The sequence below is a fragment of the Elephas maximus genome, chromosome 1 (assembly GCF_024166365.1).
Source record: "Elephas maximus indicus isolate mEleMax1 chromosome 1, mEleMax1 primary haplotype, whole genome shotgun sequence".
NCBI lineage: Eukaryota > Metazoa > Chordata > Mammalia > Proboscidea > Elephantidae > Elephas > Elephas maximus.
The window spans coordinates 220,780,479-220,840,468 of NC_064819.1; the positions used below are offsets into that span (position 1 = coordinate 220,780,479).

General features: G+C 38.4%; 1 protein-coding gene across 1 annotated transcript; it reads right to left on the reverse strand.

The window, feature by feature from the left end:
* Positions 1–2,287: 2,287 nt before the first annotated feature.
* PPIL4 (peptidylprolyl isomerase like 4) lies at positions 2,288–47,472 on the reverse strand. The gene is made up of 13 exons (XM_049905525.1): positions 47,331–47,472; positions 43,706–43,773; positions 43,554–43,618; positions 43,174–43,291; positions 42,014–42,156; positions 41,392–41,488; positions 40,535–40,651; positions 33,078–33,202; positions 24,212–24,278; positions 19,173–19,284; positions 17,395–17,491; positions 13,171–13,318; positions 2,288–5,089 (listed from the first exon to the last, which is right to left on the reverse strand). Exons 1-13 carry the CDS (start codon positions 47,398–47,400, stop codon positions 4,838–4,840), a joined length of 1,479 nt encoding a protein of 492 aa, XP_049761482.1. The 5' UTR covers positions 47,401–47,472; the 3' UTR covers positions 2,288–4,837.
* Positions 47,473–59,990: the final 12,518 nt, after the last annotated feature.

A 59,990-nucleotide genomic window follows, 5' to 3' on the forward strand; every position in this document is an offset into this window, starting at 1 on the left:
GAGCAGCTGGTAAATTCAAACCACTGACCTTTTGGTTCACAGTCAACCGCTTAACCACTGCACCACCAGGGCTCCCTGGCTAGGCTATAGTGCCCAGCTATTTAATCAAACACTAATATAAGCATTGCTGTGAAGGCATTCTTGTAGATTTCATTACTATCTATTGTCAATTAACTTTTGAAAAGGCAGAGATTGGAGTGACGCAGCCACAAATCTAGGAACACCAGCAGCCACCAGAAGCTCGAAGAGGCCAGGAATGGATTCTCCCCCAGAGGATATAGAGGGAGCACAACCCTACAGATACTTTGATTTCAGCTCAGTGATACTGATTTTGGACTTGTGGCTTTTAGAACCGTGGAGAATAAATTTGTTGTTTTAAGCCCAAACCAAACCCAACCCATTGCCATTGAGTTGATTCTGACTCATAGCGGCCCTATAGGACAGAGGAAACTGCCCCATAGAGTTTCCAAGGAGCGCCTGGTGGATTTGAACTGCTGACTTTTTGGTTAGCAGCTGTAGCACTTAACCACTATGCCACCACGGTTTTCTGTTTTAAGCCAGTTTGTGGCAATTTGTTACAACAGCCACAGGAAACTAATACACTGATTAAGTATCACCTGGCAATTATTTAAGTCACTTTAGAACAATTTCTAGTTGTTTAATTTTTTGCTAGATTATCCAATCTCGCTGCAAGCTCAAGGAAGTGTCCATGTTCCTGTGCAAGGCTATTTCCTTATAAGATGGTTTCTCAACTATCTTTCCAAATAGCATAGCATTTTTCACCTAGCAGGAGACCTGTAATTTTATTAAATGGGATTTTACTCTTTGATGTACCCAGTCTAGCACAGTGGTCTGCATACAGATGGTGGCTGAGGGCAGAGATTCCAGTGTTATCAGTGTTTAACTCTTTCTTGAGTTCACAGTGGAGGGTGAGGGGAACGCCCTACTCTGCAGGAACCCCACATTCCACAGTATGAGACACCACAGAAACTCTAAGTAACAACAACCTCCCAACAGGTGGAAGAAGCATTACTCCCATTCTATAAACAGAGAAAGCAACACTTGGGGAGGTCTGACTTCCTAGGATAATAATGCAGACAGTAAGAGGTTGAACCAGATCTTAAATTCAAGTTTTCTGACTCAGAATTCTAAGCTCCCTCCACCAGACTAAGCTGTCTTTAGAGGAAACTAGTAAGACAAAACTTTTCTGTTTCAGCAACTAGAGGTCATTGTGGTCTTGTTTTAGAATCACGGTAACAAAGCAGAGAAATAGCACTCTTCTAACTTCTTTTTATACAATATGCTACCATATTTGCAATCCTTTGTGTGTGGAACTTCCCAATGCCCTAGGCAAAATAAACTAACAATACAACTTTACAACTACATGGAAAGCATTTCTCAAAAACCCTGTACATCTACCCAATAAAAAAGGAATAGGAGGGGAGGCAAAGCATAAAATTGTTAATTCTTGTCATTGCCCGTAGAAAAATTAATTATTTTTTAATTAAGAGTCTTGTGTAGGTAAGATAGGGTAGCAGTAAAGATCGTGCCATTAGTAAAAAGAATAGTTGAGATTACTTGCTTTTTTTTAAAAAAAAGTTTTGAAAATGAAGGGGATCTCCAAATTCTATCATTTAACAACAGGAAGAACAAGGTTCTCTAAAATTTCCCATCAAAACATGGTTTCATAGCAACAGTCACCAGAAGGTAAGGCTTCTGTGATTTCGATTTTACTACATATTTATGCATTCTTTATGACTCAATCTAGATGGATAAGAAATGTCAAATTTGAGATTAAAATTTTTTGATGAGTGGAAAATATAGATCTGAAATATATACTTCAGTAGCTAAAAAGCAACCCTATTTATTTAAAGACATTAATGAAAGTATAATTGCTGAACCTATCTAAAGTTTCTCCAATCTTAGCCTTTAATAGTTCTGATAAAAATCCAACTGGTAAGAGAGATTAACCTGAAACTTTATGGCAAAGTTATAATTAACGATAAATTTCAGTCCTAAAATAACAATTTTTTTCTTTTGAATTACATACATATATTTATATATCTTGCTACCTGCAGCCTGCTCAATTTTTTGCAGTTTTGGCAAAAGTCAGTGGAACAGATCACTGGAGCTTAGTTTTAAGAGTTCACCTAAAACCTAGAGAAGTAAAACAAAATGTTAATGAACTGCTAAATCTAGACAGATGTATACAGGTGTTCATCACACTATTTTTTCAGTATTTCTATGCATGTATGAAAATTTTCATATTAAAAAGATGAAAGGAAATTTAAAACTGTACTCTTCCAAAGCCTACAATAGAAAAGTGAGAAAAAAAAAAAACCACAAAATGAGATGCTTGTATTATCTCATAGTAAAAACAGATCAGTATCCACAACCTATGGGGGGAAACTCCTTAAAGAAATCAGTAAGAAAAAGACAAACTAATACAAAATGACAAAAAATAGACATGAAACAAGCTTTTCACAGAAACCAATCAAGAATGCACATAATATACATGAAAATATGCTCAACCTTGTTAGTATTTAAGAAATGCAAATTCAAACAAAGAGACATCCACTCTGGCCAAAATGGAGTAACAGAGCCAGGATTTACCTTCCCCATCTTAAACAAATAAAAAGCTGGACAAAATATATATACCAAAGATTTTCAGACTTTGGACAACAGCCAGTATAGGGCAGTTTGAGTGAAGGAACAGACAAGTAGAGTACTACAATTGCCCCAGCTGACTACATGAATTTTCCAGGCTTAACTGTGTTCTAGAGCAAAGCTCAAATATATTTAAAAGGAATACAAAAAAATCCTGCACATAAACAATGTAATATAAAATTGTAAATGCAAAATTCATCACTGGCATCCAACCAAAAGAAGCCCCAGTGGTACAGTGCTTAAGCAATCGGCTGCTAACCAAAAGGTCAGTAGGTTTGAACCCACTAGCCACTCTGTGGGAAAAAGATATGGCAGTCTGTTTCGGTAAAGATTACAGCCTTGGGAACCCTATGGGTCAGTTCTACACCGTCCTATAGGGTCACTATGAGTCAGAACCAACTCAACAGCAATGGGTTTGGCTTGGTTTTGGTTTATCCAACCAAAAAGGAGTCCCTGGTTGGCACAAATGATTAAGCACTTGCCTACTAGCCAAGAGGTTGGCAGTTCAAACCCACCCAAGAGGCACCTTGGAAGACAGGTCTGGTGATTTGCTTCCAAAAGGTTGCAACCTTGAAAATCTTATGAAGCACAGTTCTACTCTGACACATGAGATCACCATAGTTGGAACTGACTCAACAGCAATTAACAATAACAATGTCCAACCAAAAATTACGAGGCATGCAAAGAAGGAAAATAATCTTCTTAATGAGGAGAAAAATCCTTCAAGAGAAACAGACCAGAAATGATAGATGATAGAATGGATAAAGACATTAAAATAACTATTATAGACGCACTCGGTATGTTCATGAAGGTACGCAAAAGCATGAACATGTTAAGAAGAGACATGGAACATATAAAAAAGATCCAAATGGAACTTCTAAAGATTGAAACCACAAAGGTGAGATTACCAGGAGTTAATCTCCTCAGAAGAAAAGATTGGCAAACTTGGGAAACAGCTATGGAAACTATCCAACATGAAACAGGATAGAGACTTAAAAAAAAAAAAATACAAAAAACATAGCATCAGTGCACTGTGGAACAATTCAAGTGGCCTAACACACGTATAACTGGAGTCTGGGAAGAAGAGAAGTTGGAGGAGGGGAGGGACAGGAAAAAAGATGATTGAAGCCATAATGGCCCCAAATTACCCAATTTGATAAAAACCATAAACCCACAGATCCAACAATCTCAAGCAGAAGAAAAATGAAAAAACTATACCAAGCATATCATAATCAAATTGCTTAAAATCAGTGACAAAGAGAAAACCTGAAAAGCAGCCAAAGAAAACACATTACATACAGTAGAACAAAGAATAACAGCATCCTCTTGTTGGAAAACACAGTAAGATATCATTTAACATCCACTACATTGGGAAAACTTTAATGTCTAACATTAACAAGTGTTGGAGACGATGTGAAACTAAAGTAACTGACATAATGCTAGTAGGAGTATAAACTGGTACGGCCACTTTAGAATATAATTTGGCATCATCTTCTAAGATGAAGACATACATAACGCAACAATTTCACTCCTAGATACAGAATGTTCATAGCAGCACCGTCTGCAATAGCAAAAACAAATGATTCAAAAAAGCACTAGGTTGAATAAAGCAGGTTACGGAAGTAACATACATTTATATACAATTCAAAAACATACAAAATTTAACAATGTTTCATTTATGGATACATACATGTGTTGTAAAACTATAAAAACAAGCTAGAGAATGACAAACACAAAATTCAGAATTATTACTTGAGGGGGGAGGGCATATAGGAGACTTCTGAAACACAGGTAATATCCTATTTCTTAAACTGGCTGAGGGGTATACAGGTATTTATTATTCTTTATACCTTATATATACATGTTTATGTATTTCTTGTAGGTGTGAATACTTCATTAAAAAAAAGATGAGTGGAAAACGTGACTTTAATAACAATAAAATTAGTATAAAAAAGTATACAAAGAAAATGTTAAATTCTTTTTTGTCTTTCAGTGCCCTATACAATCAATATTCATCCAAAAGGGCCATAATCCTAATATGAAAAAAATAATAATAACAACAAACAGAGTCTTTAGCTGCTTTGACACAAAATCTGAACATCTGCTTCCTTCGTACTCTAAGTTAGAGAAGAGTAAATATGTTAACCACTCATTTCTGATTCTTCATCTTTCATCTGTACTTAGATTTTTCTTTATCTTTGGATTTCTTTGGACTCCTGCTTCGGTCTCTCTTTTTACTCCTTTCTCTTTCATAGGGATCTGTTTGGTATTTGGATTTGTGACTGTTACTATAATGGCCATCCCTATCTCGAGATCGGCTACGACTTCGGTTTTGAGGTCGATCTCTCTTTTCACTCTTCTGTTTCTCCCAACAGCTTTCTTCTTCCTCATAGTGACCAAACCCCATTTCCCTATAGATATCCTGTCAAAGGAACAGAGACAGAGTTACAAGTGATCCAGTAAAAAATAATAAATTTTCTGGCACTGTCAATTAACAAAACTTAGATGAGATGTCCATCATTAACAAGAAGTCGGAACAGCTCAAATTTGAATACTCACTAATCCCAAGAACCTTACAAATTAAAAAGGAAAAATAATTCAGAAAAAGCTTTAACCCTTTTTCTTATTAATCTCACCTACTATTTCAGCTGAAACCAAGGATCACATCCAAAAACAACTGAAACAGCCCAATTAATATTAGAAAAGTCCTTAGAGCAAAACTGCAATACTAAGAATTCTGGTTATGTGTGGTCACTTCTCCCTCCTCTGTGACTGCCCCCAAAAGAGCGAGCATGGGCTGGGGTTGATGCCAGCTTAGAGGCCTCAAAGTCCAGTTAGGAAAATCCAGACACCAGACAGAAAGAGAACCCCCCAATTAGGAAAAAAATAAGAAGACATGGCAGTGCACGCCCCTCTCGCTCAATCAGGTACAACCACCTGACATCTGTTTACTCTTCCTCCCCCTTCCCCTTTTACAAAGGGAGGCAATGAAATGACTAAAATTCCTGTAAGAGTCCTATAAAGAAGACATTAGATAAATAACATAATAGGAAACAGGTCTTAAGAGATAAGTCAAGCCCTGACAGGGAACACAACAGAGAATCCCTGATGGAACAGGAGAAAAGTGGGATGCAGATCTCAAATTCTAGTAAAAAGACTAGATTTAATGGTCTGACTGACACTTGAGGAATCCCAGAGGTCATGGTCCCCAGACTCTCCGTTAGCCCAAAACTAAAACCATTTCCGAAGTCAACCCTTCAGACAAAGATTAGGCTGAACTATAAGAAATAAAATGAATCTGGTGAGGAGTGTGCTTCTTGGCTCAAGTAGACACATGAGACTATGTGTACAGCTCCTGTCTGGAAGAGAGATGAGAAGGCAGAGGGGGACAGGAGCTGGTTGAATGGACGTGGGAAATACAGGGTGGAAAGGAGTGCACTGTCACATTGTAGGGAGAGCAACTAGGGTCACATAACAATGTGTGTAAGTTTTTGTATGAGAAACTGGCTTGAATTGCAAATGTTCACTTAAAGCACAATAAAAAAAAAAGAGCACTTAGAACAGAAAAAAAAAAAGAGATAAGTCAATTAGTCTAAAAAGAAAATAGATACTGCAAACTTTGGCCTGAGTGATTAATTTTTTAAACGTTTTCTTTTACAACAGATCCTCTCTACACCTTCAAAGAAATTTTCTGTATTTAGGCTAGGCTTATATAAGTTTTTGTTTAAATCATTATTTACATATTTATTAAAAATAAATTAAGAAACACTGGAATAATTCATTGCCCAAACACAAAGGTACATTTAATTCTATTTTTAGTAATTAAACGTTGTTGTTGTTGTTATGTACCGTCGAGTCGATTCCAACTCATAGCAACCCTACAGGACAGAGTAGAACTGCCCCATAGAGTTTCCAAGGAGCGGCTGGTGGATCTGAACTACTGGCCTTTTGGTTAGCAGCTGAGCTCTTAAGCACTGAGTGACCAGGGCTCAAAAGGTACACAGCATAATTAAAAATATAATGTTGAAGAAATACAGTATCACTAAGCTAATAATACAACATAAGAATTTTCATAACCCACACAGAAAAGAACGTTGTAAAATTACCCACTGCTGTCAAGTTGATTCCAACTCATAGTGACGCTACAGGGCAGAGTAGAACCGGCCCACAGGGTTTCCAAGGAGTGGCTGGTGGATTTGAATTGCCAACCTTTGGTTAGCAGCCAAACTCTTAACCACTGTGCCACCAGGGCACCAATAATTAAACAGTAGCGGTAATTTTCCAATATAGAAGAGCCCTAGTCTGTTTCTGCTTGTGTCCTATCTCTAATTAAAACCAGTATCTCAGCAACTGGCAAAAATCTAGAGACCACAACCAATGCTCTTTCATGAGATAGCTCGTAAAATTCAACTTTCGTAAGAGATTAAGCATGTCCTCTAAAGCTCTAAGAATTGAACTCCCAGGGGTTCCAGCTCTATCACCACAGATACTATTATAGTAGATGGAAATGTCAAAGTTTAAAATTCAGAGTGATGGAGACACATTGCTAAGGACTAGTTTTTAAACAAATGATTAATTCTTCCATATACCATCTAGGTACTATACATTACACCTGGCATATGGTTTGCAGTATGTGAAAAAAATCAAAAACGTTCATTACAATCATAATCACATTGTGGAAAACAACATTACAAACTGATTCACGATGTTCTACATGGCCCCAATAGTTTTTGGTGTTCTATAAAAGTCCTAAAGGTTGAAAAATGAGCAGGTATTTTGGTTTAGCCCTTTATCAACTGTTCCCTAGCAAAATATGACATTCTTAGATAAAAGAGTTTTTGTGCTTCTTGTAACATATACAAAATATAAATATTTACTATTCTGTCTGTATAGGCCCATTGCTTTTGAGTCAATTTCAACTCCTAGTGACCCTATAGGACAGAGCAGGACTGTCCCATAGAGGTTCTAAGGCTGTAATCTTTACTGAAGCAGACTGCCACATCTTTCTCCCGCACAGCGGTTGCTAGTTTCGAATGGCTGATCTTTTGGTTAGCAGTTGAGCGCTTAACCACTGTGCCACCACGGCTCCTGTCTATACAAACAGTACTTATTTCTTTACCAGTTGAGACAATAAATTTTTTAAATGCAGGACTCTCACTCAACACGTTACTATTATACAAATAGATATTGAAATGGTTTGAGTATTTAAAATAAAAGAAATAAAGGTTATACAGTACCTAATGCTTTGAAAAAGTTGAGAAAGCTAAAAATCCGGAATGAACTGAAATCTCAAAACCACTCCTGCTTGACAGGGTAGAGAAGAGGAGGGAGAGCAGCTTACTGTGAAAACAATACAAGGTTTGAAGTTAGGGAGATTGGGTTAATGGTCTTTGACATTTGGAAGTGTCAGACAGGAAACATTCTCCAGGCTAGAATTATGAGGAAAGAAATTAGAACTCAAGATGACCTTCGAAGGATAAGAGGGGTTGGATTGGCTGTGCAAAAGCTAGTATAATTGGTGTAAGTGAAAAGTGAAAGGCAGGAATTAGTGCTGTATGTATGCAGGTGAAAAGGGTAGGTGGCTGGATGAAGCCATGTTAGAATGATGCTCTAAGTAAGTATGTGGTAGCGAGATGGTAAGTACAAGATGGTTAGAGTACAAAGTTATCCTCACTCAAGAAATAAGGAAATGGAGCCTCAAGAGATCTACATAGGTTAGAGACATTTAACTGATCAGTAACCTGACATATAAAATTAAAAAGTAGGGTGGACAGAAATATGACAAAACAAAACACCTGCCTGAATGAAAATCAATGGGTTAAAGCCCAAGGGCTTCTGGTGTCAATATCTTCACATCTGAAGTGAGAGAACTGAACTAGATGAATTCTAAGTCCTTTCCTGTGTGGATTTTCAGGAATTCTATGACTCTACATATTTAAGACTTACGAAAAGATGATTAGGATATGCCCCAAAAAAGGAAAAGTAAAAACACAAAATGGCCAATTTAAAGCAATCAATTTAACCTAACAAATGACTTGATGTAAAGCAGCCAAAAAAATCTAATCTAACTGAAACTACCCTTGCTCAAGTCTCTGAGACTAAATCAAAGATTTAGTTAAATCAAAATGGGGCCCTGGTAGCACGGTGGTTAAGAGATCAAGTAACCAAAAGGTCAGTGGCTGAAATCCACCAGGTGCTCCCTGAAAACCCTATGGGGCAGTTCTACTCCGTCCTATAGGATCACTATGAGTCGGACTGACTCAACGGCAACGGGTTTGTTTTTGTTTTGTAAATCACTAAAATGACACTAAATCATTAAAATAACAGCAAAAACAGAATCCCCAGTTACAAGAATACTAAACACCTATGAAGACCACAGCAGAGGAAACACAACTAGCCTGAATGGCCTTTATCATCCCTCTAAGCCAGGCCACCTCCAACTGAATACTCACTTCCTGTAACTGCCCCCCCTCACCCGGTAAAACCCAAACCTCAACAACACAATAACCATCTTTGGAATTAAGAAATGAGGTGGAAAAATTAAACGGAGAAGTTTTCAAATTGAACAGTAAGGCCGTCATTCACCAAAAAAAAATCAGAGTTTAAAGAAATGAGTTAAACATTCTTAGGAAACCAGACATACCAACAAATAGGAAAATTTGAGTTACAACCTCTACTGAAAATTTCCCTTAATGATTACATTTTTGAGACTGAATCAAAAGGAACATAATCAGAATAATACAAAAAATTGGGGCCATCTAAAATCTTAAATCCTGATGCAGTTTTATTAGAAGGAAAAAAATAAGAGAAAATTAGTATAGCTATATTATTAAATCAAAGTACAAAATAAAAAGCACATACTTAATATACTAGAGGGGAGAAGATAAAGCTAGGAGATCATTATTATTCAGAGTTTAACAATTTTATAGTTGTCAGTGGCCCTAAAATTCTTCTAAAATACTAATAGCATTCCTCCCCAAACCACTGCTCTTCACTCCATGCAGAGGAGAAAGGTACTGACCACATTAAGGTTTTCAAGTGATATATACAGCAGGGTCAAAGAGTCACAAGAGCAGGCGGGGGGCGGCGGGGGGGAGTCGATCACAGACTTAAAATGCAACCCCTCTTGAATTTGTTTCCAAAAAAAAACCAAACCCATTGCTGTCAGTAGATTCCAACTCATAGTAACCCTAGAGGACAGAGTAGAACCGCCTCATAGGATTTCCAAGGCTGTAATCTTCACGGAAGCAGACTGCTACACCTCTCTCCCAAGGAGCAGCTGGTGGGTTTGATCTGCCAACCTCTGGGTCTGGGTCAGCGGCCCAGCACTGTACCACCAGGGCTCCTTTGAATTTGTTTAGACCTCTGATTATCTCAAAAACACCAATGTTTATCTTACGCCTAAATTCACTGAAGATTCCATTCCATGTACAAGTACAGGATAAGGAGCAATCACGAAAAGCAGCACAAGGGGGATAAAAAGGAATTAAGGGTTATTAGTGGAAACCATGCTACATACTCATAGAAATGTGAAATGTGATATAGTCACCATAAAAAAGATCGGGGTGATTCAGACTAAATGAATAGAATGAGAGAATCTAAGAGGGAGGAGATGTTCCCATGAGTTATATCGTACTGGAATACGATATTCTGGGACACGATGCATTAGAATGTTAGAATAACAAAAGGATTTAGGAAAGCAAACTGACAGGAGCATATTGGAGGTGAGAAGGGCAGAAGTATAGTAGCTAGGAGACAAGCCTGAGTTTAAATTACACTTCTACAACAACTTATTTGCTGTGTAAAACTATGGGCAAGTCACAACCTCTTTAGTTGCTCATTTTCTTTATTTCTAAGAACTCAAGAGATGTTAGCTGTTACTATCATCACTACCACTGATTCACACGAAAACACCTGAAGGAATTGAGAACATGTAGCTTAAAAACTGCAGAGTGGAGCGTGAACGACGGCAACCTTCAAATAGCTAAAGGGTCACGAAGGGAAGAGAGCAGTCATCTGCTGAATGACAAGGGGTAGGAATCTATCTTATCAAAAAAACAGCAGCTTAAGTATATAAAATACTATTTGCTTAAAAGCTTTAAAAATGAACAATAAACCATGAAACACATAAAATGGTTACCTGTGGGGGGGAAAAGGGTGAGGAAACAGGAACAGAAGCTAGGTTCTCTGTATGTACCATTTTCTAGATTTTAGTTTAGAACCATATAAACAGTTTACAAAACTACAAAAAAAAAAGTGTTTAATGTAATCCTTAAACATGAAAAGGAAAATTATACCAATTAAATATGAACCCACTTGGAAGCATAAAAACTATCCCAAATGACTTTCAAAAACCCACTGCTGTCGAGTCGATTCAAATGACTTTAAAACCTAGTAATTTGATTCTTTATCCTAGTGGGATATACCTCAAGTACAAAAAGAACTTAAAGAATCATAAATGATCTTCAGTAATCATATTGTTGGTACCAGTGTTGATATTGCTATTCTAAGACTATATTCTCATTTTTGTAAAAATAAAAAAATTATGTGTGTGTGTGTAGAAAGATTATACATAAAGATCTGAAAGAATACACAATAATCTCAGGACTTTTTTATTTTTGCTAATTTTTATCTTCTATTCTACAGTATACATATGCTGCTTTGTACCAATAGTAATTTTTTAAAAAGAGATATTTTTCACTTATAATCAGGTAGCACTTTGGTCCATAAAAGTAATAACAATAATAGCCAGGGTATAAAATCCACGTACATCTTCCCACTTAATCTTAACAACATGCCTGTGAGGTAAGTATTGTCTCAGTTTCACAGAAGAGGAAACTATGGCTCAGAAAGTTAAGTAATTTGTCAGGTCACATTAACGAAATGATAGTGTAGAAAAATTAAATCTGCTTCTTCTGATAGGAAAACCTTTACTTTGTCTACCATAGTACATTTCTCCATCTCTGTGTTTTTGCTTGACATTCTCACCGTCTTGCGTTCCCTCCTCCGCCTTCAGGGCCCAGCTCAAATATTTTCTATGAGGTAAAGCAAAAAGCAAGTGGGCTGGCTTGCAGGTGAGAAATGATTTCTTCCCTTTATAATCAATTTTCTTTGGGGATTTTTATTATTGTTGCTTTAAGAAAGTCTGTTATAAAATGCATTAAGAAAACATTCTGCACCCCACTTTGGTGGGTGGCATCTGGGGTCTTAAATGCCAGCAAGTTGCCATCTAAGATGCATCGATTGGTCTCAGCCCACCTGGAGCAGGGGAGAATGAAGAACACCAAAGACACAAGGTAATTATGAGCCCAAGAAACAGAAAGAGCCACATAAATCAGAGACTACAGCCTGACACTAGAAGAACTAGATGGTGCCCGGCTACAACGGATGGCTGCCCTAACGGGCACAGCAGAGAATCCCTGATGAGTTAGGAGAACAGTGGGATGCAGTCCTCAAATTCTCGTAAAAAGACCGGACTCAATGGTCTGACTGAGACTGGAAGGACCCTGGAGGTCATGGTCCCCAGACCTTCTGTTAGCCCAAGACTGGAGCCATTCCCGAAACCAACTCTTCAGACAGGGATTGGACTGGACTATAAGACAGAAAATGATACTGGTGAGGTGTGAGCTTCTTGGCTCAAGTAGACACAAGAGACTATGTGGGCAGCTCCTGTCTAGAGGGGAGATGAGAAGGCAGACTGGGACAGGAGCTGGCTGAATGGACACGGGGAATACAGGGTGGAAAGGAGGAGTGTGCTGTCTCATTAGGAGGAGGGCAATTAGGAGTACATAGCAAGGTGTATACAAATTTTTGTATGAAAGACTGACTTGCTGACTTGATTTGTAAACTTTCACTTAAAGCACAATAAAAAAGTTACAAACAAGAAAGTCTGTTATTCAGGAAAGTTTTGGGAATGATGAAGTTAATTATTGGTGTTGTTTTTATTTCATAGATACAATACAGAAGAGCATAACTGTTTTACAGGCCCTAAAACCTCAAGAGCTATAAGTACTGTACATAAATTAAATAAGTAAGAACTTCTTGAGCACAATCACACTTGCTTTTGATGGAAATAAATGAATGCCCACAAATATAGAAATCACCCTGGCCTCACAATGGGGAACCGTATGATCCATGAAGTTACTTAAAAACAATCTTTTATAATTTCTGATATACATTCTTGAAGGTTAAAGTTCATTACCCCTTGAAACTATTTTATGTTTTAGAGTTAGGAATATACCCATACCCATGTTTAGGACTACTACATTTACCATCTAAAATACCAAGGGATAAAACAGTTCTTCACAGCTAAGAATGAAAAGGAGCCCTGGTGGTGCAGTGGTTAAGAGCTCGGCTGCTAACCAAAAGGTCAGTAGTTCGAACCCACCAGCCACTCCTTGAAAATGCCACGGGGCAGTTCAACTCTGTCCTATAGGGTTGCTCTGAGTTAGAATCGACTCAACAGCAACCGTTTTTTTTTTTAAGGGTAGAAATTAGAAGTACCTGATTAGGATTTTTGATCAGCATATAGTCCTCATCTTCTTTTTCTTCAGAGCAGTGACGGGTTTTCTTTTTGTGTTTTTTACTCGTGTGCGAGTGACTTGATTTTGAGTCTTCTGCCTCTTCATCTAATACAAGCTCATATTTTGCACTGCAGCAGTTAGTTAAGGACAAATGTGAGAAGTGACGCTGATAAAACATCAAAACACAAGAATCTGGTAAACAAAGGAGGCCATTAAGCTAAAGGTATGTTTTTAACCCCCCAAATTTAAGTTTATTTCTAAAAGAAAACTCATATTTTCTCTCATTACATACTCAGGAGAAATGGAGAGAACCCTGCTCTATAAACAGTTAAACCAACTGCTAAATGGGCAAAAAATATGGGGAAAAAAAAAAAACAACAACACTATACCCACAAGGGAAAATGCAAGTACCGTAAGAACAAAGAAAACACTTCTCAGTAATGAAAAAAATTTGAACCTAGAAAATGAGGCACTGTCTTGAGAATAAAAAAAAGTAATGCCCCCAATGCAAGAGACACTAGGTAAGAAAACAAGTACAACCACAGGATTCTTTTTTTAAGAAGTGGAGATTAGTTCAGTCCTTTAGGAGAAAATTTAGCAACACATATCAACAGTTATCAATAAGATTCTACAAAATTCTCTACAAAGAATATATAAAAAATTAGAGTAAGGGTAAAAAAACAAAGGTATACATAATAGGATTACTTTTAATAACAGAAACTGGAAATAACAAAATGCCTCATAATAAAGATACACTTAAATACATTATAGTACTTCAACTATAACATATTATTATAAAGAAAGCTATTAACAATGACCAATGATGTTATGAAAAAACCTGAAAAAGTATATGAAAAATTTTAAGTGAAAACAGCTTGAAGCAAAACTGCATATATAATGTAATGATTACAATGTTATAAAAACTTATAAAAGGAACAAGAGAAATAAAAAAGTATTATCTGTCTAGGTGGTAAATCTTTTTTTGTTTTTTTCATTATTTCATTTAAATGTGTTGTAAAAATTTTATTAACATGTTTTAATTCAAAAACAAGCATTTTCTTTTATACACCACAATGCCTTAGATTGAAAAAAAAAAAATTATGACCCTTGCTGAAAATGATCTCAATTACTAAAACGGACTTCGTGGGAGGCTGACAGGGGCTAGACCAAGGGTTTTAGAAAGGCTTATGCAGAAGCCCAGTACACAGAGCTATTCTAGTTCCTGGTGGGCCCAAAGTTCAAGCGCTGACACACTTCCTTCATGACTGTTTTCGCAATGCCACCGCCCTAGGCTTTCCTCAGGGGTGTCTCACTTCTATGTAAAATCAAAGAGGAAAACACTGTCCCCTCTAGCTTCTCGCAAGATGATTAAAGATGGCTAGTCAGCCCACGCCATCCTCTTATTCCTCCATTATCTCCAAATTCTTTTCTTCTTTATTCCATATCATGCTGTTTCCAGGGTATCCTTCTCCTTATTCAGACAAGAATCTAGCAGCCCTGCCTATACTTTGATCTTACTTTGTGCTCTGCATACGCCGCTCCCTCTGTCCAAAATGCTTCCTAACGGTGTTCTCCAACTGAAGTTTGTAATCTGTTTTGTGGATCACAACCAACATTTTTAAAAATAATATTAAATAGAAAATAAAACGCATGGCACCTAAAGATTTTTTTTATTTTATGAAATTTTTGTTCCTGTGTGCGCTTTTGTGTGTGTGTGTTAATAATTGTACTGGGTCATGATATAAACTGTACTTCTTATACAATGGTTCATAGTTTTAAAAAAAGGCATCCCACCTCAGCCTTCCCTCCTCTGTACTCAGGTCTGGGCTTTAATGTGACCTCTTTCGGAGTTACTTGAGGGTCTTCCTGGGTCCCCCACCCCTATTATAACCTACCACATCACCATGTATTTCTTTGTAATACTTGACATACTTAATTAACGTAATTATTTAATATCTTTTCCTCTTAGCTCCCCCCACCCCAAGAATATAATGTAAGCTCTACGAGGGCCGGGGCTGACTATCTGTCACTGCTAACTGGGTAAATAACAGATGCTAAGTATTTGTTGATTACTTCTTGTATCACCCAGACACTACATCTTTTCCTTGTTTACTGATCCACTATCTTCTCACCACTGCAATCAACACTTTTTTAAAAAAGATGCCAAATCCCTTAAACATCCTTGGAATAAAACAAAAATTTCTAATCTTACTGACTTCTTTTCCTCGATTTCTTCTCTGAAGTCTAGCCTGGCCATGTTAATCTTCCCTCTTCTTCTACTTCTATTTTTAAATGTTCTTACTGACAATCTACATTTACAGCAATTCCTCCAGACCCACAAAGTACAGCTCCACAAAGCCTTTTTAACTGACTTCAGACAACTTATCTGTATACTAGATTATCCTCTGAATCCTCTTCCCTTGCCATAACAAAAAAATTATATATATATACCTGTATGTATACTGATAGATAGATCTGACACATTTATAAACACTTGTTCTATCCCTTTATTATTCTACTTGAGATTATAAATTCCTCATAAAAAGAAACTTACCAATTATCAAGAACATAAAGGCTATCTACTATATCAGCCTCATGAATTTCCTTTCTTGTTCAATATTTTATCTAAGAGTGATTAACAGTGGTTTGTACTCAGACATGTTTGTTCTCTACATTAAGTTCAAAAGGCTAAAGCTGTGCTGTTCAATGTAACAGCTACTAGCCACATGTGGCTGTGTAACTGCAAACTAAGTAAAATTTAAAATTCAGTTCCTCAGTCCATTTCACGTGCTCATTAGTCACATGTGGTTAGTAGTTATAATGGACGGTAGAGACACAGTCCATTTCCATCACTGCAGAAAGTCCTACTGGAAAGTCTTGAGCTAGAGATTTATTCTCCAACAAGCCTAGTTTCCTTTCTTAGCTCTTAGTAACCTATCATCTCGAACTGAAAACATTTTAACACTACTTTTTCTTTCCAGCATGAACCACCTCTGAGGGGAGGCCTCCTGCTACTTTATGCAATCCAACTGTACTTCCTTGCATTTGTCCTACACACTCCCCTTCTTCCAGCTGCAGCTTCCAGTGGTTAGCCTAAATTTAGTATCAAAGATTTGATAAACAAATCTCAAATGTATTCCAGCCATACCCCTTATAATTTTGAGATTTCAATCCTACCGCCTCTAATGTTCATCTTTTCAGACCAAACCTTAGCTTGTCTGCACGTGAAAGCCTCTCCCTCATGTTGACTACATCAGTATACTCCAGACTTTATCCAGCTCTAGCGCCTCACAATGCTTTATGCATTGTAGACAGTCAACACATTTTCAAAAATGAATATATAACAGGTCAACCTGATATTCATCTTTCCTTGATGAATACATGGAAAAGAAATGTTTATACAGCAAGGGAAAAGAGAATCCCTGAAACACCAACAGAAACTAGGAAACAATGAAACCATTTACCAGAAAGAATCAACAAAAGAAATAACCTTTGCAATGTGTGGAGTGATAGATTTATAATGAGAGTATCAACGAATAAACTTAAAATGACATAATATGAACAGTATGTTTTATTGCTTCTTACTTGCCTCAACCTAAAACTTGTGAGAACCTGAATTAAATGGGCAAGGCAATGGATTTCATTTTAATCCTATGAAATTCAGTCCTTGCACACAACAGGAGCCCAATAAATATTTGTTGATAGACTACGGACAACGTACTATGCAGAAAGCAGCAGCCTAGTCTTGTAAAAAACTACAGGATTTTGTTATTTAGATATTCACCACCTCCAAGGAAGTAAAACATACGAGCAGAGTTAGCATAAGGCAATTAGCTTGGCAATAAAGATATTTTCTGGCTTTGAGGATGCTGAAACGTTATAATTATATACAGAAAATATAAATCTTACCTGAAGATTTTTTGAGAGTAAGGTAAGTGCTCATCTACTTTAACCTAAGAGTAGGAAGATAAAAGAATTAGGCTAAATTTTTCTTTCAGCTCTAACTTTTTCCACACAATAGAGAATATAATGAAAAATCAAAGTATATGTAAGATGATGAAAAGTGGTAACAATATATTATTTCTTCACAAACTATCTGGAGTCAGGAACCTTGTCTTTTTCAATGTATCACACATTACTCTATACAATAAAAAAATAGTGGACGGTTAATACACGTTGACTAACTGGTTTTTGTTAAGGATACTCCTGTTTAGGCTTTACTTTATCTTTCAGAACCAAATTAGATGGTTTATTCTGTTCCTTTTCATACTCCTTGAAATCACTCTTGGTGTACTTCCCACCTATTATTAAGAAAAGAAAAAAGAATTTGGTAAGAAAAATCACTTAATTAATCAAGAACAATAATTATTTCATAAGAAGTACAATATAAGAGCTATTTTATAAATGGCATATATATAAACTTCGTATATGTCAGGGGACAGAAAAGGCTGACAACAAAAATAATCATAGCAATTCAGTCTCATTTATTAATTTAAATGAAATCAGATATCCATTTTGCTAGATAGCTATATGCTGCCACCTAATGATACACGTGAATATTACAACACCACACTTTCAAATTCTAAATTACACATTGAACACATTCACAAAAAATAATGCAGTGTTTAAGTAAAGCCATTAAGTCAACAAGAACATTAAGTTATAGAAAACTGAGGGACTGGAACTTGAGTTAGAGACCTGAGAGACTGGAAGTAGTGAGGCTTTAAAGTCCTCTGGTCTGTCAAAAAAATACTCTGCCTCAAAATCTCAACAGAGCACTAAGCAGGCAGGGGATAGCACAGCACATCAAGAAGTTCACTAAACAGATATGAGAGGAAAGGGCTGGCCAGAGCACCAAAGACAACTGTCTCTGCTTTGAAATTCTGGCTTAGGAGCACCTTTATTCCTCCCAAAAGCCAAAAATGAAATGGACAATCCCTTGAGAAAAATAGGGCTCACTGTTACCGCCTGGCTAGCCTACAGTGGGAGGGCCAGGAAGGGGAAAGCCTCCACGCAGCTTCTCTGATCTCAGGTCTAGTCTGCTACCAGAGGACGGTTCCGTTCTCACCCATATCCCAGACCTGCTGACTGATCTGCCTTTCCTGTCTGTCACCGACCACTAAGAAATGCCTTCTGTGGGAAGCCTTCCTCCAGAAGGGTTCAAAAACTGGAGGTATACAAAGAGATATTTTGTTTGCAAATCTTATATACACCTTTATTGCCAGGGTCTTGTAAGGAAGAAAAAAGAGAAAACAAAGGCGGGGGGACAAGAATTAAAGATGAGATGAATATGCTTGGCAATTCAGAGGTTCTGAAAACAAAAAGCAGTCAATACCTAATGTTTCATACAAATGTGAAACAGACCACTGTGAACGTTAAAATACTAAAAACAGTAACAAACGAGCATCATTTTATCATTGAAAAAATGCCATGTGTTTGTCATGAGGCATCTCACTGTGGATGAGATAGTTACGGTATGATAGAAAAGGCAACGGATTAAAGTGAGAGGTCCTGGTTTCAGATCCTGGCTCTACCTCATGTCTCTGAAACTCATTCTCTTCATTTATAAACTGAAAAGAGTACCAACATTTCACTGAGCTGTTGGAATCACTAAACGAGCCTATAAGGGAGAGTACTTATTTTTAGCACTGTGAATAACACATAGCATACATTCAATTTTTTTTAATGTGAATTCATAATATAAAAAATTATCTCAGAATTAACTGAGATGAACAATAAACCATGTGATGGCATATGTGGAACTGAGGCATCTATTTCCTATTCGGCATCTTACTCTAGACAAAAACATGAAGAAATTCACTTAAAAGTCATCTTCTAAATAAACTACATTGAAACTACTTAGGCAGGCAATATCATCTCTTCTGTGGATGGACTGGCTGGGAAGACAGGATTGAGAGAGAGAAAACACATAACACAAGCATGCAACGCAGAACAGAAACAAAGGAAGAAAAACCAACTTACCTTTTCCTTTCCATTTAACCTTCGCAACAGACTGGCTAAAATCCACATGTATTCTTCTGTCATCTATAAGTACATTGTCCATTTTGAAAAAGGCTTTCTCACAATCTTCTTCCTGATTATAAAAACAAAACCAAACCCATTGCCATTGAGTCAATTCCGACTCATAGTGACCCTACACAGGACAGAGCAGAACTGCCCCATAGGGTTTGCAAGGCTGTAATCTTACGGAAGCAGACTGCCACATCTTTCTCCCACAGAGCGGCTGGTGAGTTTGAACCATCAGCCTCTCAGTTAACAGCCAACTGCTTAGCCACTGAACCACCAGGGCTCCATCTTGATAGTAATTGTAACAACTCGAATATAAATCTTTATGGAAAAGATCTCTATACCTAGAACAAATACTGAAAACACAAAAAAGTCTGTTGTTACTAAAACTAATATTTGAATGTTTACTGTGTGCCAGTTGGTGTTATATGCTTTGCATCTGTTATCTCAATTAACTCTGATAGTAACTCTATGAGGTACTATCTATTACCTCCATTTTCCCAATGATGAAACAGGTTTAAAAGGTCTAAGTTCCCAAAGGTCACACATGGCAAGGGTCAGAGCCACGACTGGAATGGAGGCAGTCTGATCTCAGTAGACATATATATAGATTGTTATGCAAGTTCACAATCCCTTTTATGCACTTCTGAAATCCAAAAATATCCTCCAAACTGAAAGCTCTTTTCATAAATTTGATGTCAAAATTCATTTGACACCAAATGGCAGCAAAACCTGACCTACTGGGAGCTATGGTCTTTGTTTACCCCACTTAGCATGAATATTCACAGAGTCTACTACAGAAATATTTTTGCAATTGATTATAGAATGCTGACCTAGGCCCCAGTGGAGGCATTACATAATACAGTGTGTGTGTGTGTGTGTGTGTGTGTGTGTGTGTGTACACACACAGTATTACCTTACTAAATTCTGAAAAATTCTGAATTCAGAAGCACAGCTATGCTCAAGGGTTTTGGGTAACAACTGTGGACCTGTGATACCAACGTCTGTGCAACACAAGTTATCTCCATTTCTGACCTCTAAAGACTAGTAGTATCAGATTTCAAACTGGCACTGAATGGTTTTCTTCTATAGTCCTAGAAACTTACTGTTCAATTCTACTCACAACTCACTAGAGCCAACTCAAAGAGCTGATAAAAGAATTAGTTATAATCACATTATAACTAATTATAGCATGTGTGTAAAGAATTATACATTATACCATGTGTGTAAATAATTAAGTGGATTATAAACTCTATGAAGATGCAGACAAAGCATTATTGATCTTTGTACCTACACCATTTATAGTGAAACCTGTGAGAGCCAGAATTCATCGGGACTGCCTTGTTTTCCAGGTCTCACAAGTTTTCTGCCTTTGACAGGGTGTACTCTTACCACTTTTTTTTTTTATCATTCTCTATTAGTGGGAAATATTTCAATTTTCCTTCTCTGACAAGTTTCCATCTTACACAGATTCTGGATTCACAGGGTATACCGTAGAACATCATCTGGCAGATGGTAGGCAATCAATGTGTATTTGATGGATCTGATTGATTGTACTCTGGCAGGCATAATTCCATCACTGAGCCATTTCCCCAAAGAGAAAGTTCTCGGATAATATTTGCAAGTACTCCATTTACTTATATCTAAGCAACAGTTAAGAAATCTCTTCAAAACTGACAAGCCGATTAAAAAATTTATATAGAAATAAAAAAAAAAACAAGGACAGGCAAGACAATCTTTAAGAAGAACAATAAAGTTAGAGAACTCATACTATGAGATATCATGACGTTACAAAGCTATAGTAATTAACACAATGCAGTTCAAGGATAAACAAACAGACCAGTGAAATACTACAACATCCAGAAAGAGACTTTACACATTTATGGACACCTGATTTCTGACAAAAGTGGCACTGCAGAGCAGTGGGGATAGGATAACCTTTTAAATAAATGGTGCTGGGTCACTAGACTATCCAATATAAGAAAAACGAAACTTAATATGCATTATACTCAAAACTCAAACTGTAGATTGAAACGTGAAAGGTAAAAACCATAAAGCCTTCTAGAAAACAGCACAGGAGAATATATTCATGACTGTGGAATAGGCAAAGACTTTGTAAAAGGCCATATAAAGGAAGAAAAATATTGACAAACAACTAAAATAGAAAATCTTCTTTATCAAAAGATACCATTAACAAAAGGCAACCCACAGAGCAGATTTTTGCAACACATATAATTAAAAAAGAGCTTGCATCCAGAAAACATAAAGAATTCCTACAAATCAATTTTTTAAAAAAGCAACAGAAAATCAAATTAAAAAAGGGCAAGCCTTGAATAGGTACTTCATAAAAAAGGATACTCAAGTGGCAATAAACATATGAAAAGGGACTCAACCAGGGAAATGCAAAATTAAACTCCAATAAGATACCACTACACACCCACCAGAATGGAAAAAATTACAAAGACTGGCCATATCAAGGGTTGGTAAGGGTATGGAACAAGGACTTATACACACTGCTGTTGTTGATTCCATCCAGGCGATTCCAACTCATAGTGACCCTATAGGACAAAGCAGAACTGCCCCTTAGGGTTTCCTAAGCTGAAATCTTTATTGGAATAGATTGTCAGGTCTTTTCTCCCACGGAGGAACTGGTGGGTTTGAACCACTGACCTTTCTGTTAGAAGCCGAGCACTTAACCACTGCAACACCAGAGCTCCTTCACATGCTGATAATGAAGTGAAAATTAGTATTTTGAGAAACTGACTGGAATTATCTTCTAAATCTACATCTATCCTATGACCCAGAAATTCACTCCTAGCTGAGAGCTGACTACTTACTGGTTTACATACCCAACAGAAATGCATATATACGTACGCATACAAATGTATACTAAAGACATGCACAAAAACAGTTTATAGCATATAGTAGCACCATCCATACTAGCCAAAAATTGGAAAGAACCCAAGTGTCCATTTATAGCAAATGAAAATCTAAATTGTCTTACATACACACAATGACATATTATATGGCACTGAAAATTAACCAAAAAATTTAACAAAAGCTACATGCAATAATGTGGATAAATCTTACAAACGTAGCCCTGAGCAAAAGAAGAGATGCAAAAGAACACACTCTGCACTTGAATTTATATCGAATTTAAAATTAGGCAAAATTACTCTGTGATGTTAAAAGTAGCAGTGATGTGAAAATGGTTGGGAGGGTACACAGGACAGCCTCTGGGATGCTGGTAATTTCTTTTTTTTCCCCTAAAGTTTTAATTGTTGACCTATGTAGTAATTTACACAGGCATATTATCTTTGTAATAAGTCATCAAGTTATTCAGTTATGACCTGAACATTTTCTGTATGTATTTTATTCAGTTTTTTAAAAATTTTGGATCAGATTGTCCAAAATATAGAGAAGTTGCCTAATGTGCGAAAGATATAGACTCAGTGATGGAAATTTACAAAAAGGCTACCACCCATCAGAATTATGAAGCAGAATAATGTAGCTTAATCTGATTTTCAAGAGAAGAGAAAGACCTCAAAAGATCTACCTCAACATTTTTAAAATGTTGAAACATGATCAAGAATTCATAAATTCCATAATCACCCTCTGCTCTAAAGCTGCACTTAACTACGTATTCACAGCAAGACTGTATGGCTGCAGAAGACTGAGAAACACAGGCAGTCGTTAATCTAGATGCTATAAATGAAATGAAACTATACTCTTGAGCAAATAAATAGCATATCCTAGAGTTTCAAAGATGGAATGACAGTGTGAAGTCTACCAAAAGTTTTCATAGCAAACCAGAGGTAGAGATCTCTTTTCTGCCAGCACCAATGTACCACATAATATCATTACTGATGCATCAGGCATAGCATCCAGGTATAATTTGTTATATGTCTGTCTTCCTCAACCCTGCATTATTAATCTTGTACTCCTAGGACTTATCCCACTGTCTGAAATACAAAAGGTATTCAATGAATCCTGTAAAGTAACTATAACTTAAAATGAGCTACTGTTGCACACACATCAGTCCACAGCCACATAAGGAAATATTATAGCATAGCAGCTAAAAAGACATGGCAACAGAGTCATATCCTAGGTATGACATTTACTAGCTGCATGATTTTGAACAAGTCACATCACCACTATGTCTCAGTTTACTTTTTGGAAAATGAGGATAGTACCTATCTCACAGAGCTGTGAAGATTAACTGCAGGTAAAGCAGGATAATGCCTGGCTTAGAGTCAGTATATGAGCAGCATAAGCTATTATCATTATTACGAATGCAGAAGGGACCATCTAATTAATACCCAGTTTTAAAAAAAAATTTTTTTTTTCTTTATGTACAAGGAAGGCCTAGAAAGAAGAGTTAAATAGACTGTCAAATATCATATAATAGCCAATCAGTAACAGAGCTTAGGTTAATATCTAGATCTTAACACTCAGCCCAGTTCTCTATTACTCTATTCCACCTCCACCTAAATAACATGAAAAATCATTACTAGAACGTGAAGGGTTTTATCTAAAACTTGAAAAGTTCTAAAGATACATTCCTGCAGACTGTTTCTGAACCTAAAGTAAAGATAAATACATTAACATCAAAAGATACTGAATGTATCCCCTATTTGAACACAATAAAATTATTTTCTTAGTTGCCTAAAGAAACCCGTTGCTGTGACTTCAGTTCTAACTCATGGCAACCCCACGTGTTACTGGGTAGAACTGCTCCATAGGGTTTTCATGGCTGTAATCTTTGTAGAAGCAGATTGCCAAGCCTTTCTTCTGTGGTGCTGCTGGGTAGGTTTGAACCACCAACCTTTAGGTTAGTAGTCTGAGTGCAAACCATTTGCACCACCTAGGGAGGGCAAACTAATCTTCTAATCTTAGAGACTGGAGAAAGGTTTACAATTTTTCACATTTTAATATGATATATGAACAAAATAAATACCAAATTTCATACATCTATGGTTTATGTTATGACATACCTTTTCGAATTCAATAAAAGCATAACAGAGAGACTCCCCGGTCTTCCAATCCCGGATAACTTCACAACTGCAAGAAAGTTTTCAAAAAAGTGAGTTTTAAAAGAAAGCATTCATTCTCACTCTTCAAAAGTGAAGAACAAAATAACCCAGTTGTTAAAAGGCAAAATTAAACTCATGAAATTCTATTTCTTCAAATTTCTTCAAGAACAATTTGTTTTAAAAAATAGTTCACCGATCCAGCAATTAAATTATCTAGTTTCTACTTTAAATGTCCTATCTCCGGCCTACAGTCCTTAATTCCTAAGCAGTGAAAAGAAGAATGAAATGAGAATACTTCATTTTCCTTTGGCAAAAGTAAACTACTGCTAAAAAAAAATGTTTTAATCATAATGCATTCCTAGACCAAATATAGATGAATTACGGACTATCTAATGTTACTGTAGAATAATGGACACATTCATACACAGACACATATTAGTAAGTACATGCTTTGAAAATTTTGAATTTTAATATAAATCAAGCTTAAATTTAACCCTGTAAGTATAGCTATTAAACCATTGCTGTTGAGTTGATTTTAACTCATAGAGACTATATAAGACAGAGTACAACTGCCCCAGGAGTTTCCAAAGCTGTAATCTTTATGGAAGCAGACTGCCACATCTTTCTCCCACGGAGCAGCTGGTGGGTTCAAACTGCCAACCTTTCAGTTAGTAGTTGAGCGCTTAACCACTGTGCCACCAGGGCTCCTTAAGTATAGCTATTACACAGAACTAATCTATTTTAACAACCAAGTAAAAGGGCCAAGAAACTAGAGTTGAAAGCACCTGGTTTGTCCCTTCCCCATGTATCATAAGTCTCATTTTAAAAACATGAAAGGAAATTCTAAAGGCAAAATAATACTTTTTAATCAATTACAAAAATTTCCCTTTCTCAGAGAAACACCAGCTTCGTGAACTTTTATATTAATAATACAAAGAAAATTAGCCAAAAGAAAAAATTTTGGAAAACTGAGATTCAAAATAATTTTGACAGATTGCTGATAATTCTAGGAAGAAATTAAATGAGGTAAATATTTTAAATGTTAAAGATGCTTATCAGGGCACAGTGATTAAGAGCGACAGCTGCTAACCAGGTCAGCAGCTCAAATCCACCCGCCACTCCTTGGAAACCCTGTGAAGTTCTACTCTGTCCTGTAAGGTCGCCATGAGTCCGAACAGACTTGATGGCAACGGGTTTGGTTTTTTGTTGAGAATACTATAGAACTAGGCTTAAGTTGTTCTATACATTTCCTGTTTTAGAAAGAAATTTTTTATGTTTAGAGTGGGAGAATCAATCATTTACATATACATAAACAGACACACACAGACACACAAGAGATTTTTCTTCCAATGGCCCAAAGCCTCACCTATAAAAAAATTCACCAGCACAAAACTCACTTGGCGTTCACAAGCTGATCAAAAATACATTGTTAGAGGCGGGGCCAAGATGGCAGACTAGGTGGACGCTACCGCGGATCCCTCTTGCAACAAAGACTCGGAAAAACAAGTGAATCGATCACATACATAACAATCTACGAACTCTGAACAACAAACACAGACTTAGAGACGGAGAACGAACAAATACGGGCAGACAGCGATCGTTTTCAGAACCAGGAGCCAGCGTACCAGGCAGGTGACCTTCGGAGCCTGATCTGGGGCAGAGCCCAGGAGGGCAGACGGCATAGACAAGGGGCCCAGCCCTAGCCCCCGAACTCATCCTGGGAGGGAGCCTAGCCGGTTGGCGCGTACGGCGTAGCAGCGCAGCCGGTGGGAAAAGTACCCGGGAGGCAGTAACTGATCTTGGAGCAGGGGGAGCCGTCCCGCCGGGAGTTTGGCGGGGAGCGGGCGTGGCGCGAGCGTGGGGATCAGCTGTATTTCCCTAAAGTGACCCCGGGGGGGGGGACCCAGACGTTCGTGCGGGCGACGCCCACCCAGTTCGCGCGTGCGGAACGGCGCACCGGAGGGAGAAGTCCCCGGGAGGAAGTGACTGGTCTTGGAGCAGGGAGAGCAGTGTCCCAGCCGGGGAGCCGTGCCGCTGGGATTTTGGCGGGCGCGGGCGGGGCATGAGCACAGGGATCAGTTATATTCCCCTGAATTGACCCCGGGGGCGGGCCCGGCCGTTCGTGCAGGCGACGCCCACCCAGTTCACGTGAGCGGAGTGGCGCACCGGAGGGAGAAGTCCCCGAGAGGAAGTGACCGGTCTTGGAGCGGGGTGAGCAGCGTCCCAGCCAGGGTGCCGTCCCCCTGGGATTCTTGCGGGCGCGGGCGGAGCGTGAACGTGGGGATCAGCTCTATATTCTGAGGTGCTACACTCCTAGCTCTCTGACCCCGCCCCCACCCTCCCCAGGCGGCTCCATTAACATCCGAATAGCCTGAGCCAGAGGGAGAATTCAGATAGGGATCTGACTGCATTTTTTTTTTAGCTGATTACCTGGAAAAACTAGTTTCCCATTGATGGCTCGGAGACAGCAGTCCATATCAAACCACATAAAGAAATAGACCATGACAGCTTCTCCAACCCCCCCAAAAAAAGAAACAAAATCTTTCCCAAATGAAGATACAATCCTGGAATTATCAGATACAGAATATAAAAAACTAATTTACAGAATGCTTCAAAACATCACAAATGAAATTAGGCTAACTGCAGAAAAAGCCAAGGAACACACTGATAAAACTGTTGAAGAACTCAAAAAGATTATTCAAGAACATAGTGGAAAAATTAATAACTTGCAAGAATCCATAGAGAGACAGCATGTAGAAATCCAAAAGATTAACAATAAAATTACAGAATTAGACAACGCAATAGGAAGTCAGAGGAGCAGACTCGAGCAATTAGAATGTAGACTGGGACATCTGGAGGACCAGGGAATCAACACCAACATAGCTGAAAAAAAATCAGATAAAAGAATTTAAAAAAATGAAGAAACCCTAAGAATCATGTGGGACTCTATCAAGAAGGATAACTTGCGGGTGATTGGAGTCCCAGAACAGGGAGGGGGGACAGAAAACACAGAGAAAATAGTTGAAGAACTCCTGACACAAAACTTCCCTGACATCATGAAAGATGAAAGGATATCTATCCAAGATGCTCATCGAACCCCATTTAAGATTGATCCAAAAAGAAAAACACCAAGAAATATTATCATCAAACTTGCCAAAACCAAAGACAAACAGAAAATTTTAAAAGCAGCCAGGGAGAAAAGAAAGGTTTCCTTCAAGGGAGAATCAATAAGAATAAGTTCAGACTACTCAGCAGAAACCATGCAGGCAAGAAGGGAATGGGACGACGTATACAGAGCACTGAAGGAGAAAAACTGCCAGCCAAGGATCATATATCCAGCAAAACTCTCTCTGAAATATGAAGGAGAAATTAAGATATTTACAGATAAACACAAGTTTAGAGAATTTGCAAAAACTAAACCAAGACTGCAAGAAATGCTAAAGGAGATTGTTTGGCCTGATGACCAATAATATCAGGTACCAGCACAATACAAGGTCACAAAACAGAATGTCCTGATATCAATGCAACTCAAATACGGAACGCACAAAAACAAACAAATTAAGATTAATTCTAAAAAATAAATAAATAAACAAAATAATACACATAACAGGGAATCATGGAAATCAATAGATAAACGATCACAATAATCAAAAAGAGGGACTAAATACAGGAGGCATTGAACTGCCAGATGGAGAGTGATACAAGGTGATATAGAACAATACAAGTTAGGTTTTTACTTAGAAAAATAGGGGTAAATAATAAAGTAACCACAAAAAGGAATATCAATTCCATAACTCAAGAAAAACGTAACGACTCAACTAACATAAAGTTAAACATTATGAAAATGAGGATCTCACAATCTACTAAGAAAAACGTTTCAGCACAAAAAAGCATGTGGAAAAATGAAATGGCCAACAACACACATGAAAAGGCATCAAAATGACAGCACTAAAAACATATTTATCTATAATTACGCTGAATGTAAATGGACTAAATGCACCAATGAAGAGACAGAGAGTCTCAGACTGGATAAAGAAACACGATCCACCTATATGCTGCCTACAAGAGACACACCTTAGACTTAGAGACACAAACAAACTAAAACTCAAACGATGGAAAAAAACATATCAAGCAAACAATAAGCAAAAAAGAAGAGGAGTAGCAATATTAATTTCTGACAAAATAGACTTTAGACTTAAATCCGCCACAAAGGATAAAGAAGGACACTATATAATGATAAAAGGGACAATTGATCAGGAAGACATAACCATATTAAATATTTATGCACCCAATGACAGGGCTGCAAGATACATAAATCAAATTTTAACAGAACTGAAAAGTGAGACAGACACCTCCACATTTATAGTAGGAGACTTCAACACACCACTTTCGGAGAAGGACAGGACATCCAGTAAGAAGCTCAGTAGAGACACGGAAGACCTACTTACAACAATCAACCAACTTGACCTCATTGACTTATACAGAACTCTCCACCCAACTGCTGCAAAATATACTTTTTTTTCTAGTGCACATGGAATATTCTCTAGAATAGACCACATATTAGGTCATAAAACAAATCTTTGCGGAGTCCAAAACATCGAAATATTACAAAGCATCTTCTCAGACCACAAGGCAATGAAATTAGAAATCAATAACAGAAAAACTAGGGAAAAGAAATCAAATACTTGGAAAATGAACAATACCCTCCTGAAAAAAGACTGGGTTATAGAAGACATCAAGGAGGGAATAATGAAATCTTAGAAAGCAACGAGAATGAAAATACTTCCTATCAAAACCTCTGGGACACAGCAAAAGCAGTGCTCAGAGGCCAATTTATATCGATAAATGCACACATACAAAAAGAAGAGCCAAAATCAGAGAACTGTCCTGACAGCTTGAACAAATAGAAAGTGAGCAACAAAAGAATCCATCAGGCACCAGAAGAAAACAAATAATAAAAATTAGAGCTGAACTAAATGAATTAGAGAACAGAAAAACAATTGAAAGAATTAACAAAGCCAAAAGCTGGTTCTTTGAAAAAATTAACAAAATTGATAAACCATTGGCTAGACTGACTAAAGAAAAACAGGAAAGGAAACAAATAACCCGAATAAGAAACGAGAAGGACCACATCACAACAGAGCCAAATGAAATTAAAAGAATCATTTCAGATTACTATGAAAAATTGTACTCTAACAAATTTGAAAACCTAGAAGGAATGGATAAATTCTTGGAAAAATACTACCTACCTAAACTAACACATTCAGAAGTAGAACAACTAAATAGACCCATAACAAAAAAACAGATTGAAACGGTAATCAAAAAACTTCCAACAAAAAAAAGTCCTGGCCCGGACGGCTTCACTGCAGAGTTCTACCAAACCTTCAGAGAAGACTTAACACCACTACTACTGAAGGTATTTCAAAGCATAGAAAAAGACGGAATACTACCCAACTCATTCTATGAAGCTACCATCTCCCTGATACCAAAACCAGGTAAAGACATTACAAAAAAAGAAAATTATAGACCTATATCCCTCATGAACATAGATGCAAAAATCCTCAACAAAATTCTAGCCAATAGAATCCAACAACACATCCAAAAAATAATTCACCCTGATCAAGTGGGATTTATACCAGGTATGCAAGGCTGGTTTAATATCAGAAAAACCATTAATGTAATCCATCACATAAATAAAACAAAAGATGAAAACCACATGATCTTATCAATAGATGCAGAAAAGGCATTTGACAAAGTTCAACACCCATTTATGATAAAAACTCTTACCAAAATAGGAATTGAAGGAAAATTCCTCAACATAATAAAGGGCATCTATGCAAAGCCAACAGACAATATCACTCTAAATGGAGAGAACCTGAAAGCATTTCCCTTGAGAACGGGAACCAGACAAGGATGCCCTTTATCACCACTCTTATTCAACATCGTACTTGAAGTCCTAGCCAGGGCAATTAGGCTAGACAAAGAAATAAAGGGTATCCAGATTGGCAAGGAGGAAGTAAAACTATCACTATTTGCAGATGACATGATCGTATACATGGAAAACCCTAAGGAATCCTCCAGAAAACTACTGAAACTAATAGAAGAGTTTGGAAGAGTCTCAGGTTATAAAACAAACATACAAAAATCACTTGGATTCCTCTACATCAACAAAAAGAACACCGAAGAGGAAATAACCAAATCAATACCATTCACAGTAGCCCCCAAGAAGATAAAATACTTAGGAATAAATCTTACCAAGGATGTAAAAGACCTATACAAAGAAAACTATAAAGCTCTGCTACAAGAAAGTCAAAAGGACATACTTAAGTGGAAAAACATACCCTGCTCATGGATAGGAAGACTTAACATAGTAAAAATGTCTATTCTACCAAAAGCCATCTATACATATAACGCACTTCCAATCCAAATACCAATGTCATATTTTAAGGGGATAGAGAAACAAATCACTAATTTCATATGGAAGGGAAAGAACCCCCGGATAAGCAAAGCATTACTGAAAAAGAAGAAGAAAGTGGGAGGCCTCACTCTACCTGATTTCAGAACCTATTATACAGCTACAGTAGTCAAAACAGACTGGTACTGGTACAACAACAGGCACATAGACCAACGGAACAGAATTGAGAACTCAGATATAAATCCATCCATGTATGAGCAGCTGATATTTGACAAAGGACCAGGGTCAGTCAAGTGGGGAAATGATAGTCTTTTTAACAAATGGTGCTGGCATAACTGGATATCCATTTGCAAAAGAATGAAACAGGACCCATACCTCACACCAAGCACAAAAACCAACTCCAAGTGGATCAAAGACCTAAACATAAAGACTAAAACGATAAAGATCATGGAAGAAAAAATAGGGACAACCCTAGGAGCCCTAATACAGGGCATAAACAGAATACAAAACATTACCAAAAATGATGAAGAGAAACCAGATAACTGGGAGCTCCTAAAAATCAAACACCTATGCTCATCTAAAGACTTCACCAAAAGAGTAAAAAGACCAGCTACAGACTGGGAAAGAATATTCAGCTATGACATCTCAGACCAGCGCCTGATCTCTAAAATCTACATGATTCTGTCAAAACTCAACCACAAAAAGACAAACAACCCAATCAAGAAGTGGGCAAAGGATATGAACACACATTTCACTAAAGAAGATATTCAGGCAGCCAACAGACACATGAGAAAATGCTCTCGATCATTAGCCATTAGAGAAATGCAAATTAAAACTACGATGAGATTCCATCTCACACCAACTAGACTGGCATTAATCCAAAAAACACAAAATAATAAATGTTGGAGAGGCTGCGGAGAGATTGGAACTCTCATACACTGCTGGTGGGATTGTAAAATGGTACAACCACTTTGGAAATCTATCTGGCGTTATCTTAAACAGTTAGAAATAGAACTACCACACAACCCAGAAATCCCACTCCTCGGAATATACCCTAGAGATACAAGAGCCTTCACACAAACAGATATATGCACACCCATGTTTATTGCAGCTCTGTTTACAATAGCAAAAAGCTGGAAGCAACCAAGATGTCCGTCAACGGATGAATGGGTAAATAAATTGTGGTATGTCCACACAATGGAATACTACGCATTGATAAAGAACAGTGACGAATCTCTGAAACATTTCATAACATGGAGGAATCTGGAAGGCATTATGCTGAGTGAAATGAGTCAGAGGCCAAAGGACAAATATTGTATAAGACCACTATTATAAGATCTTGAGAAATAGAAAAAACGGAGAAGAACACATACTTTTGTGGTTACAAAGGGGGGAGGGAGGGAGGGAGGGAGAGGGTTTTTTATTGATCAATTAGTAGATAAGAACTGCTTTGGGTGAAGGGAAAGACAACACTCAATACAAGGAAGGTCAGCCTAATTGGACTGGACTAAAAGCAAAGAGGTTTCTGGGATACAATGAAAGCTTCAAAGGTCAGCGGAGCAGGGGCTGGGGTCTGGGGAACTTGGTTTGAGGGGACTTCTAAGTCAATGGGCAAAATAATTCTCTTATGAAAACATTCTGCATCCCACTTTGAAATGTGGCGTCTGGGGTCCTAAATGCCAACAAGCGGCCATCTAAGATACATCAATTGGTCTCAACCCACCTGGAGCAAAAGCAAAGGACGAACACCAAGGTCACACGACAACTAAGAACCCAAGAGACAGAAAGGGCCACATGAACCAGAGACCTACATTATCCTGAGACCAGAAGAACTAGTTGGTGCCCGGCCACAATCGATATCTGCCCTGTCAGGGAGCACAACAGACAACTCCTGAGGGAGCAGGAGACCAATGGGATACAGACCCCAAATTCTCATAAAAAGACCATACTTAATGGTATGACTGAGACTAGAGGAATCCTGGAGGCAATGCTCCCCAGACCTTCTGATGGCACAGGACAGGAACCATCCCCGAAGACAACTCATCAGACATGAAAAGGACTGGTCAGCGGGGGGGAGAGAGATGCTGATGAAGAGTGAGCTAATTAAATCAGGTGGACACTGGAGAGTGTGTTGGCAACTCTTGACTGGAGGGGGGATGGGAAGATAGAGAGAGAGGGAAGACGGCAAAATTGGCACGAAACGAGAGACTGAAAGGGCTGACTCAATAGGGGGAGAGCAAGTGGGAGAAGGGAGTAAGATGTATGTAAACTTACATGTGACAGACTGATTGGAATTGTAAATGTTCACTTGAAGCTTAATAAAAATTAATTTAAAAAAATATACATTGTTAGAAAATGACCAATTAATGCCTAGTTTTTCTAAACCTGTCACTAATTCTAGGGATTAATTACCTTCTGATCGGCCCAAATCTTGAGAATATTATTTCCAGATCCTCATCTGTAGTCACTGGGTTCAATTTACACACAAACAACACGTTTTCTGGAGGTTTAATGTCTGCATCAGGTAGATCTCCCACCTAAATTATAAATAAGAACACATATCAAATCCTTTATTTAGTTTCCATTCTAAATACTGCATTCAAGCCCAATGCCAATACCCCTAAAACACCCAAACTTACAATATGTAAACTGCAGGCTCAGGAAAAGAAATCTGCATAAGATTTCAAAATTTAAAACTATACTGTTCCTGGTAAACCCACCACCACTGCCATTGAGTCGATTCCTGTTCCTGGTAGTAATAATAAAAATACCTAATTTGTGTCAACCTACTTTGTGTGAGCATTGTGCTTGGCACTTTAATTCCCAATTCAAAGATAAATAAAGCGAAATTCAAAAAGGTTAAAATAACTTGCCCAAGGCCACACAGTGGTAAGCAGCAGAGTTGGGATTTGAACGCAGGTCTACCTGGCTTCAAAGTCTCAATTTTATCCCCACTTTTTCTTTTTTTTAAGTATTTGATATATTAAAATAAAGGAGAAGGATTTACGTAAAGTGTATTTAAGTAATGAAGCATGAAAATAAAAAACACCTATGATGGCACACCTAACTTAAAAACTGAAATATTCCCTCATCCCACCATTCCGCTACTTCTCTCACCACAGAAAACTAATATCCTGCTTTTTTGTTTTCCTTTTGGCCAGTCCCTTGCACAATCCTATTACTGCCGTATTGATTGTAATATTCTGTAATTTTGTAAAGCCCAAATCTTTCCACATTATTACTTAAGATGGAACAGCAACAATTCCTAGATATTGTTTCTAGCTTTGTTTTCTCTCCCTCAATACCATCTTCTACTTCAGCCAAAGTTAAGTCAACGTCACAGTTAACCACAGCAGTGAGCAGGGCATACCACTTCCTAGAGAACCGGTAAGGATGGAGACCAGTGAGACAGAACAATGATGATGGCATTGATTTCACTGCAGGAAAACCAGATTTCCCATGAGCCTTTAGATGGCTCAACAATATTCCTTTCTACAGACTGTACCTTATATATATATTCAAAAACTCTAAGAGATGATTTCTGATAGGATTATTACATAAAGTGTCTCTTCTTGGATAAACACGTAAAAAAACTGAAAATCAAGAACAGTAAGAAGCAACAATAACAGAGGCAGTATGATCTGCTCAATGCTTCTTCAGTCTATAAAAAGATAACCATAATCTATGTCCAATAAAAAGTATCCCAACACATCAGGGAATGAACGAATTAGTACAAATCCCAAGACACCTACAATGACAGAAATACCACATCTAAAGGAAACATAAATGAGAAAAGGTTAATGAGCTAAAAAAGGACTTGAAGTACAGCAGCTAAACTTAACTGTAAAATAGTATAAGGAACTTTAAAATAGTCCTGGCAGCTATGATGTTCAAAATTAATATTACAAAATACAAGTTGAATTATCATAATATTACACAAAAATAAAAATAAAGAGAAACATATTCTCAGAAAAGAAAACGAAAGATGAAATCTGTTAATAGTGAGAATCAAGAGGACACAAAATCTAGCTTGAAGGCATTCCTACTGGCACCAAAACAAGGACAGTAATGTGTTATAATCCATTATTTAAAATAGAAACCCATGAGTCCATACTGACAATGAGTAGATAGATAAGAAAGGAGGAGGGTTCTTCACAGTAGAATGCTGGCTGATTAATGCAGAAAGAGTGGTACAGTTGGAAAATCTCCACTTTCAACCATCAGAGTTAAGACTCAATCAGGCAAGAATACTGAACGAATAAGAAATCTAGAGTGAAGGTTTCATAAGGAACAAGATATACGGAAGGTTTCAAAATGTTCTGGCACAAACTGCTTATAAATTGCAAAGGAAAAATGGGAACTATGCAATGGAGACACCAAGCAGTGGGTTACCTTGACCAAGTGATCAGAATTATCATGTTCCAATGAGGGGCAGATGGGTATTGTACGCCTCCAGATGTGGCATCTGAGAAGGACACAACATCTGCTTATGTGGTATTCTGACTGGGGATATATAACCTTAATCTAACCAAGAAGCAAGAGTAGACAAACTCAAATTGAGGAATATTTTATGAAATAAATGACCTGTATTCTTCAAAAAAATCAATGCCATGAAAGCTGAAGACAAGTTAAGGAACTTTTCCAGATTAAAGAAAACTGAAGAGACATGACAACTAAATGCAATATACAACAGATAATGGGCTGGATTCTAGACTGAAGGAGAGAAACGCTATAAAGAACATTATTGAAACAACTGACAAAATTGGAATATGAACTGTAATTTCTATCCATTTTAAATTTCCTGATTTTGATAAGTGCACTGTGAAAATATAATACTGTTGCTCTTAGGAAATACACACTGACGTAAGAGTCAAAGGTGAATGACATATCTAACTTAGGTTCAAATGGTCTAGAAAAAATAATGTGCATATATGTACACGTATAATAAGATGTATGACAAAGTGCTCAAAATTGGTGACTCTGGGTAAACGGCATATAGAAGTTGTCTGTACTAGTTTTGAAATTTTTAAGTTGAAAGTTATTTGAAATAAAAAGTTTAGAAAACAGGCACTTCTGCCCAACATGGCACCACAGACAGAAGTACCACACCATCCCCCCACAGCAAAGGCCCCAAAAACTAGGTAAAACAGAGACGAACATCATTCCTGAAACCTGAAGTGTCAAAAGAAGAGAAAAAGAGCTCAGCCAAACATCGAATGGAATAAGAAACTGACAGAGGACAGAAAGGGAGGAGAGAGATGTGCAAAGGGCCCCTTTCAGGTAACGCAGCATGGATCCACCATCTTGGACTCCTGTCGGGGATCGGGGATCAGAGACAGGGAGCAGGGGAAAGCAGCTTCACAGAGCTCCCAGCAGGAAACAGGGCACCAGCAATACACACTTTCCCAACCCCATCCTCTACCTGCTGCTCTACCTCCGAGCTTCCTGGCTGCCAACTGGGAAGTTCAGCGTTCATGCCGCTTGGATTCACCCCACCAGCATCGGAGTTTAGTGGACAGGGTGTACAGGAAAGCAGTTTCGCAAAGTTCCCAGCAGGAAACAGAGCATCGGTAACAAGCAATATACACTTTTCTAACCCTCGCCCTTCTGTGCCCCCCTCCTCAGCCTCCTCTGCTTCCCACCAGCCGCAGTCTCTTGGCTGGGAGGCAACTGCTTTGGCCTCAGGGAACTTGGATTTGCCCCATACACACTGGCCAGCCCCGTTAGCTGATGTTGCTTCTTTCCATCTCTTTTGGTTTCTTCCATACCTCCCACAACCTCCCCTTCCTTTTTCTGGAACACGTGGCTCCGTATGCCATCTTTACTTCTTCCTGAAAGGCTGTGAAGCCCCACTGGACTGGGGAACCACCCCCCCCCCCAGACTGCAACACCACGCTGGTGGGATCCCTGGGGCCTTTTTTTTTTTTTTTTTGCGTGTTTTGTTTTGCTTTGTTCTGTTGTTTTGTTTGTTTTGTTTTTCTTTTCGTGTCTTGGGAGCCCCTTCTAGCTGGGCTGCACTGCACGGCTTAGAAGCGATTCCCCCAGTCTGCACAGCCATTTAGGTGGGATCCCTGGGGGCATTTCTTTCTTTTTTTTCTTTTGTGTCTTTTCTCTCTTTTTCCCTTTCTGTCTTTCTTCATTTCTTAGTTCTCATCTCTCTATACTTATCTTCTTTCCCCATCTCCTGAATACCTGGTACTGTGTGACATCTATACCCCCTCTAGCCAGGCTATACTGCACAGCCTGGGAGCCACTTCCCCCGTCTTCACAGCCTCACCAGTGGGACTCCTGGGGGCTTTTCTTTTCTCTTGTACAATTTTTTATCTACTTATTTTTTTTTTCCCTTTTTGCATTTCTCAGTTTCTCATCTCTCCACTCCAAAGGCAAGCTCCCTTAGCACTCTCTTTTTTTCCTCTTTGTTTGTTTTGGCTCCTGTTTCTCTCTCCTCTCTCTCCTCTTTCCCATACCCATATAGCCCCACACATCACAACCTCCCCACTCTTTCCTGCCTACCTGCACTGTGTGCTGAACATCACACCCCCGAGCAGCACAGGCACAGCTTACTGGAACCTGCCCAGCACTGATTCCTGGCCTGCTCTGTCTGCGCTAGTATGTGCCACAAGCAACGCATCCCAGCCCCTCCCCTTCAGCTGGACCTGCCCTGCTGCACCATAGCTGAGCGACTGGCCCTGCCCATTGGACAAGGAGGTGAAAAGTATCGTGACTACACATGAGCAAACAACAAAGAATGCACAGCCTTCCTTCTCAGACATAACCAAATAAAACAAAAAAGCAGGACGAAACAAACAAATCTACAATCAAGAAACAAAAAAAATAACTACTAAATGCCCTGAAGACAGCAGACAATATCAAAACATATTAAAAAAAGGGATAGGATGGTTCCAATAGGCATCCAAAATAAAACACCAGGTGACTTTCCTGTAGAAGAAAAGGCACTAGAACTACCAGACAGGGAATTCAAATCTCTAATATTCAGAGCTATCCAAGAGTTGAAGCGAAAAGCAGACAGAAATGTGGAAAAAATAGTCAAGTTTATGGAAAAGGCAGACAAACTCATGGAAAATACAGACCAAAAAAATGGAAGAATTTAGGACAATAATACAAGAACAAAATGCCAAAATAAATTCACAACTAGAAATCATACAAAAACAACAATTAGAAATCCAAAAGATAAACAAGATTTCAGAAATGGACAGTGTCATAGAAGGGCTGAGGAGCAGGTTTGAGATGATGGAAGACAGGATCAGTGAAATTGAAGACAAACAGTTGGATACAACTCTGTTTAAGGAAAAATCAGAAAAAAGAACAAATAAAGGTGAAGAAACCCTGAGAATTATGTGTGATACAATCAAAAGCAAAAATCTGTAAGTGATCAGAGTTCCAGAAGAGGGAGAAAAAACAAAAAACACAGAGAGAATCATTGAAGAATTGCTGACAGAAAACTTCCCTAATATCATGAACGATGAAAAGCTGACCATCCGAGAAGCTCAACGAACTCCATATAGGATAGACCCCAAAAGAAAAACACCAAGGCATATCATAATCACACTAGCTAAAACCAAGACAAAGAAAAAATCCTGAGAGCAGCTCGAGAAAAACAAAAAGTCACATACAGAGGAGAGACAATAAAGCTAAGCTCTGATTATTTGGCAGAAACCATGCAGGCAAGAGGGCAATGGGATGACATATATAAAACCTTGAAAGAAAAAACTGCCAACCAAGAAAAATATATTCTGCAAAACTTTTGTTCAAATATGATGGTGATATTAGGACATTTCCAGATAAACAGAAATTAAGGGAATATGTAGAAACCAAACCAAGCTTACAGTTATTACTAAAGGGAGTCCTTCAGTCTGAGAACAAACAACATCAGACAACAGCCTGAATCTAGGACGCAACATTGTACCAGCAGCCAGATACCAACGTAGGAAATGAACTCTCAAGGACTATCCAAAAGCAAAGAATTGCAACAGAGAACCAGAGAGGTTAATCTGTAAATGACAACGCCAGAACAATAAAAGAGGGAATAAACAGTATAGATATAGAACTTTCTAATAGAGAGGAAGGCAAGGCCATACCAAGTAATAATAGACTGGTTCAAACCTAGAAAGATAAGGGTAAATTTCAAGGTAACCACAAAGAAAGTTAACAAATCTACTCAAAATCTATAAAAACAAAAGAAATCCACAAACAAAAGCAACTCAGCACAGGAGAGTAAGAGGAACAGAGAAAATGTTAGTACCACAAAAAAAAAGCACTACAAAATGACAGCAATAAACTCACGCCAGTCAGTAATTACACTGGATGTAAATGGCCTAAAAGCACCCATTAAGAGACAGAGTGACAGAATGGATAAAAAAAAAAAAAAGTTTAGAAAATATGTTAATCCATTTTCTTCTGGCATACGGTGTTCCTATTGAAAAGTATGACGATAACCTAATGTTCTCCTTGTAAGTCACTTATTCTTTTCACCCAATTACTCCAAGCATTTTTCTCTTACATCCAGTAATTTCATTAGAATTTGTCTTAGTGTTGGTTGTTCTGGGTCAATAATCTCAGACACACAGTGTGGTCATTAAAATGCGTATCTTCAAATATTTTTTTTATTTCAGGAAAGTTTTTTTGAGTTATAAATTTTAGTGCCAGACTTCTGGTGGCACAGTGGTTGAAAGTTCAGCTGCTAACCAAAAGGTTGGCAGTTCGGACCCACCAGCCACCCCTTGGAACCCTGGGCTGCAGTTCTACTCTGTCCTGTAGGGTTGCTATGAGTCAAAATCGACTCGATGGCAACGGGTTTGGTTTGGTTTTAGGTATAGATTTTAGTATTTGTTCATTCAGGCTGGTGATACTAATATGATCTGAAAGCTCTAACATATAAAATAATAATAACTTAATTATTATCCATTCATTCAAATATTCACTGAATATCTACTTATGTGATCGTTGTTGTTGTTGTTAGGTGCTATCAAGTAGATTCCAACTCATGGCAAACCATGTGTGTAGAGTTTCCAAAGCTGTGGACTTTCAGAAGCAGACTGCCAGGCCTATCTTCCAAGGTGCCTTTAGGTGGGTTCAAACTGCCAATCTCTCAACTAGTAGTCAAGCGTTTAACCATTTCTCCCACCCAGAGACTACTATGTGATAGGTCTACTTATTCCATAAAAATAAGGAACGGAAAAAATGCATAGAATCATTTACTAAATCCCCGAATGGCTTCATACTGTTAGTATATAGAGTAAGGGTATACTTTGAGACTGCTCAATCTCCACTCATGTTTATTTTACCCTGTGACTACTATTCTACTATTTAATCTCAACACCTGAGTGGTACAATACAGAATAATCCCTTAATACACAAAAAGTTTGGTCCAATAAACACTCTTTAAAAGTGAAATGAAAACAAAAACAAAAACCATTGCCGTCAAGTCAATTCCAACTCAGAGCAACCCTATAGGTCAGAGCAGAACTGCCCCCATAGGGTTTCCAAGTACCTCCTGGTGGATTTGAACTACCAACATTTTGGTTAGCAGCTGAATGCTTAAACCACTACACCACCAGGGCTCTGAGATAAAAACAATTGAAATTCCATTAATATTTGTAACTTGAACACCCATTTCCCATTTTTTTAAAAGGCATTTGGCATAATACTGACAGTGAAACCAAATTTGCTTATTTTCATATACGTTATTACATACATCATACAACATTTAATCCAGACAAAAATTCTCAGTTAAGTTTTTACTGTATTAAGACTACAAAAAACAGTTTGGCCAGAAACTGATAAACCCACAGTGAGTATATATTAGATATATCGCAGAACACCTGTTTAACCAAAGATAATTATCTTACCATTTCTAATAGAATAGCTTGAGTTTTGGCTTCTTTTTCTGCTTTTATTTCTTCTACTTCTTCAGCTGACCTTCCTTTGAAATCATCGATTTCTTCATCTGCCCCTATTCGACCACTCTGTAAGACAGAAGTCACTCATATGTACTTAAGGAATGAAAAATTTGAGAAACATGGAAGACATTACACTTTATTCTTAGGTCCAACAAAAGCGTTAAAACAGCAACTGAAACAAATTTACAAATCTGTGAAAATTTAGATTAATTCTAAAATATTGGCCAGACAGAACTTCTAATTTACTGCAAAATCAAAATAAACATTTATACAAAAACTACTTGGTGTATAAGTGCTGAATGCAGAAGATAAACCATCTTAGAAATTAAGCACCAAATCCTAACTTAGAAAGGCTGATTCAGCTTTGAGAAACCCTCACAGCAACAATTTACACCTTCAGATACCTGGGGGGAACGTCTGCCTTGTTCCACAGAAATTTCTGGGTTTTAGGCTAGCTCCAGATTATCCCCAGTGAAGAAAAAGCTGCCTCACAAGGGGATAGTTAAATTTAACCTTGAAGCTACGCTCCTAACTGGGGTAAGGAGATAAGAAACACATCTTCCCAGTGTTCATATAAACTTCCAGAGCTAAGGCTATTCCATGGAAACTGAAGAAAGGAAATTAGGGAAGTGAAAAGACAGCTAGAAAAATGAATTATCTCTGTGGATGAGAGAACTCTAAACTTTTTCCGGTATAATTGATCAAGTAAAATAATAATTTTTAATACATTTTAACAGACTAAAAACCCAAACCCATGCAAAGCATTAATATGCACGTACATTCAATCACAAGAGAGTTCTACTTACATCTAGTTGTTCCCTTGTGGGTTCTGGTGATCGATCAGGAATTAATAAATCAGGCGGGTCATCAAATGGATCATCTAAAATCACTGTATGATTTATCCTTACAAAAGGAATCCAAATCAAATGTTACATTTATTTCAGAATCTATATATTATTTTTATAAAGATTATAATAAGCATCTTAAGTACTTCTAATGCCAAAAAGCATAAGCTGTTAAATTTTATTGTATAAGGATATTATAAAACTAGAGTACACTTTCACAGTATTACTGTTTTTCATTTCATTGCTTGACATTATATTTATCACTCTGCATTACTCTAAGATATAAAGTAATGTAAATATCTAAATTTTAGTACTTTTGCCTTACTTCTAATCTGCATTTTTAAAAGCTAAAGTATTAATAATTCCTCCCAACACAATTAAAAATAAATGTAAACCAAGTGTAATTATAAACAAGTATAAAAATACAAAAGGTCCTTTTTATTAAATGGATTCTACAGTTTTATATTAATTCACATTTTAGAGCTACTCAAAAATCAGTCCCATGCATGTCATCATTGTTACATGTCAAACATCACAGTGTTAAGATATTCTAATACATTCAGATAGTCAATTGCAACCACACCTGATATCTTGATAAGGTACAAAGTCCTTGTCAACGAAGGTCTCATTAATTTTCTTAATTATATCCATGCCTTCTGTTACCTCACCAAACACTGTATGAACACCATCAAGGTAGTCTAGATTTTCTCCTGTAGTAATAAGAAACTATATAGAAAGACACGTAAAAATATACTTATACATATCATTCAAGCTGAAATCAGTTACAGACTAACAAAAAACACACGAAAGACTGTACATTAACTACACCTACTCTTATATACTTGTTACTAGTACTAAATTAAAAGTACAAAGCTTATGTATAAAATACATCCACCCCTCGCTTATCAACATGGTTAGGTTCCAAAGACCAGGTTGTTATGTGAAAATCGGTGTTATGCGAAAATGGATGATGACCACATCAGGTCACAAAACAATATGTGGGACACATATGTTCCCCTGGACTCCAGGTGTGGAAAATTTAGGTGGGCACTATATATCTCACTGGTCATGAAAGGGTTACTGCCAGATGTACATCACTAATGCACAAAACGGTCAGATGGATTTTTTACTATTGTCATAAATGTGAAATGTCAGATAACAAGACAGTCAATGAGTGAGGAGTAGGTGTATCAGCATGTACACGGATGTTCCACTGATTACTCAAAATACCTGTACAAACCAAGGCTCAGTCTCTTCACATTTAACTGGGAAATAAAAGAACCTACTCTAATGGGGTTGTTGGGAGGATTAAATAAAACAATTAACAAAAGGTGACCAACACAACCTATCATAAAATCTGTAATAAATACTGAAACAGGCCACAATGTGAACAGTGACGATTTCTGGGTGGTGGGGTTGTAAGTAATGTTATTTTCTTCTCTATACTTTTCTGTATTTTCTAAATTCCTCACAATTGGTATGAATTGCATTTGAAAGAACAATTAAAAAAAAAAGTTTTTTTTTAAATGTAGAAAAAGGTTTATTTTTTTATATAGGAAAATATAAATGTAAAAAAAGGTTTGTTTGTTTTTTTTTAATATAGAAAAAAGTGCAATTCTTTCTTCTAACAAATACCTTTGTTTAGAATTCTCTCTTTACTGGATAGTTTAAAAACATAATTTTGTGGAGTCCTTCTAGTCCTTCATTTTAAAGTAAAACTCATCTTCTCAACCATTTCCTAACCTGAGATCCGTGCTGATCACTGCCATTGTTCACCATGGACACAGTGCCTTTCTTCTTGTGTTTAATTCTTGGCACCTTTTCTGCCTCAAAAAAGCTTGCTTGATCACCATACAGTTGACTGAAAATACATATAATAAGATTATAAAATATAAGTACTCTCATAATGAATGATATATAGAGGTACATATAAGGTTACCAAACAGCTCTTTATAGAAATGCCACTATAATTCAAAATATTCCTCTTTTTTACTATAGACATTTAGGAAACTTGGAAAAAGAACCTATATCTGAACCATATTTAAAAATGCAGATTGAAGCATGCTAGTTAACACTGTAAGAGACAATTCTATTTTTACTCATTCAAAAATAAAAGAACTCACCCAAAAACAGACTCTCCTCCACGGCCCGTCCCCGTAGGGTCACCAGTTTGTATAATAAAATCCCTCTATAATACACAGGATACTCTGTTAATGCACAAAGTATGTTAGATGGACCCAATAATAAAGGACAAAATTAATGTCTACCAACTCACCTGTACATTGTGAATAAGGCAATAATTGTAATATTTTATTTTGCACAACTTCAGGAAATTCAAGCAAGCTGAAAAAAACAAAATATTAAAATTACCACAGGAGTCCACATATACATTTTTAAGCATGTAAAATCCCAGTTAGCATAATTTAATTTCTAAAGTACCATAAAAAAAAAGAAGCAAAAAGATTAAATGCCCAAAGCCATCAAAAAAAAAAAAAGATAGCCTAGAGAGACTTACCATATTTTAAATTCTCTTTTATTATCTCTTTCTTAGGATTTCTTGGACATTGAGCTAATGCGGGAAACCAACATTATAAGCAATCATTTGTTGACAGATTGGTTTTATAAGAGAAAGAACAAAGAGAATTCTATGATGGGAAAAGAGCTATCAGAGTATATTAAAATGAGTGCAGATTATACAAATTGGAGAAAATGAAACATTCCGGGGATCAATTTTTTTAAACAATGATTAAAGAGCTCTTCACAAAAATCTATATTTTTATCATGTACCAGCTTTCTCATACAAATTCACTGCTTACCCAATACACATTTTCTGAGTACCTTCTAGGTGCTTGGCACTGCTGTCACAAATGTTGTTAAACCATAGTCCCTGCTCTCAACAAATTCATAGTCTAGTTGTGACTCAAGGCACTAAACTAGACACTAGACAGTAAGATATATCAGGCAGTCCCTGTCCTTAGGAGCTTACACTAAACCTGGGTATTTACACCTGAACAAAAATAGTTACAATACTAGGTAATATTTGACAATACCATTTGTGCCATTTAAATAGTAAAACTGTAAAAAGTGGTTAAAAAATGCCACAAGAGTTCAAAACAGGGATTGTTTCTGGTCAGAAAAATTAGAAGCCCTTATGGAGGCTTAAGGTGGATACTAAAAGAAGTGAATTGGCAGAGAGTTCAAGTCAGCATTTCAAGCTGGGAAGACATGAAAAAGCCTGGAGGTGGGAATTTAAATGTTTTTGTGGGAGTTCAAATGATAGTCAAAGTTCTGTAATACTGTGGCATTAAAAAGAGGGTGAAAAGATATACACTGAAACAATTACATATTAAACTGCAACACGTTGAATTTTTTACAAAAATATCCAGTGGAGGTAGAGGAATAAATTAAACAACACTGGTTATGTGTTGACAACTGTTAAATGAAGTTGGTTGTGGGTACACAACAGCTCATTTAGATGATTCTCTCTACTTTCGTATATGTTTGAAGTTTTCCATAAGGAAAAAGGAGAAAACAAGAAAGAAAAAAAAAGGGAGGGCAAGCAAGAAAGAAAGCTAATCAGTCTGGATATGCTTATTATACGTTGCTAAGTAGGTAGGCATATAAGTAGATAATCCAATGCTTATAGATATATAAACATGGGATAGACATGTTCTGGTGTTCCAGGCTCTCTTTGCAGAACCACTGCTTACCCATTTTTAAAAACCAGGTGCTGTCTAGTTGATTCCAACTCATGGTGACCCCATGTGTGCCAGAGCAGAACTGTGCTCCATAGGGTTTTCAATAACTGATTTTTTTAGAAGTAGATCATCAGACCTTTCTCTCAAGGTCCCTCTGGGTGAACTCGAACCTCCAGCCTTTTGGTTGGCAGCCTAGTATGTTAACCATTTGCACCATCCAGGGCACCCTGTCCATTCTTATTGTATGTCAATTAGGTGGGATAACTCCACGAACACTTTAGTTCCTTTTAACTCTGGGGAAAAAGGCCCAGTCATTTCACCAGGTGCTGTTCCACATGGAGAGAGGGTCAAACAAACTCATGGGAAAGCAAAGGCAAGAGAAGAAAGATAAAATTCCCTATAACATCTTTGAACCCCCAGATCCAGCCCATCCTTATACTCAGTCGTACCCCAGACCTTCCCAGTAACATGAGGCAATCAATCATTTTCTTTGCGTAAGCCCCATTTGAGCTGGGTTTCTATCATTTGCAGAGAGTCCTAACTAAAACAACACATGTATTTGCATTAGTCAATATAGTGACCCTTTACTTTAGTGTGTGCTCTCAAAGCAGCAGGCATTGTACTAGGTGCTCAGGATACAGAGATGATTAAGGCATAGTCCCTGCACTCTTGGAGTTACACTCTTGATAGGAGACAAGACTTGCAAACAATTCCAGGATAACAGGTAATGTTATTAGAAAACATGCAGCACGTAATACAAAAAGGCCTGAGGCAGAACAAAGGAAACTAGATCTAACTCTGCTTAAGACCAGGGGGAGCTTCACAAAAGACACCATGCTTGATTTGAAGTCTGATCAAGCAGGAGTTCACCAGAAGGACACAAGTAGAGAGAAATGTGGGCTAGAAGCAATGGTGTGAGAAAGGCATAGATGTGTGGGAGAATATGTACTGTTTAGGAGGGATGGCCAAGCGTGGAAAACAGAACAGTATGGCCGGAGGCACTCACTTTGTAGCTTGTTTTATCCTCTTCGATAGACTCTGCCTCCCATGAGGGCAGGACCCTGATTGTAACTAATCTCTCCAGTCTCCAGTTTCTCCCAAATCTGATACATTCTCCAAACAGCTGCCTGTTATCATCCTAAAGCAAGTTTTCCCTGCCTCAATCCTGCTTTTAAAAGCTTCACTGAGCTTCTGTTAAGGGTGTTGGTAAGACTTGGAAACGGATAGTGGTGATCATAATTAACGTCACTGAAATGTACATCTAAAAAATGCTGAAAGGACAAGCGTTTTGAGAGATACACATATAAAACCACAATTTAAAAAACAAAACAAAAAACCTTCAAAGGCTCTGGTCATCAGTATGGCACTAGAGACTTTTCATGATCTGGCCTGACCTGTATGACCAGACTCACAGTCAGCTATTCCATTTCACTTACCATTCCCTCTAGCCCTGCATAACTACTTGCTGTTTCCAGGAAATGCCAAACAAATGGCTTAGAAAAACCTCGTTCTCACTCATCTTTGAAGGAGTTAGTTCAAGTGCTCTGCATAACTTGCAGGCTCTTCTCCCCACCCCAACCAGGAATTACTCCCTCCTATAGCAACTCACACATCCTTTTACTACAACATTAAGTTAAGAGTTCTCGCGCCTGTTATCCTCAAGGGAAAATTAAACCCTGGAGCATGAGACGCTCATCCCAAAGCCTGGAGCAGCGACTGCAGAGCAGGCGGTCAATGAGCGTTGGCTCCGCCTCCGTACACACTCAGTACAACCTGTTCCTCTCACCCAGGCGGTCTGCCCACGCTCACTTGTCCAGCCACAGCCTACTGCTTTTCACCTGACTACTGATTACACACCAGCTAATATCTGTAACACCACACAAGCTATGTTGTTGTTGTTGTTGTATACAGCCTTTATTTGGTGTGTATTCTCTGTCTCACGCACCCGAACACTCACGCGCGCGTCCCCAAAGGCATTGAAGGACCCCAAGTTTCCGCCACCATACTGGCCAACACAAAAACAGGAGAAGAGCTGCTAAAGCCCAAAAGCATTCTCCTCACAAAAACTTTTCTAAGCAAGGCCCGCTTATAACCTCAGCCCCGTGGCGGGCACCAAGACTAGAAGCTCGAACCAGTTGATGCTGGCGCCTGAGAAGACAAGACGGGGAAGCCGGTGAGAGGAGAGCAGGGCTCGGGGCTCACCGCGCGGCCGCTCCTCGGTGTACAGGTCGATGACGACGTCGCCCAAAGTGGTCTCCAAGAGTACCGCCATGGCGCCTGCTCCTCTGCAACCAGCCCCGGGGGTGACAGCCGCAGCCTGTCGACGTCTACGCCACGCGTCACTCTCGGCGCGACGCCTTTTTGCGTCATCCCTCCAGCGACACCGCCCCTTCCGGCTACTACTTCAGGCAGGCAGGGTCGCAGCTGTTTCCCGCCCCGCCGCTGACGTGAGGCTGCACCCGGCGCGGCCCTTTTGAAAATGCTCGGACCCTTTGCAGCTTGTGCTGTAACCTGTCGCTCAAAAGGGCCTCTGCAAAGGGTTTTGTGCCCCCGACCATCTCAAAAACAGGCGGACATTCTAGTAGCCAGAGGGCGACCTTTCCGTGGCCTTCTTATTGGAACCCCCCTTTGAGTTTCCTCATCAGTTGTTTGTGGTTGCCCTGAGTCAACAACTTCAGGCCCTAAGCGCACATGCTACCCAAAAAGATGGTTAACAAGGTGCACTTACCTAGCTAATTGTGCCTAGGCTAGGGACTGTACCAATGACAGCAGCAGATGGCGGGTCCATAGCCCAACAAGCTTAGAAACAATAGGCTTCAATCCCAAAATTTCTACTGGTTTTATCAGTTCTCTTTAACGTAAAACGTGTTGCCTTCGAGTTGATTCCGACATATAGCGACCCTATAGGACAGGACAGGGTAGAACTGCCCCATAGAGCTTCCAAGGAGGGCCTGGTGAATTCGAACTGCCAACCTTTTGGTTAGCAGCCGGAACTCTTAACCACTATGCCACCACCTGCAAAACTGCATTTGGTCTCCCCTTGTGGCTTCAGACACTAAGAGCTAACATTTTTCCATGCAAAGATTATTTCCTAAGCAAGGATTACTCTCCTGGACAAGCTGATCATTCTCTTGTGCCTTTTTGTACATAAAATGCATAGAACCTCCAATGACTTTTCATATCTGACCAAAAGTCAAAGTCTTTATAATGGGCTACGTGGCCCTGCATGATCCTTTCCCACCACATCTTGTCTTCTTTTACTATCCTACAGCCTCAGGGCTTTTGCACTTGCTGTCCCTTTTGGTCTTCCCCCCAGTTATTTGCATAGCTTTCTTTCACCTTCAGATCTTTGTTCTATGTCAACCCCTCAATAAGGCCTTCCCTGACCACCGTAATTAAAAGTAACCCCACATGTACACACTTGGAGCCCTGCTGGTGCAGTGGTCAAGTGTCCCACTGCTAACCAAAAGGTTGGCAGTTCAAAACCACCAGCTGCTCATTGGAAGCCCTATGGGGCAGTTCTACTCGGTTCTATAGGGTTGCTGTAAGTCAGAATTGCCTCGACAGCAATGAGTTTGGGGTTTTTTGTATACACTTGAGACCTGGTGGTGCAGTGGTTAAGAGCTCAGCTGCTAACCAACTAAAAAGAGCCACAGTTCAAATCCATCAGGCGCTCCTTAGAAACCCTATAGGGCAGTTCTACTCTGTCCTATAGGGTCAATATGAGTTGAAATTGACTTGTCAGCAACAGGTTTTGTTTTTTTTAACATACACTTATTTTTCTCTATACGGCTTTTTCTCCTACTTTTACCAACTGTGTTTGCTGAAAGTGAAGAGGACTTGAAGCACTTGCTGATGAAGATCAAAGACTACAGCCTTTGGATTACACCTAACATAAAGAAAAAAAATCTTTGCAAATGGATCAATAAGCAACATCACAATAAGTGGAGAAAAGATTGAAATTGTCAAGGATTTCATCTTCCTTGGATCCACAATCAATGCCCATGTAAGCAGCAGTCAAATCAAACGGTGCATTACATTGGGCGAATCTGCTGCAAAAGACCTCTTTGAAGTGTTGAAAAGCAAAGATGTCACATTGAAGACTACGGTGCACCTTACCCAAGCCATGGTGTTTTCAATCATCTCATATACATGGAAAAGCTGGACAAATGTACAAAGAAGACCAAAGAAGAATTAATCTCTTCGAATTATGGTGTTGGCAAGGAATATTGAATATACCATGGACTGCCGGAAGAACGAAAAATCTGTCTTGGAGAAATTACAACCAGAATGCTCCTTAGAACCAAAGACAGTGAGACTATGTCTTACATATTTTGGACATGTCATAAGGAGTGATCAGTCTTGGAGAAGGACATTATGCTTGATAAAGTAGAGGGTCAGTGAAAAAGACGAAGACCCTCAACAAGGTGGATTGACACAGTGGCTGCAACAATGGGCTCAAGCATAACAATGTTTATGAGGATGGCACAGGATTGCGTGGTGTTTCATTCTGTTGTTGTACGTAGGTTCACGATGAGTCAGAACCGACTAACAGTACCTAACAATGACAACAGCAACACTTTTACCATGTAATATGCTGTAAATATATTTATTTCCTTATTGTTACTATAAGTAATCTCCAGGAAGATACAGGTAATTTTGTCTACTTTGTTTACTGTTGTATCCAATAGTGCCTATAATAGCCTGGCACTAATAGGTAAATGTTTGTTGAGTGAATGAATGAAAGAAATGCACCTTAAAATAACAGTGATTTGCCAGTGTTATTGGTGAAGGTGCCCTCCTTCATTGGTGAAGGCCAAACAGTACATAGTGTTGACAAGAGTGTGAGGAAACACACTCATATACTGTTGGTGGGAGCATGAATTGATGGAATGTCTTTGAAGTGCAAGAAGCAATGGTTATGAAAATGAACATAATAATTGATTCAACATTTCAACTTCTAGGAATTTATTCAGCAGATATATTTGCTTATTTTCGGAAAGATGCATATTTGGACATACTCCAAGCAAAGCAGGTTTATCAGATACTCTCGTTTATATAAAGACCAAAACATGTACACAGATAATAGATATGTATATGCATGGATGATTGATTATGGATATCCAAAATATTAGCATAGTATTACTTTTCATGCGTAACCCTCTTGTATTCTTTGCATTTTTTAACCATGTCCATGTATTGATTATCCTGTTGTTGTTAGGTGCCGTCGAGTCGGTTCCGACTTATAGCGACCCTATGCACAGCACAACGAAACACTGCCCTGTCCTGAGCCATCCTCACGATCGTTGTTATGCTTGAACTCATTGTTACAGCCACTGTGTCAATCCACCTCATTAAGGGTCTTCCTCTTTTTCGCTGACCCTGTACTCTGCCAAGCATGATGTCCTTCTCCAGGGACTGATCCCGCCTGACAACATGTCCAAAGTATGTAAGATGCAGTCTCGCCACCCTTGCTTCTAAGGAGCATTCTGGTTGTACTTCTTCTAAGACAGATTTGTTCTTTCTTTTGGCAGTCCACGGTATATTCAATATTCTTCACCAACACCACAATTCAAAGGCGTCAATTCTTCGGTCTTCCTTATTCATTGTCCAGCTTTCACATGCATATGATGCGATTGAAAATACCATGGATCGGGTCAGGCACGCCTTAGTCTTCAAGGAGGCATCTTTGCTCTTCAACACTTTAGAGAGGTCCTTTGCAGCAGATTTACCCAATGCAATGCGTCTTTTGATTTCTCGACTGCTGCTTCCATGGCTGTTCATTGTGGATCCAAGTAAAACGAAATCCTTGACAACCTCAATGTTTGCTCCGTTTATCATGATGTTGCTCATTGGTCCAGTCATTAGGATTTTTGTTTTCTTTATGTTGAGGTGTAATCCATACCGAAGGCCGTGGTCTTTAATCTTCATTAGTAAGTGCTTCAAGTCCTCTTCACTTTCAGCAAGCAAGGTTGTGTCATTTGCATAACGCAGATTGTTAATAAGCCTTCCTCCAATCCTGATGTCCCATTATTCTTCATATAGCCCAGCTTCTCGTATCATTTGCTCAGCATAGCGACTGAATAACCAAACCCACTGCTGTCGAGTCGACTCTGACTCATAGCGACCCTATAGGACAGAGTAGAACTGCCCCATAGAGTTTCCAAGAAGCGCCTGGCGGATTTGAACTGCCCCCCTCTTGGTTAGCAGCTGTAGCACTTAACCACTACGCCACCAGGGTTTCCAGAGATTGAATAGGTATGGTGAAAGAATACAACCCTGACGCGCACCTTCCATGACTTTAAACCAATCAGTATCCCCTTGTTCTATTCAAACAACTGCCTCTTGATCTATGTAAAGGTTCCTCATGAGCACAATGAAGTGTTCCGGAATTCCATTCTTCGCAATGTTATCCATAATTTGTTATGATCCACACAGTGGAATGCCTTTGCGTAGTCAATAAAACACAGGTAACATCCTTCTGGTGTTCTCTGCTTTCAGCCAGGATCCATCTGACATCAGCAATGATATCCCTGGTTCCACATCCTCTTCTGAATCCAGCCTGAATTTCTGGCAGTTCCCTGTCGATATACTGCTGCAGCCATTTTTGAATGATCTTCAGCAGAATTTTGCTTGCGTGTGATATTAATGATACTGTTCTATAATTTCCACATTCAGTTGGATCACCTTTCTTGGGAATAGGCATAAATATGGATCTCTTTGAGTCAGCCAGGAAGCTGTCTTCCAGATTTCTTGGCATAGACGAGTGAGCACCTCCAGCGATGGATCTGTTTGTTGAAACATCTCAATTGATATTCCATCAATTCCTGAAGCCTTGTTTTTTGCCAGTGCCTTCAGAGCAGCTTGGACTTCTTCCTTCGGTAGCATCGGTTCCTGATCATATGCCACCTCTTGAAATGGTTGAACATCAACTAATTCTTTTTGGTATAATGACTCTGTGTATTCCTTCCATCTTCTTTTGATGCTTCCTGAGTCGTTTTATTTTTTCCCCATGGAATCCTTCACTATTGCAACTCGAGGCTTGAATTTTTTCTCCAGTTCTTTCAGCTTGAGAAACGCCAAGCGTGTTTTTCCCTTTTGGTTTTCCATCTCCAGCTCTTCGCACATGTCATTATAATACTTTACTTTCTCTTCTTGAGCGGCCCTTTGAAATCTTCTGTTCAGTTCTTTTACTTCATCAATTCTTCCTTTTGCTTTAGCTGCTCAACGCTCAAGAGCAAGTTTCAGAGTCTCCTCTGACATCCATCTTGGTCTTTTCTTTCTTTCCTGTCTTTTCAATGTCCTCTTGCTTTCTTCATGGATGATGTCCTTGATGTCATTCCACAACTCATCTGGTCTTCAGTCACTAGTGTTCAATGCATCAAATCTATTCTTCATATGATCTCTAAATTCAGGTGGGATATACTCAAGGTCATATTTTGGCTCTTGTGGACTTGCTCTGATTTTCTTCAGTTTCAGCTTTAACTTACATATGAGCAACTGATGGTCTGTTCCACAGGTGGCCCCCGGCCTTGTTCTGACTGATGATGTTGAGCTTTTCCATTGTCTCTTTCCACAGATGTAGTCAGTTTGATTTCTGTGTGTTCCATCTGACGAGGTCCACGTGTATAGTCGCCGTTTATGTTGGTGAAAGAGGGTATTTGCAATGAAGAAGTCGTTGGTCTTGCAAAATTCTATCATTCGATCTCCAGCATTGTGTCTATCACCAAGGCCATATTTTCCAACTACTGATCCTTCTTCTTTGTTTCCAACTTTCGCATTCCAGTCACCAGTAATTATCAATGCATCTTGATTGCATGTTCGATCAATTTCAGACTATAGCAGCTGATAAAAATCTTCTATTTCTTCACCTTTGGCCCTAGTGGTTGGTGCGTAAATTTGAATTATGGTCGTATTTAACTGGTCTTCCTTGTGTTTTTTTTTTTAAAAAAAAATTTTTTTTTTCCTTGTAGGCGTATGGATATTATCCTATTACTGACAGCGTTGTATTTCAGGATAGATCTTGAAATGTTCTTTTTGACGATGAATGCAACACCACTCCTCTTCGAGTTGTCATTCCCAGCATAGTAGGCTATATGATTGTCTGATTCAAAATGGCCAATACCAGTCCATTTCAGCTCACTAATGCCTAGGATATCAGTGTTTATGCATTCCATTTCATTTTTGACAATTTCCAATTTTTCTAGATTCATACTTCGTACATTCCAGGTTCCGCCCATTAATGGATGTTTGCAGCTGTTTCTTCTCATTTTGAGTCATGCCACATCAGCAAACGAAGGCCCCAGAAGCTTTACTCCATCCACGTCATTAAGGTTGACTGTACTTAGAGGAGGCAGCTCTTCCCCAGTCATCTTTTGAGTGCCTTCCAACCTGGGGGGCTCATCTTCCAGCACTATAGCAGACAATGTTCCGCTGCTATTCATAAGTTTTTCACTGGCTAATGCTTTTCAGAAGTAGACTGCTGGGTCCTTCTTCCTAATCTGTCTTAGTCTGGAAGCTCAGCTGAAACCTGTCCTCCATGGGTGACCCTGCTGATATCTGAATACTGGTGGCATAGCTTCCAGCATCACAGGAACACGCAAACCCCCACAGTACGATGAACTGACAGACACGTGGGGGACTGATTTTTCTACTAAAAGCAAATACATAGTCTGTCTCTAGTTTGAACCGTTAATCACTGCAGTTGGTTGTGAAAACAGGAACTTAAAAAATATTTCAAAATAAACAGTATAAAATAAGAACAAACTTCTAAATAATCCACGGAGTTTTAAAAACATGAAATTTTGTTAATAATATTAAATATCACACCAGTACTCAGACACCATTGCAATAACCCTGTCACCATAAAGTTTAATGTTTCAACTTTGGCTATCTTAGGAAATGTACAGGTGTATTTTCAAATTGCTGTAAATTTGTATTTAATATTGTCAATAAAGCTATACACATTGCAGTTACCTTCTAAGAAAGAGAAATGCAGCCCCTGACAACCAGAAGCTGACATGACACTATCAGCTAGCCTTGGTGTTGCTAGGAGCTGGCCTGGCACTCACAGCTAGCCCTTGGTATTCTGTTGAACAGTTACATTTTCATAGAACACAACATCAGACAAGACCACATTGTGACTGTGATGAATTAAGAAATTAAGAATGTTAGCTCCAATCAGATTCACAAGAAACATACAATGTTTTTAAAAGAGTTGTATCAGCTTGGACTAAGAGGGATAGTTGAAATGAAAAGAAGCCTCTGGTTCCTCATCTTTCTATGGGCAAAAAAGTTACTTAGATGCAAACAAAAACTAAGGGTACTTTCTAATCGAAAAGGACAGATATCTCAGAGAGTAGAACCAAGAATCTTGAGGGTAGAGATAAGAGGTAAGGAGCACAATAGATTATGGAACTCTTCCCAGGAAACAGAAGACTCTCTGCATGCAGAATTGTAGGAAAAGGCAAGGTAGCTTTGAAAATCGCTTCGGATCAGTAACTACTATTGTCTAACTGCTTAGTTAGACGATAATGTCTATTGCAGTCATCCTCTCTCTGTCTCACCATTGTATGTTGGGTATGATGAGTTCAAATAACTTGTCTTTTCTAGGTTGTAGGTCTATAGATCAACAGGAGCCCTATCCAAGTAGCGCATTGCATGTGGACATGATTTAGAAGAGACATTCTGTACATTAAACTTGACCCTGATGCAGTAATAGGATGAGGTTTTCAGAGGAAAGGTAAGCATATCTTTTAAGTGGGAAGAGGGTAAATAATTATGGCCAGAGAGAAGACTCTGAGAGATTGAAAAATGGTCACAATATTTTGCAGCCACTTCCATTAAGAAGTAGAGTCTTTTTCTTCACCTCTTGAATCTGGGATGGCCTTGCAACTTGCTTTGACCAATACAGTATGGTGGAAATGATACAGTATGACTTATGATGCTGTTATTAATTAACAGATTGTTGTTGTTGTTAGGTGCCATCGAGTCCGTTCCGACCCATAGTGACCCTATGTACAACACTGCCTGGTCCTGTGCCATTTTCACAATCATCGTTATGCTTAAGCCCATTGTTGCAGCCACGGTGTCAATCCATCTCATTGAGGGTCTTCCTCTTTTCCACTGACCCTCTACTTTTTACCAAGCATGATGTCCTTCTCTAGGAACTGATTCCTCCTGATAACATGTCCAAAGTATGTGAGATGAAGTCTTGCCATCCTTGCTTCTAAGAAGTATTCTAGCTGTATTTCTTCCAAGACAGATTTGTTCGTTCTTTTGGCAGTCCATGGTATATTCAATATTCTTCACCAACACCATAATTCAAAGGTGTCATTTCTTTTTCCTTATTCATTCACCGCCCCCTAAGTTTCCTTTCAAGTTGCTGTTGTCATTTCGATCACGTATATATAGTTCTTAAGAGAGCATAATGCTCAAGGCAGACCTTTTTTACTAGTTAAGCTAAACTATTGTTTGGTTTTAAGAAGACTTCTGGGGATATTTTTGGTTTAAGGTTTAAAGATCATCTAAGGGCAGTAGTTTCAGGGGATCACTCAGCCACAATGGCTCCAGAAAGTATGGATTCTCTGAGAATTTGAATTGCTGTCTGTATTTTCCCCCATTTGATCAGAATTCTTCTAAAGAGTCTTTGGTCAAAACATTCAGTAATGGTAGCCAGGCACCATCTAGTTCTTCTGGTCTCATGGCAAAGGAGACAGTTGTTCATGGAGGCAATTAGCAGACATTCCATATCCTCCTCCCATTCCCTGACTCTTCTTCTTCCTCTGTTGCTCCCGGTGAATACAGACCAATTGATGTGTCTTGGATGGTCTCCTACAGGCTGTTAAGACCCCAGGCACTATGCAACAAACTGGGAGGTAGAATAGAAGCACTAAACATGTTATTAGGCCAATTAACTGTGATGTCCCATGAAACCATGACACTAAACCCCCAAGCCAAGAAACCAAATCCCATGAGGTTTTTGGTTGTACATAAGCAGCCAGTAGTTGTTGTTTTTGTCACTAAATTTTGTGGTAATATGTAATTCAGCAATATAACTGATACAGGTCTTGTCTCATTGGATGGTTATGAGGATTCAGAGTCAATACTTGTAAAGCATTTAGAACAGCAGGTGCTAAGAAAGTGTTTGTTAAATAAAATAAATCTTGAAATTTTTTGCTTCTATTTATAACTTTTAAAAACAAAAATTCCAAGATTTATTTTATTTATAACTTAGGAGCTCTAGTGGCACAGTGATTAAGCACTCAGCTGCTAGCTGAATGGTCAATGGTTCAAACTCAACGGCTGTTCCATGGGACAAAGATGTGGCAGTCTGCTTCTGTAAAGATTGTAGCCTTGGTAACCCTATACGGCAGTTCTACTCTGCCCTTCAGGGTCGGTATGAGTTGAAATTGACTCAACGGCAATGGATTTATTTATAACTTTTCTCTCTAAATTCATTTTCCTTCATTTTGCTCCAGGAACATTCTACTCTAAACAAATTGATCTCATTTTTCTCTGAAAGTGACATAAGCATTCCTATTTCTATACCTTTGCTTGAAATGTTATACTTACCTAAGTTATCTTCCCCACTGGATTTTATTCTCTAATTCTTACATACATTTTTTTTAAAGAAAAATAATTTTTACTACAAACCCTCCCACAACTCTGACTTCTCTGCAAACATTGCTTCTTCTGAATTCCTATAGGACATGCTACCCGTACCTTTCATCCAACACAGTATAAGCTACCTTACATTATTATTATTTAATATACAAATTCAAATCTTGGACTATAAACCCACTAAGGGCAAGATTCACCTTCCATTCACCTTACCCAAATGCGGCTTGACTTCCATCCCTAGTGAAAGGGCACTCACTAAAGTTTCTAATGACTTCCTAATTGTCAAATCCTATGAACATAACTCAGTTCTTACTTTATTTGATCCATCTGCATCATTTGACCTGTTGACCATTCCCTGCTTCTTAAAACTCTCTTCTTCCTTGGTTTCAGTAAAACCACTGTACCATTTTTCCTCTTACCTCTTGATCATCCCTTCTCACTGCATCTCATTGTTTTAATGCCTCATGATTTCTCAGAGTATTGAAGTAACCTTCTCACTACTCTCCCTGCTGCCAATCTGCAGCCTAGAAGGTGAAGATCATGTTCCCTAACATAGATGGAAATCCTGCTTCTCTGTCTTCATCTCTGACTCTTCAGATGCACCTAATATATGTCTTCATTTGAGTGCATCAGTTATTTTCTATTTATTTGTTTGTCTTCCTCACTGGACTGTGAGGTCCCCGAGGAAAAGAATGTTTTCATGTTTATTTTTGTAGCACCACTGATTAACACAATGTCTTAGTCAGGGTCTCCTAGAGAAACAGAACCGGTCAGATATACATACAGTGAAACCTGTGGCAGCTGGAACTTGGGACTGCATTGTTTTTCCAGGTCTTGCAAATTTTCTGCTTTAGACAGGGTGTAGTCTTACCAGTTTTCTATTGCTCGTTTTAGTGGAAAATACTTGAGTTTTCCTACTCTGACAGGTTTCTGCCTTACATAGGTTCTGGCTTTCACAGGTTTTAGTATATATATATATATATATATATATATATATATATATATATATTTTATATATATATATATGTATATATATATATATGGTATATGTATATGTATATATAGAGAGAGAGCCCTTGTGGCAAGTGGTTAAGAGCTTGGCACTAATCAAAAAAGGTCGGCAGTTGGAATCCATCAGCTGCTCCTTGGAAGCCCTATGAGGCAGTTCTACTCTGTCCTGTAGGGTCGCTATGAGTGGTAATCGACTCAATGGCAATGGGCTTGACCTTTATACTGTGTATATATATGTATATATATATGTATATACATATGTATAACGGGGCCCTGATGGCGCAGTGGTTAAATGTTCAGCTGCTAACCAAAAGGTCAGCAGTTCAAATCACCAACTGCTCCTTGCAAACCCTATGACGCTGTTCTGCTCTGTCATAGGGTCGCTATGAGTCGGAACCGACTCAATGGTAATGGTTTTGGGGTTTTTATTGGGTATATATATAACACCATATACATACTACTGTATGTATGTATATATATATATAATAAAACCCATTGCCATTGAGTCGGTTCCGGCTCATGGGGACCCTATAGGACAGAGTAGAACTGCCCCATAGAGTTTCCAAGGAGCGTCTGTTGGATTTGAACTGCTGGCCTTTTGGTTAACAGCTGAGCTCTCAACCACTGCGCCACCAGGGCTCCATATATATATACAACTGTATGTATATACATGACTATATATTGTATATATTTATGATTGTGTATGTATATACACACTTGTATATATATATATATAATATATATAGATATGTATATATATGGATGTATATGTGAGTGTATATATGTGTATATATACACACAGTCGACCCTCAGTATCTGTGGAAGATTGGTTCCAAAATCCACAGGTGCTGAATTCCCTTATATAAAATGACGTAGTGTTTGCATATAACCTGCACACATCCTCCTGTATACTTTAAATCATCTCTTGGCTACTTATAATACCTAATATAATATAAATACTGTGTAAATAGTTGTTATACTGTATTGTTTAGGGAATAATGACAAGAAAAAAAAAGTCTTTTTTTTCGAATATCTTCTCTCCATGGTTGCTTGAATCTGTGGATGTGGAACCTGTGGATACAAAGGGCCGACTGCGTGTGTGTGTGTACGTGTGTAGTGAGACAGAGGAAGGGAGTGATTTACTTCAAGGATATGGCTTATGGGATTGTGGGACCTGTCAAGTCCCAAGATCAGTAGATCAGGCGACAAGAAGACTGCGAAGTAGAAAGAGACGGAAAGAGAGAGAGAAAGAGATGTCAGAATAACCATTCATATTTAGGAGAGCAACCACACTCCCAAGGAAACTCCCCTTTCAACTGATTGGTTGATCACAACAGATCACATCATAGGAAGTGATTATGTTACCTTGCATGACATTACATCACATTAAATTACATTATGTTACGTTACAGAACAGCAACCAAGTCATGTGTCTGGCCAAACCACTGGGAATCATAGACTAGCCACCAAAATTAACCATCACACACAGTGACTGGCACCGTTGACTGAAGGCAGAGGAAACACATCCTGCACTTTGCTTCTCTTCCACATGGGGGCCTCTTCCATTGCTAAAAATGTCATAAAAAGTCAAAGACCACGAATGAAAATAGTTTTTTCCACAAAAATATTACCTACTTATTTGGGTTGCTGAATATAAAATCATTCTCAAACATACCCTCAAAATGATTTTCACCTCCAGTGTTTAATCTTTCTTGCAATTATTTGTCACAGATATCCTGTTTTTCTGAATCTGAAAAAATCTCCTGTATCTGGGATGCTTATTTTAATCTTTTACTTTCACGGTTTTTATCAGGGTAGCAATTAAACACTAATTTACTGTACACTTTTTAAGATCCTCAGTCACGGCACATTTCTGCACACCTTTGGGACACACCGTTGTTTTCATAGTTGTTGGACAGCTAGCCGGGAGCAGGGAGCAGGGGCTGCATCTCGGCCCTGAAGCCCCTCTGATTCCAGTGCTGTTGTTGGTGGGAGAGAAACAGGCAAAAACCTCCCACACTTTCCCTTTTTCTCCGTTTCTCCCAACCCAGCTCATGTTTTTAGAAAGTCAGTGAATTGCATCTTTTATAATCATCTCTATGAATGTATAAAAACAAATCAAATGAGCTATGTCACCTTCTACTTTCATTGCAAACTGGTATAGCATGTTGGCTTAGAACGCTAGGGTTTATCACTTACCCTGTAACTCAGGGAGGAGTGTTTAATCTC

Coding starts and splice junctions, on each gene's coding strand:
- PPIL4 (XM_049905525.1), bottom strand. CDS start 47,400: ATGGCGGTACTCTTGGAGACCACTTTGGGCGACGTCGTCATCGACCTG. Junction 43,292..43,553: donor GGAGGAGAGTCTGTTTTTGG/GTGAGTTCTTTT, acceptor ATGTATTTTCAG/TCAACTGTATGGTGATCAAG. Junction 42,157..43,173: donor GTGATCAGCACGGATCTCAG/GTTAGGAAATGG, acceptor CTTTCTATATAG/TTTCTTATTACTACAGGAGA.